Source organism: Mauremys mutica, chromosome 8 (assembly GCF_020497125.1).
Source record: "Mauremys mutica isolate MM-2020 ecotype Southern chromosome 8, ASM2049712v1, whole genome shotgun sequence".
Taxonomy (NCBI): domain Eukaryota; kingdom Metazoa; phylum Chordata; order Testudines; family Geoemydidae; genus Mauremys; species Mauremys mutica.
Genome location: NC_059079.1, coordinates 13,419,530 through 13,491,618, shown reverse-complemented (window position 1 = coordinate 13,491,618; position 72,089 = coordinate 13,419,530). Strand labels below are relative to the sequence as shown.

Below are 72,089 nucleotides of genomic sequence, written 5' to 3'. Positions count from 1 at the left end.
AGGGGGATAACTGCAGAATCTGAGCCAAGGTGCCTAAATTTAGGCACCCAGGTTTGAAAATTTGGTCCTCAAGGGTAGCTGAATAGGTACTCTGAATAACCTAATCCAAACTGATCTATGGTCTTAAAGTTTGTATGCAGCCACTATTGTCTAGGTGTGAGCAGTGGTATGAATACATAGCAGAACCTGGAAGGAAGACAGACCAAAAAAAAAAAAAGAGGGGGGGAGTAATGCCGAGTGAGGAGATCTGCTTGTAATGAATGGACAGGAATGGTCCTGCTAACCTGTGCTGAGAACATTAACTCCCCGTGTTCCACATATGCCACTTTTCAGATAGCTCCCTTTGGGCCTGATCCAAAGTCAACTGAAGTCAGTGAAAGAGTCTCATTGACTTGATAGACTTTGAATCCGACCATTTCTCTCTTGGCCCACTCTACTTCTCCCATGGTGTCCTGCATGCCAGACACAACCTCTCAGTGGAAGTATGCAAGTATGCCTCCATCGCCTCCTCAGAATACTTCTGAAAAGCCACCCATCCAGGAATCATTCTGGCTATGATCACCACATGTGAGTGTGTTTGGTCTGCATCATCTTCACCTGTGCAGTTAGACCGTAAGCTCTGAAGGGAAAGGACCTTATTTGTCTGGCACAGCTCAGCTATTGCACAGTGCAGTTTACAATTTGAGTGCTATATATGTAATATTAAGTAAACCAATATTATGTGCCTGATTCTCATTTGTCTCATTTACACTTAAAAGTTGGCGTACCTGTAATTTATGCAGGGCCGCCCAGAGGGGGGGGCAAGAGGGGCAATTTGCCCCAGGCCCCGCGTCCCGCAGGGGCCCCCACGAGTGTTTTCCGGGGCCCCTGGAGTGTTTCCCCTTTTCCCGCGGCTCCGGTTGAGCTCCCGCAGGCATGCCTGCGGCAGGTCGACCGGAACCCGGGACGAGTGGACCTGCCGCAGGCATGACTGCGGAGGGGGCGCTTGTCCCGCGGCTCGGCTGGACCTCCCGCAGGCATGACTGCGGCAGGTCAACTGGAGCCGCGGGACCACGGCACCCGCCGCAGTCATGCCTGCGGCAGGTCCGCTCGTCCCGGGCTCCGGTCGACCTGCCGCAGGCATGCCTGCGGGAGCTCAACCGGAGCCAAATGCCGCCCCCCCCAGGGAAAGGGCCGCCCCACGCGCCTGCTTGGCGCGCTGGGGTCTAGAGCCGCCCCTGAGCGGGGGCCCCCCGCCGCCGAAGACCCCGGGCCCCCGGAATTCTCTGGGCGGCCCTGAATTTATGCCCCATTTAAGGCCTTTTTACACTGTCAGAGCAGTGTAAAGGGGGCTTATTATAAATAGAACCTTTAAGAACAATACATAATAATGATAAAACACCGAGAAAACAGTGCCCAATAACCATTGTATGCACTCCTGATTAAAAAGAGCAAAAGAAAATTGAAAAAAATCGAGACAGAACAATTTGCTGGAAATAAGAGTTTAAGATGAAGAATCCAGACATACAAGTAGGGATAGTTTTTTTCTTCATCATACAAGCTGGAGCATATTTTCCCCATAAAACAAGTAGATGGAATAACCAGGTATATTCATAACAGAATATTTCGGCAATCATAGGCAAAGGAGTGAGGCATAAAGATGGAGTGCAGAGAAATGTTCTCTACTCCTGCTGTTAGCCATCACACTCACTGCACAGAGAAAGCCCAAGTTATCAACACTACATATAATGGGGATTCATTTGTCGGCTTGTCCAGTGGCTCCTCTATAATTAATAATCTGTCACATTATGTGTTTGGATTTTTTTTAAAGCAATCAGTCTCACACACACACATATTTTACGGCTTTAACAGATGTAGTACAATTCACAGGGGTGGTGTATGTGGGGGAACTAATGTGAGACAGGATGTTTGGTTCTGTAGTTTTAATTTAAAATGGATGTTTTACAGCGCTTAGTTACACTCTAGAAAAAGAATGAATGGGCATGTGAGCACACCCATTTTGGGAATGTTATGGCTGAAGAGATGAAAGTTTCAATGTTGCTCATTGCTTCCTGCTTGCAATCAAGCTCATGCAACCATTACCAGAATTAAACCTTGCCACACCCTGAACAAGACGTGTTAGCAGATCCACTATCATAAATAAATGGAGTGACATGCTTTACTGCCCGTGGCAGAGTTATATTAAAAAAATACCCATAAGGCACCACTTCTGCAATAGGATCCCTCTGCGTGAACATTTATCCCTGTCCAAATCTGATTGTAAGATCATCTTAAAATGTATACAATTAAGCCCAAAGTTTGGTTTTTATAGTTGTCCCAATGATTCTCCTTTTCTTTACCCTAACTGTCCCAAATCTGGGGAAATAAATCCTTTATAAATACATGTTGAAATTGCATTGTTGAAATACTGGCATGCACAGCATGGAATTAAAAAAATAGTTTAAAAACAAAACAAAATTAAAGTGGTTTGTTATAAAAAATGCATCCCTATCTTGACTAATGCAAGTGGTACTGTCCCAGCACCTCACTCTGTGAAAGTGCCTCATTCTGTGAAATCAAGCACCACATGTTTAAAAGAAACAAAACACTGAAGCAAGATTCTCCATCACGGAAATTTTTAAAATCAAGATTAGATGATTTTCTGAGAGATACGGATTAGTTCTGGGAAGTCTTATAGTCTGTTTTATACAGGAGGTATAATGATTTTATACAGGAGGTACACAATTTTATACAGGAGGTACACAATGATATAAGAGGTACACAATGGAGGTACAGGAAGTACAGGAGGTACACAATGATTTTTAAAATCAAGATTAGATGATTTTCTAAGAAATATGAATTAGTTCTGGGAAGTCCTATGGTCTGTTTTATACAGGAGATCAGATTAGATGATCACAAATGATCACTTCCGGTTTTAAAATGATTTTTGGCCACCCCATTACAGGTGGATTTGATCTGCCTTTACTGAAGCTGAATCTGCCATGCGAGCCACATGGATACCTCAAACGCTGGGTTTTTGACACCCATTGCCCAGACCGTCACAGTTACTCTGGCATCTGACATAGGTTTTTAGAGGTCTTTGTGATACCTTTAGTGTGAAAGGCAAATTCAATGCCTGCTCCTGCAGCTCTCGCTCAGGATTTGAAAGGATTTTTGCTTCAGGAGGGATCAGACCTTTTCCCCAAGTCACTCTCAAAGGTATGCTAAGCCGGAGCCCTCATGACTGAATGGTGTGTGGGTTCATGATGAAGACACCATGTTAACACATCAGACAGTGGACAGTATGGTCCCTGGTGTAAAACTCATTGGCAAAAGAAGCATAAAGTAAAACAAAGCCTCTTATTATTTCAAATAATCACACAAAGCTGTGTCCTTGAATCCTCTATTGCTAATCTATAAATCAACTTCACTTATATAAGTGTACAAGTTCAAATTGAAGTTATCAGGGGTGACTGCTCAAGTGACATCCTGTACGTCAGACCCAGAAACTGACCGACCCTTTTCTTCCTTTTGCCAGAGAGACAAATGGTGAGAACGTGTCAGATTTTATCTCAAAATAATGTTTTTAGCTGGGGAAATAGAAAACACTGAGCTGGAAATGAATTATTTCTAGTTGCATGTTACAGCCCTTTCCTGACAAGAGCTTTATTTTTTAGAAAAGAACTGTAAACAAGGAAACATCTAAATACCGACAGGGCTGAACTCTGAAGGGACACATTACCAAGAAGATATCAAACTCCTCATTCCAGAAGCCAAATTACTCACAGCCAGATTCTATCCTGTGCCAAAGCCCTGCTTGATGTTCTGGTCTGTGCTCCTTGGTAATACAGCGAGTAGCTGCTAGGCTGACACAGAATCCTTAATGAAGCATGGTTGACTCTTGGTGTGACAACCTCAGACTTTAACAAACTCAGAGAACTTGTAGATAAGATACCATGGGTAGAAAGAATGGTCCCTGAGGGGAAAAGATGTTCAGGAGAGCTGGCAGTTTCTCAAGGTGACAATATTAAAGGCACAGCTGAAAACTCTTCTGCCATGCTAAGTAGTGGACCTACTTTAGTCTTTCTCTTGCTCCTAATGTATTATAATAACCTCTTCTTATTGCCGTTTATGTCCCTTAGTGGGGAAAGAGAGCTAATAACTGATGATGACATCAAGAAGACTGACGTATTTAATGCCTATTGTGCTTCAGTCTCCACTAAAAGGGCTAATGGTGACCAGATACGCCTCACAATTAATATTCTCGAAAAGGGGGAAGTAACACAAGCCAAAATAGGGAAAGAGCAGGTTAAAGAACATTTAGAGAAGTTGGATGTTTTCAAGTCCACGGGGCCTGATGAAATTCATGCTAAGGTGCTTACGGAACTATCTGAAGTAATCTCAGAACCATTAGCCATTATCTTTGAGAAATCATGGAGGATGGGTGAGATCCCAGAGGACTGAAGAAGAGGAAACATAGCACCTATCTTTAAAAAGGGGAAGAGGATGGGAAATTACAGGCCAGTAAGCCCAGCTTTGATACCTAGAAAGGTACTGGAACAAATTATTAAACAAACAATTTGTAAGCACCTGGAGGATAATAGTATTATAAGGACTAGCCAGCATGGCTTTGCCAAAAACAACTCATGCCAAATCAAACCGATTTCCTTCTTTGATGGGGTGAATGTCCTAATGGATGTGGGGAAACAGTAGACAAGATATATCTTGATTTTAGTGAGGCATTTAACACAGTCCCACATGACATTCTCATAAGCAAACTAGGGAAATGCGGTCTAGATGAAATTACTATAAGGTGGGTGGACAACTAGTTTAAGAGGTTACCATGACATCATCTGGAAGGAGGGTCCCAACTATTGGATTCTTTCCTTCTGCTCCAGCTTAATGCTCTCCTGCCCTGAGACCTTCATCCTCCTTAACAGCACAGAGGCTGTCAGACTTGGGGTGTCCCTGAAAGTGTCCTCCGGGTACCTGTCTCAGCTCCTCCAGCTGAGTCACTCTGGCCTCAAGAACCTGTACGGTGTCTCTGAGGGCCGTGAGCTAGCTGCCTGCACTGCATGCACACATACGCCATCTGTCCGCAAGGCAAGTAGTCATACGTACTGCATTCAGTGCAATAAACTGGATAGCCCCCACTCTGCTGCTGGACTTCTGCCTGCACTATTTTTACTCTTGCAGGGTTTTTCGGTTTGTTTGATTGGTTTGGGGGTGGGGGCAGGGATTATTGACCTACATTTAGAATATATCTGTTAGGTGTATCTGCCTGTCACACTCCCTCACAATATTCCTCCTTTCACTAGCTCCTCTGGTCTCTTAGGAGCTGGCTTTTTAAACCCCTGTTCTCCCTGAGGTGACCCCGGCCCCTTTTCTAGGGATCCTAAAGGGGTTATGGACCAAGGCATAGCAGGCTAAAGCCTTGTTAGTAAACGCTCAGTCTAGCTTAGGCTAGCCCACTGATTGTCTCAGCACACAGCCCCCCAAATAAACCACATTATAATCTTCAAGCAGACAAGCACACCGCAAGCAAGTGCACAAACTAATAGACAAATGAACTAACTGAGAAACTCACCCTAAGGATCACATAATCTCTCTTCCTACACCTGGAGAACTCCCTTGCAAAACTTCCCTGTTTGCTGTTCCTGTTGAAGGGCAACCGAATAAGGTCTCTCTCCCATTTCAGTTTACTTCAGATAAACAGGAGCTTTTTTAATTGGCAGGCCACATGCGTAACCACATAGGGTGCCGTGAAACTTGGAAGCATAATTTCTAACAACATGCAGAACCATTTCCATTGGGAACCAAGTAAATAAACTTTACTAGATGTTCAATTATTTTATACGTCTTTAAAAATAATATAAGCAGGATTTTGTAAGTGGATTTAGTGCTCGTGAAATGTGCCACTTTTGGAAGCACGGGGGATTAAAGTTCTCCTTTTCCCCACAGAGAGGTACAGCAAAGGCCACAACAATTCCAGGTCCTTCACACTACCCTGTCAGTGCTCTGGAGCATCTAAATCTCGAGGGATAAGTGTAGTGGGGTCTCCAGGACCATTTAAGCCTTCACTCTCTGCTAAGATTGCCAAAAAGGTGTCAGTTGTGAGGATGGTTTTCCATCCACCAGAAAGTGAATTGAACTGAAGGTCATCCACCCATTTACTAAAGAACACCAAATAGCCGTAAGATGGTGACTACGTAAGGTCTCTGCTGAGCTGGACTGGATTCAGACTAGTAGCCCAGGGCTTGAACTTGCAACAATGGTAATGTTGCAACTGACTTTAATGGTCTGGCCATTACTGAGGAAAATTTTTGAAGTCTTGTATCAATTCCATGAGCGATTCATGTCTCCACTCATGTCACCACAGTAACAACACTGCAGAGACATACCCAAGAAAACATTGTGTACTGTTTGCTAGCCTCAAGCCAGCTGCATCTTCAAAAAGCATTGTGCTTCATCTGAGTTCAGTATTATCTTTCACGCAGCAATAGGGTTTTTATTCACAGAAAGATTGTAAAGTACAAGTAGTAGCACTGGGGAAGTTCTCCTTAGTAATTTTACAAATTAACCCCCTAGCCAACAAAAGCCTGTTTCACGGAGAGTTCCCATCTGACTATAGTGCCTTAAGCTATTAATTTCACTTGACAACGCTACATTCTCAACCTGGAAACATCTTGTTAATAAGAAAAGCATCATGAAGACTCCATCTGGCGGCAAGACACTAGTTTGTTGCTCTTCTGTGTGGAGAGATTTGATTCAAGACTCTGCCACATTCAGAACGAAACAGCGTCAAGGATAATAAGCCCTCAGGCCTCCCTTGTTCTCATCTAAGTACTGCAAACATCTCAGGTGCAGTTCCATATTTCCATATTATAAAGCATGAAAACATCAATATAGACCTTATGGGTCATTATAGGGAAGGCCAATTGGGGCCAGATTTTCTAAAGAGCTCTGTTCCCCTTTAGGCTCCAAAATAAATGGCTAGATTAGCAAAAAGGAAGACAGAGATTAGGCACCAGCTGGGAATGGATTTCATTTGCATTGCCTCCAAAAGATTGCAAATTATCCTCATATATCATAGAACTCAGTGGGGCCTGATTCTTAGCTGTGGCTAGAGGATCCTAGCCAAGGAGCACTGGACATCCCTGGGGGAGAGAAGCAAAGGAGCCATCTGCACTAGCTCAAACCCCTGCATAGTTTAGCTGTTCAAAGCGGAGGTAGTTGCCAATGGCCCTGGAGCCATTCTGGCAGCAGCAGACCACTGGGGTTTAAACCATTTAGAGATGCACTATCCATGCTCCACATGCCTGGGCTAGGAGGGAAGTGACCTAAGAATCACTAAAGGAATTCTACACCAACAGAAGTTTCCTCATAGCTGAGGGTACCACTGTTGGACCCTAGAACCAGGCCCAGACCTCTGTACCGGAGAAGGAAAGAGCAGAGGACACATCCCTGAGGCTATTGTAGCGCAAGAGAAATAAGAAGTCAAAGACATTTGAGATTTTATTGTTCTTGTAAGTTCTTTCAAAGCAAATACAGTGACCATATTTTACTAGGCTACAATACAATAATCTACCACCCCTGCTTTAACAACTAAGCAGTTGCAGAGTTGATCTATAAACTGATGTTGCCATTTAATGTGGTTTCCAGCAAGCTGTAAAATTTATAGCTGTAACTAACAACCCCTGGCCCCTCTCTTTTTTATGTTCTCAAAAATAGCTGTACCATAGCTGTAAGAAGAAGTGCACACAAGGGTGATGTGTAACCTGAATCAAGCCATTTAGGATCATATTCACATTATCATGGATATGTGACCTACTGGTCAGTCAGATGGGAGTGAGCATATAGAGCTGGGTTAATGCTACAAACCATTATTCATAGACATTTGTTCAGATTTTTACATCATTTCACCATGACAGAATTTGCTTTCCTTGATTTACTGCTGGGATTGTTCTCAATGGCTCATAATCTTTGCTGGGGGGAGTGGAGGTGTGGGGGGCAGCACAAAAGTTATGCCTCACTTCAATTCTAATTTTAAGGATTTACATGTGATTGAAATGGTACCTAGGCCTTGAGCAGGCCCTGCACAAGGGTGAACTTGGTCCCAAACCAGTTAATTTCGAATAAATGTTGGAATGTTCTCAAGAAAATTTAGAATACACTGTTGTGAGTATCAGAGGGGTAGCTGTGTTAGTCTTGATCTGTAAAAAGCAACAAAGAGTCCTGTGGCACCTTATAGACTAACAGATGTATTGGAGCACGAGCTTTCGTGGGTGAATATCCACTTTGTCACAGGCAACACTGTTGTGAGTATTTGGACTAGAAACATGGGGCCTGATCCAAAGTCTATCTAAGGCCATGTCTACACTATGATGCTACAGAGTCACAGCTGCAGTGCCATTATCTATGCTGCTTGTAGCACCCAGGGGCGGCTCCAGGCCCCAGCACGCCAAGCGCGTGCTTGGGGCGGCATGCCGTGGGGGGCGCTCTGCCGGTCGCTGGGAGGGCGGCAGGCAGCTCCGGTGGACCTCCCGCAGATGTGCCTGCGGAGGGTCCGCTGGTCCCGCGGCTTCGGTGGAGCATCCGCAGGCATGCCTGCGGGAAGTCCACCGGAGTCGCGGGACCAGTGGACCCTCCGCAGGCACGTCTGCAGGACGTCCACCGGATCTGCTAGACTGGCAACCGGCAGAGCGAAATGGCTAGACCGCGACGAAATGGCTAGAGCCGCCCCTGATAGCACCCATCATATAAACACTGCCTACATCAAGGAAGGGGGTTTTCTCATTGCTATAGGAACTCCAGCTCCTTGAGCTACAGTAGCTAGGTTGTCAGAAGCATTCTTCCATTGACTTACCTGTGTCTACACCAGGGATTCGGTTAGCATAGCTACAGCACACAGGAATGTACATTCTTCACACTCCAAGTACCATGGCTATGTCAACCTAACTTTTAAGAGTAGACCAGGCCTAAGTCTTGTGACAGACACTTTGGAAAGTAAACTTTGTATCAGGCTCTTGATGGGGACCAGCAGGGACTGGTCGAAAAATTTCTATCTACACTGTTTTTGAAAGAAAATTGTTTTTTCAGTGAAAACTGACTTTGGTTTTTCAATGAAAAATTGAATTTTTCTGTGGAATATTTTCATAACTTTTTTTTCCAGTTTTTCTCATTTTTCTGTGGGGAACCCTCCCATCACCCCAATTTTTCTGACCTCTTGTATACATAACACCCAGGTGTTCTAATCTCTGCAACTGAATTCAAGTTCTCTCTCTTTGGATATTCAAAGCTGTTCATGGCATTGGCTTTAGCTACCTTAGAGAGTGCCTCTTCCTCCAGGACAATGACTGCCCAGGAAAACTATATTCCACTTGAACAATGGAGTTTTCAAGCCCCAATAGGACGACTTCTGCGGGAGACAGAATTTTCTCAGGGCTTGAAGTTAGAGGGGTAGCAAGGGGAGCAGAAACTATCTGAAAGACCCCAGATATGGGCAGATATTGGGGTTTCCCCAGATATGAGCAGTTCCCAGCAAATGCAGAGCTGGAGAAGGAAGGTTCTGCAATCCCCCATCGCACAGCCTCCAGCAGAGGTCTCTCGCTCTTTAAACATTATCAGGTGACATTTATGGGTGATGTTGGGGTTTGTGACTATGGCAAGTAGGTGTTTAACCACTGCTTCACTTTAGGTGAGTTTGCCTAATGTGAAACACAACATGGGAATTTTTGGGAGGGCTACAGGGCCAAATAACAAATTAAAGTTGTGTTTTTCAGTGACATCTGTCATGACTCAAATATTTTTATTTTTAAATGAGATCTGGGAGCCTGATTCTGATCTCATTTACATCAGTGTAAATCGGGAGTGATTCCACTGAAACCAAGGGGCCAGATCCTCAGCACTGAAGTCAAAGGTGCTATGCTTATGTAAAACTGTAATTACCATCTAGCCCATCATGATCAGACTCATAAAATTAGTGTAGATGAAACTGAATCAATACTGTCATCGTTAGTTCATAGCGGGAATGGATCAGTTCTAGGGATGGATGAACTGGGATTGATTATAAAAGAACTCCCTCAAAATGTTGGGGTTTTAGGTTTGAAAAATTCAGTTTAACTTGTTTTTGTTTTAATTTTTGTCCACATCTATACACTTATAGGGCCTGATTCTTCATTTGCTTACAGCAGGTATAAACAAGGAGTAACCTCACTGAAATCAATGGAGTTACACTAACATAATATGACTGTGAACGAGTCAGAATAAGGCCCAGATCTCTGGCCAGGACTAGAAGTAGAAGTGCTGAATGACACCACATGAAGGCTGATAGTTATTGTATGTCAATACAGTAGTATATCGTATGGCCATACACTGTATAATAGAGGACCCAACAAAGAAATATTAACCAGATGAATCAGCCCTGAAGAGCTAATCCAAACAGGAACAAATATTAACCCAATGAATCAGCCCCGAAGAATTGAGGCGAAGTGTTGAAGTCTAGGTCCACAAAATAGCCTGGCTGCTCTGCTATTTATATGTTCGCCACCAAACTTTCATTAATTTAAACATGTGTTAACAGACACCACCTAGCATTTTGGAATAATAAATATGAGATTCATTTAATTTCCTTAAATATAAAAAATGGGTCAAGCAAAATAAATGGTGGATCATATTATTTACCAAAAAAAAAAAAAGCATCGATTTAACAAAACTCAGATATAGCCATGTCTGATCCTATTTACAGTGTTTATGAGTTTGGAAATCTCCAAAGAGATCTGCGGAAATCTGAGGCAACATGAGCAGCCCTGAGTACATTGAGTGGAATTCTTTTTGGTAACTCATAAATAGGCCACAGGTCTTTACAAAAATCCCTTTAACAATACGTAAAGATTCCACAAGCTTGTAGAAAATCTCCAGTTTAAAGTTGATGTTTAAAACAGGCCCTTAGAAATATTAAATTATTTTATGTAATTTACATCTCCTTGAATTTTTCCCCTCTCCCAAACAAATCAGTTGTCATACAGAGGCTTAGAAAACCAAACCCCTGCATTGTTAAGAAAAAAGGGTCATGCATATGTGCTACATGGACCTAAATCAAATTATAGCTACCAGTAGATTACCGTTCACCTCATCTCTCTGCTTGGGATTTAATGGAAAACTGGCACTAAATGTTGTGAGAGAAAAAGACCTGCCACAAAAAATAAATCTGTCAAATTTAGGAAAATCCATTCATCAGAGGGGGAAAAATACAATGAAATCATGAAAGGTTACGGAATAAGTCTGTAACTATTTTGGCTCTAATATTTAATCTCCTTCCACCACTCTGTAATGTGACTGTGGTCACACACTGTAGCTATAACGTGATAGATAGTTCTTAGCAGTACATTTATAATGCAGTCAGGATATTACTTATATATTAGAGCAATGCCAGCCTTTTTTGGAGTCTTATTGATTCTGTCTCTAGGGACAGGGCCTCAGGTGGTGTTAATCTGTGCCATCCATGGACTTCATGACCAGGTACATGTGACTTCAACGGAGCAACATCAATTTGCACCTGCTGAGGATCTGGCTCTAATATTCAGTGGAAAGTCTCAGTTAAAGCAAAGCAGCCCACAAAGATTGGTTCTAGTTAAACACAATCCTACTTTGTTCTGTTAGCCATGACTGGGATCACAGGTTCATACAAAAAATATTGGCGGGGACTTCACCGAAGAAAGGGCCTTAGTTCTATTCCTTTTATACAATAAAGGCCTTTGTCCCCGGCACACACTGAAACTGATCCTGAGTTTTCATATAGCTCAGGCAAACCCTGCTTCAAAGAAATCCCATCCAACGCTGTGAAGAGATTGACATTGCAAAGAGGTTTGTTTATTGCTGTGAACCTGTGCCCTCCTCCTATCCAGCAACAGATTGAGTCAAACAGCTTCTGTACAGGCTTGTGAACTGCAGATAAACTTGGGAAACATATGTGAGGGGTTGAACTCCTGTTTAGAAATTTGACTTTCCCAAATGACAACTTGCTGAAATAAATTCAAAGAGTAGGGCCTTTGAAGAACTAATTACACTACTATTTGAGGGGGGCGGGGAGGGGAACCTGATTGCCACACAGAGATGTTTAAACAATACACATAGAGGAGCAGTTCTTCCTTAGGACTTTTAAAGCCACAGGGAACCATTTTTCAGTTACTTATAGCTGAAAGGATGCTTGTTGGGAATCTGCATACAAACCACTCTGTACAGTGGAATCCTTTTAAAGTGAAACATTTTTTGACTGTGCAATATAGACAATATATTTTTCTATAACGAGCCTTCCCTATTTCACAGGGGTGTTGTGAGGCTTAAGTCACTAAACGGTTAAAGGGCTTTGAAAGCACTATAAGAGTGCAAAGTATTATTATTAGAACCGCATGAACAACTGCAAAAATTTCCACAAATATTAGCTGGCATGCAGCATTGGATTGCCTTTGACTGTAATTGCACCTCTTGTGTGTACAGAGGGCCATAATTATTGGCTGCAGAGACCCATAGGCATTACGGCAGTGTAGATGTGGGAAGCACTGCTTAGGCATGTATATATCTATGTAGGGTAGGTACCCTGGGGTTCAGGCAGGTAGGGCTCTCCACTCACCTAAAACATGCATCACCATCTACACTACTATTTATACCTGTGCTAGCTGGACATGCAGTCTACAGACATAGCCATAGAGGTTCCCCTGGAAAGTTATTCCTGATTTTCACCAGCGTACACGACAAGAGGTCAGTGAGGCCCACTGTAATTGCTCTGGAGATCGGTATTCTGTGAAAACTCGATCTTACAAGGCGCAGCTCTTCCTCAGCTCCCGATGAAGTTGAGCGGATGGGTCTTGGCTCTTCTCAGGAGGGGCTTGGTACCACCAGGCACGATCCAGCCTTAAATCAGTAAAGTGCATAAATAGCTACCTTAAAAATAAGACATCCATTGTTCATCTTCCTGTGGTGAGCTCTCACTTTGGCCACTAGCTTGTCCATGTGGCAGAGTCTTTTCTGCTTCTTGCTTCTTGTATGACCTATGGTTTTGCCTGCTGCCTGTGTTGTAGATATTTGTGCAATCCAATTTTGGGCATTAGATTATTTTAATTCCAGCTACCAGTGTGCAAGAAAAGCCCTATATTGCACCATAATCACTAGTGTGTGACAGAATGAGCTGGACATGCCTTGGAAAAACAATATTATGGGTAGACATTGCCACAGTATCCACTATCACAGCTATTCGAGAGGCATCTTGAGCCAGTGCATAGCGTACGGGATTGGGACTCAGAAAACAGGGGTATGGTTCCCGGTTCAGCCAGTGATCTGGTGTAAGACCTTGAACAAGTCACTTTGGCTCTCTGTGCCCATGTTTCCCCTGCCACTCTTTGTCTATTTAGATTGCAAGCCCTTTGGGAAAAAGACTGTCTCTTAGTACTTGCATGTACAGCACCTAGCACAAGGGGTATCTTAGTCTGAGTCTCTAGTTGCTATCATAATATTAATGGCATTAGAATATACCGTGTATTATATTACACACAAGTTATATGTATGTGCTTATATATCGATTAGGATGTCTGCTTTCATAGTTTCCAACAAACCCTTTCATAAAGAATTATAAAAATAATGTATTGCCCCATTCAAAAAAGATAAGGCAAGGACATAGGGTAGCTTTACAGTGGTATTTGGAAGAAAGGGTTCCGTGAATGTCAGTAAAAATCAATTTCCACATGGCTTAGTTATAGATCTTTTTTATTTTCTGATCCTAATATTATTGTAGTCCTTTGTTTAAAAAAAATCCACAAAACATTTTAAAGATCAATAAAAGCAAACACAAATGCTAAAAAGTCCATTCTTCTTTCCCCTGATTCTAAAACAGACACACACACAGAGAAAAGTTAGGTGGAAGAAAATTCCCAGCAGCTGTGCAAATAAAATAAAACAGCATACTGATTTTTGTGGACAGTGATTCTGAACATCTTGATATCTGTGCTTACTTAGTGGGAGCCCAAGGCAAACTACGGGAAGGAAGTAGAGATATTGAACCAGAGGACACAACTGCAGGCAGGTTGTGCATCTCCAGTGAAAATGTAAACTAGAACAAGAGTACACAAGATGAACTCCCCGGGGAACGGGGGAGGTTTCTGTTCCAACAGATCTTGTTTAATTAGGGCGTGGGATGCAGTATTGGGCTAAACCTATATTATTTCAGCAGACAATTATTAACACAGTATCACATTCTACATATTCTGTCTCCTAATTCAATCTTCAGCTGCTTTGTTACACTTCCTTTTTTCCCTTTGCAGTGGGTGACATTCACTGATGGGCAGAGGCCCACCACAAGATTGATGAACCACTTCGGTCCCCTGCAAGCCCTATTTGGAAGGCTTAAGTGGTGAAGAGGCCAGTCAGGGCTTTCTATAGTGTTGAGTTTCACCCTAGTCTATTTGCAGAAAGAAAACGTAAAAGGGGGAATCTGAACCAGACATGCCAAACCCGCAAAAAAACCCCAAAACAACGCAGAAATTGGGCTTGTTTTTGGCTTAATTGGCTCGTGAGCTGCTTATTGGCTAGTTTTTAGCTTGTTGCTTCTTTTTTTTTTAATCCGCTCCCAGCAAGCAGGGACAAGGGAGGAGAGAGTCAGGGGTGCACAGCGGACCCACCACAGTCCCAGCCTGCATGCCGGCGGGATCTAGTCACATGGAGTGTTGGGGTTCTTAGGGATTGGCTTGTTTTGGCCTTGTTTTGAAATGGGATTAGCTTGATTTGGGGTTTATTGTGAAAGTCGGGGCGCTTATTTACCGCGTGAAAGTTGGCAACTGTCATCTGAACACAGCCAAAGCAGATTTCTTCAAGAATTCGAACCATCATTGTGGACAACGTTTGGAGTAGATCCGTTAAAAAATACCAACAAAACTGGGAGGGTTTCAATGGAAAATATTCTGGCCTGGTCTGGTTTGGAGTATGTATGCAGCTTGTTGGAAGAGTAAAGTGGGAAACTGAGTCATAAGCCCACCCCACCCCCATTTAGGTTTAAGCAGATTTAATCTTTATTTCTACAATTTCAGACAGAATTATTGTTCTTATAATGCCTGGACACACATTTAAGCCAGACACATAACAACAGACAAGACAGAATAGGTAAATAGGCCCAAGTTACTGCATTCCTGGGCATCGGGAACTCCTTTCACCTCCCACGATAGCTGTCACCTCCCTTGATCTCCTGGGGTCCTTTTGTCCTGTTCTTTAATTTCTGGTCTGGTGCTTTTCCAGTTTTGGGACCTGTAGAATGTGAACAGTCATGAACAGTGCCACCTAGTGGTCAGATAGAAGAGTGGTGGTCGCCTCCCTACTGAAACATAGACCTGTCTTTCAGCACCCCCCTGAAGGGTTTCCAGTCCTTCCCTTTTAGCACAGAGACTTTGGGGTCTGGATCTTTGAACTCCAGGTTTTCTCCAGCTGGGTTCTCACCCAAGGTGAAGGCTCCTGTTATTGTTACGTCTTCTTGGAGTGGGTAGGGGAGCCGGGCTCGCTTTCTCTATTGGGCTCCGGTCCAGGGCCCAGTGGTGGGAAGCTACACTCTGCACCTTGGAGTGCCAAGCAGTCACGCCTCGGACCCCTTCCTACCCAGTCTTCTTTAACTTCACTGAGTAAATCTAAGAATCTTCACCGGAGCCTCTGGCCGGCACACTCAGTCACCTGACTCTCCTCTGTAGGTTTGCCTGGCTCTGCACTGTCAGGTCCCAGGCAATGAGCTCCCGGCAGTACTTCCCTGTCAGAACAATCACTTGTTCCCTTCCACTACCTGCCTCTGAGCCACTGTGCTCCCCTTTGTAAGCCCCATCTCCAGCTTGTGCAGGCTTTGCAGGTTAACCCCTCGCTCTCCAGTGTGGGATTTGTATACTCCATCACAGGCCCATATTCACTAGGAGTCTCCTACATTTTCACATTCCCCATTACTCAACTTCTCTCCAGTCAGCATTTAACAGATGACCCATTGGTTTTTATGTAACCCTGACATTACACATGCACAAGCTTTGCATAACTTCTACATTTTGCTGGCTGGGTTTGCAGCTTTTGGGCCAAGGCAACCTGGGTCACTTTGTTCTTGAGCTTCTCAGAAAAAAAAAAAAAAAAGGGAGGACAGTTATTTGTCAAATGACAAATAACTAGCGTACAGCTTCCAACATGACACATTATTTAACTTGCCTACAAGAACATCATTTTCAACCAATCAGCAATTTATGTCAAAGGACACTTGGCAAAAACACACTCATGCCATGGCCATGTGTAATCTTATCTATATTTATTACCTATCCATAATTGCAACTTATTAAAATATAGCTAGCAAATCCTTTAATATTATCATTATCCATACTTCAGTTTTATATTTCAATGTTATAAGTCAGTACTGTATATGTGTATTATCCTCCCCCTTAATCTATTAGAAAGGTTTTGGAGAGCATGCTATGGGTTCTTTAATGTCAACATTTCTTATCTTCTACAAACACAGATTTGTTAGGAGATTTTTACATTACTCAAAGTCCAAAAACTTTGTACTTTTATATTGCCAAATCTTGTCAGTGTTTTTCCTGTTACAAATGTCGAGGTGCTTTGGGTCTTGGTATTTAGTTGTTTTTAGTGGTACCCCAACCATCTCTTATGATGATCTGGAACAGGGGTTCTCAACCTTTTTCTTTATGAGAGCTCCCTCCCCAACATGGTATGAAAAGTCCATGTCCCTCTTTTGCCACAACAACTGTTTTTCTGCATATACAAGCCAGGGCCAGTGTTAGGGGGTAGCAAGCTGGGGAATTACGTGGGTCCCCATGCCACAGGGGTCCCCATGAAGCTAATTTGCTTAGGTTTCGGCTTCAGCCCCAGGGGGCAGAGCTTGGGGCCCTGGGCTGAAGCCCCGCATAGCGCGGCTTCGGCTTTCTTACTTGGGCCCCCGCTAGACTAACGCTGGCCCTGCTTGCCAGACCCCCTGAAACCTGCTCACAGCCCCCAAAGGGGCCCTGGACCTCTGCTTGAGAACCACTGATCGGGAATCTTCTTGCCACATCTCAGCAAAAAGAGGATGGTTTTCTTTCTTTCACATCAAATCCCCATAGCACTCTCCAGGCAAAACTGCCCACACTGATTCTCACAGCTCTGATCTCTCTATTATTTTGCAGTTGTGCTAAGGGGCTGACTCCTCAGCTGGTGTGAATGGACATAGCTCTGTTGAAGTCAATGGAGCTACATAGATTTATATCATCTTAGGCTCTAGCTGCTTTGACTGGTAAGAATAGGAGTTCTGTGCTCACATGGGCAGCTATTCTGGCAAGAGGAGTCAGATTCTCAGCATGTGTAAATGGGTGAAGTTCCATGGACTTCAATGGCAATATTCTGATTTACATTAACTGAGGACATGGCCTGTAATGTAGATTGAGGAATTTTGCCCTACATCTTTGTTATTTCCTTATCTATTCCTCCACAATAAAATCCTCTTCATTAAACATATATAGTTTTATTAATGCTTTCCCACATTTTGCATTCTTTTTGGAAAATATTCCTGATAAAAATTTCTTATTTGGATGCTTAATAACCAGCCCACGTCCTCTCAGTCTGGGCACCATGAAAAGCGCATGGTCTTTAAAAAACCCCTCATGTGCTGCATTAGGAGTGGAACAGGCCCTATATTAACTGCAACTGCTAGGTACTCTGACCTCTGGATGCCATAGAGCAAATGAAAGCGCCATCCTTCCCATTTTAATAACTGTAAGCAAACACGTTAGAAAAGGGCTTCCGAAGTATAAGTGCTTCTGTTTTGAACATTTGGAAAATCTGAAGTTATGTGAAGATCAACATGCACAAAGCACAGGCGTGCTGCCCTGAATTCATATTACAGATGGACATGTTCCAATGTAATATGCTGTTTACTCAGAGATGCAGCAGGAATTAAATAAGAAAAAAAAAAGCTATTGTGCTTTGAACAATCATATTGCAATGAAAATACTTGTTTTGCATGAGGATGGCAAACCATTTGTCTCCACAAAAAAATCCTTTTGCCAAAGAGCACTCACAAAATGCAACAGTTCAGACATGATAATGGGTGCGGTGCACTGCCAGAGTAGATGATCATCTGTACATTTTTGGGGGTGCTTGACTGAAGAGAGGACAAAACAGGCCACAACAGCTGGTTTCACAGTGCACGTAAATAAAAGGGATAGCTGTAAAAACACTCACAAAACACAAGAGGGTTCAGAAAAGTCTCAGGCTTTTAAAATATTTTTTCCCTTCTGCAGTGTGGATAGTGCTCATCAAAGCTGCTGGATTGACGGCCCTGGAAACTGAATTTCTGTATTTAGCCAAAGGCCAGGAAAAAAGCAGTCAGCAACAAGGGAACGGTTGCCCCATGCTGCTCTGTCACTTGAACCTGACTGGAATAGGGGTGAAAGCATATTTCAGTCTTCAAGTCCATTTGCTCTAAGGCCTATCTGGAGGCTGTATACCAGTGGTTCTCAAACTTTTGTATTGGTGACCCTTTTCACATAGGAAGCCTCTGAGTGCGACCCTCCCAATAAATTAAAAACACTTTAAAATATATTTAACACCATTATAAATGCTGGAGGCAAAGCACCGTTTGGGGGGGAGGCTGATAGCTCGTACCCCCCCCCATGTAATAACCTCATGACCCCCTGAGGAGTCCCGACTCCCAGTTTGAGACCCCCTGCTGTAGAAGAAGCTGATTTACATCTCCATTCTTCTGGAGCGGGTGGAGCCTAAAGAGGCAACATGCTAACACCTCTGCTGTGGCGGATGAGGGATATCTCTTTCCACTTTTCAACAATCCACTCCAGTCAGCCCTGGAGCAGCATTAGCATCCAATCCCGAAGTGATTGCCATTATTTAATATTGTGGTTGTGATAGAAGCCCCAACCATATGGGCGCCCCCCTTTTTCTAGGTGCTGTATAAATATATAGCAAATGATAGTCTCTTCACCAAAGCGCTTACTGTTTAACAGACAAAACATAAAAGGTGGAGGAGATGAACAAGTGGGTGGGGGAGTTGAGGGATGCTTGGATGGGGGTAAAATATAAAAGGATCAGATCAATGTGATCTGAATATGATTTCCTGTGCCACCGCGGAGCAGTCTGAGTGTGACAGCTGCCACCTTGGCCAACACACTGGGGATTGAACCAGAGCATGAGCTACCACAGCTTGAATAAAACAACAGAGGTTCCCTAGGTGGGGCTGTACAGGCTCGTATTCTCTGTGGACCAGGCATAGAAGGGGACTGGTAACATGCTCACCAGTGGATTACATAAGTCAAGGGCTTGGCTGCGTTTTTCTAGAAGTGACTTCATTTGGCGTGAGATAGCTGAGCTACCATTTTATTTTTTTCTCCCTCAAGTTTTCTTGTACTAGACAACATATTTGCAGCTGCAATGTGCTGATGATTCCCTGTGCGCAGCAGTGGTTCTCCGGAGAGGCTCCAGTTAGCCCTTTCAAAAGTCTGCATTGTGATGTTCTGTACTTTGCTTTTCTGCCACATCACTGACAAACTGAGTCCCTGAGTCCTGAGTATCACTAGAATGACTATCAGGCAAAAATCACAGCCAAGTTAACAAGAGCAATTTGCTAGTCATTGATTTATTTCCCTCCTTGACCTTCGTGTGGCAGTGCTCCAAACGTTAGCCCACGTACCACTGGAATCTTACATATTTCTAAGTCTTTACTCATCATTTATTAAATCATGTTCATCCCAGTTTTCATATGAGTTTCCAACTTTTAGAGGCTGATCCTGCTCACATTATAGTGCATGGACAGTTTTGCAATTAACTTCCTCAAGAGAAGGATTGGATCTTAAAATACTAAGGATGCCTCCAAATTACTCATTTTAGAGTGCTAGCAATGCTGCACATGGAAAACTATTTTTCATTTATTTTCAGCTATTATTTTTGAAGGAGGAACATATCAGTCTGGCACTGATGAACTATCATGATTTAATAGTTTGTTTATCTCTCAGCAGAAGAGTGTCTTGCTGCTATTTGAACTGAGAAATCCAGTCCTGGCCTCTTTTCCTGTCCCTCTTGCTAATAAATGCCCAGTTCTGTTCTAGTCTGACTTGTTGACCAGGCAAGTGCCATTGAAGTCAATGGGGCTAAATGCATGAATGAATAGGGGATACTCACAGGACTAAAGATGTTCTTCGTGTATATATGGTAGCAATCAATTCTGCTGCACAGATCGAAGTCTGAAGTTAAACTGCTCTTTTCTGGTTCAGTGCTAAGCAGTTGTTTTAAACTGTGTAGCTAATACGGCACCTAAAAACGATTTAGGCCCCAGTCCTCGGTTGTGACGGGCTGCTTTGTGCCACTCCACTGGCACAAGGCAGCCCTAAAACTGGTATATCTGTCCATGGGAGGATCGCTCTAGTGCGGGGAAATCCTCCAGTGGTGTACAGCCAGCACAATAACTCCACCCACACCGTGTGGCCAGAATAAAGCATGAGTACAAAGGAAAAGGGATGCGGTTAGGGCTTCCCCATGATCCAGTGACCCCCAGCAGTCACAAGGGAGACATTGGCAGCTGCTATAAATTAGAGCCGCCTTCAGGCCCAGCGCGCAGCCCTCCCAGGATGCAAGTTAACATAAATGAGGATCAAAGCCACTTTTGCACCACCCAGCCCAGCCGCCCGAGTTGCACAGTGAGCTCTTTACCTACAGCTGAGGATCAAGCTCTTAAACATTTAAAAACCAGTGCGTGAATACTTGGATTTATTTCTGGGGTTACTCATTCTAGAATTCTGTGTTCAAGAAGTAGCATTACACTGCACCGCATTCAATTCTGGGGGAGAGCAATTTTCATGTTGCATAAGAAAATAGCATTTTAATACCATGTAATAAAAAGTTGCATGAGAAAAGTTATATCTGAATGGTGCTCAGACTGCAAAATAGTATTAACGGTGTCCTCCAGTGCCCCGGACTACACCTCTGCACATGCTACATGCACTCACACAATTAGGGGTGCTAGAGTACTCAGCAGCTCTGCTTTAAACTCTAGAACCAGCCCCTTCTATCAGTTAAATGGGGGCTAGTTGCACTGAATGAAATGTGAGTTGCACCTGTAGAATGGAGAGAGCATTTGGCCTTCAGGGTCTAATTCCGGGTTGATTCATGCCATGCAATCCTAGTGGTGTTGCATGAGGTGTGAGTCAGTGCAGATGTGAGAACATTTTCATCTTATTGTTGTCGTTTTTTTGCCGGGGTGTATAATAAATGCCATTGTATAACAGGGAAAGTTATGAGGGGCTGATCCTGTGAGGTGTTCAGTGCACGCCACTTCCACTGACTTTAAAGCCCCAACATACACAACTGGCTCAATGTGACTTCAATGGGAGCATAGGGCTGTCTGAACCTTGGCCCTACGAGAACCATAAAACATACATCAAGGGTATCCTTGGCAGTAGAAGCCCCGAAAGCACCAAGTTAAATGGAAACCCCAGATCCAGAACCAGACGTCTTAGAGTTAACTAGGAAATTAATTTAAAAGAATGAAAATGAATAATATCCCCCAAGCCCAGCAACATAAATGGAAAAAGTCCAATGTCTCCCTGAAGGCCTGAGAGTCAACAGCCTCTTCCACTGCAAGCATTAAAGATGTCTCTTCAAACAATAAAAAATGTGTATTTTGGAGCTTGAGGGAAGTCTGCTCTTAAGAATCTCTTTGTCCATCTGCCCAAAATTCTCAGCATCGGCGATACCATATGAAATATTGAAGACTTTATGGGATCCTCTAGCCAACATATTCCCTCATTCTAACCCCAAAGATTCTTTCCCCCATTAGAATATAATCTTCCATGCTTTGGCCACTTTCCTTCTCATCATCTATAACTAGAACAAATGATCTCTCATTACATTATTTGAGAAATGCATGTTTGGATACAGCTGTCCGGAATACAGAAGCTCTGTCCTTCCCAGGGTACTTATTTCAAGTGTGATCCACAATGTCTAAAGTGTGAGACACTGTAGTAGAAAATGAGGATGGGCTTCACAATCCAGCAGACCCATGCTGTTTTGCATATGTAACATGTTACTTATCTGTGCTATGTCCCACTCAATTGACTGGTTCACACAGAGGATAACAGCTTACTACTGCTTGCAGCTCATAGAGTTATTTCTTTAGTGCTGAAAGTTTCAGATTCATATCCTGATGATGTCCCAGGAGATGGATTGTTAAACATTCAAAACCCCAGAGCAATATGTCTCCTTTATGATACCAGGCAAGTTCATTCTGACATTACAAGCTCGCATACCCGTGGCTCTCAGTTTGAAGTTAGGGTGGCTTTATGTTTAAATAATAATGGCCAAAGTGGAGAACATTCTCTGTCAATAGCTAGATGAAATTGTCATTGGTGTTATAAAATTAAAATGATGAAAAATCCCCAACCCTGACACTTTTCTATGGGTTATACTGTTCTGGGTGGAATGGAAGACACATTACAAAGGCAAAGAATATCTTTATCCCCTTTTTACAGATGTCAAAACAGAGGCACAGAGTGATAAGTGACTTGGACACATTTTGCTAGAAAATTAGGCCCTGATCAAGCAAAGCATTTAAGCATGTTTATAATCATAAATGCTGAGCAGTCCCAGTGAAGTCTCACACATGTATTTAAAGATAGAATAGGCTTAAGTGTTTTATTGGCTCAGACCCTTAATGCTGAGTGTATTAGACAACTAAGCTGCTCAAATCCACTCAGCTTGTAACGATCCTTTACAGGTGCAGTACGCGCTAATAACAATTACTAGAAAGAACACTCCCATTTCATAACTTTAAAGAGACAGCTGAATTCCTTAAAAAATATGTACAACGTGAATTCCTGGAAGGGGTTGGGAGCCGAGAGTGAGAATTAAAAAACGGAGGCCCCTGGGGAGATTTTCAAAGACACAGGTGAGGTACCCTACTGCCTATTGAGGGCAGCAATGTCACCTAGCGGATAGAGAAGTTGACTGGGACTCAGGACACTTGGGTTTAATTTCTGGCTTTGCCACTGGCTTGTTTGAACAAGTCACTTTACCACTCTGTGCTTCAGGTCTGTAAAATGGAGATAATGATACTCATTTCTTTTGTAAAATGGTCTGAGATCTACTGATTAAAAATGCTATATAAGAGCTTGGTGTGATGATGATGATGATGTTGTTAATGGGAGTTGGGTACCTCCCTCCTATTTCTGCCTTTGAAAATTTCCCCCAAACCCAGAGGCTCGTAGCATTCCCAAAACAGCAGCAGATTATATACTAACAGAGAGACAAGGACTAAAAGTAAGGCAGTTTTCAGGCCTTGTTTTCCTGGGGGCTGGGCAGTGTCAGAAGTTTTTGTCTACACTGTCCTTCCCTTAAAGAACTGAGGCCCCAGCATTGAGCCAGCTCTGTGGTCAGTACGAGTGTGAAAAAGTGAGGGTTGCAGCTGGTGGGTGCAGGCAAATGAAGCACATTAGATACAAAACCTGGGGCTTTGAGATGTTGCCCGGGTCAGAGAGGCAGCGCAAGGCACTTAAGTGATGCCTAGACCTTGTGCTGGACCTCTGCGCACAGGGGTGAATTTCACCCTCGGGATATGTGGTCCAGGCCAGGTCTATACCACTGCTTCACAGAGGGCATGCAGAGTAATGGAAAAGGGGGCACGTGACACATAGTCAAACTGCGGTTGTCTACAGTGTCATTCTACAGTGGTCTTGTGTGATCCTAAATGGCAGGAGCGTGGTCTGGGTAACTATGAGGCCTGGTCTACACTGGAGAGGGATGGGGGGCATCGATCTAAGATAGGCAAATTCACATAGCTGAAGTCGATGTACTTAGATCTACTCACCGCGGTGTCTTCACTGCAGTGAGTCAACTGCTGCTGCTTCCCCATCGACTCCACTTGCGCCTCTCATGGTGGTGGAGTACAGCAGTCAATGGGAGAGTGCTCGGGGGTCGATTTATTGTGTCTAGACTAGACATGATAAATCGACCCCCGCTGGATCGATCACTGCCCGCCGATCTGGCGGGTAGTATAGACATAGCCTGAGTAGGAAGGGAGGTGGACCAGACAAATGGGAGGTGAGGCATCCACCAGACAATGTCTTGATTAAGATGTGGTCCATATGATGAAAAGTTTGATCACCCTGCACCATACCCCTGTGACATGACCTCCTATGTGCCAGGGGGCAAATGGGATATACAGGGTCCCAGTTATAGGACAATAGCAGGTGGCTGGATTGTTCAACCTGCCCAAAACTAGTGCCTCACATACCCATTGGTCATAACAGATACTCTGTGTCATTGCTACATGTCAACCTTCCCCTCTTCTGCCTTAGCTGGCCCAGGGCTTGAATGTTATTCTCCTACCCATCTTGTTTGGGAATTTAAGCCACACTGGATATAGTTACATGCAAAAAAACCCCTGTGGCAGCAAGTCTCAGAGCCCGGTTCAACTGACTCGGGCTCTCAGGGCTCTGGCTGCAAGGGTAAAAATAGCCGTGCAGACATTTGGGCTTGAGCCTGGGCTCTAAGACTCACCCTTCTCACTGAGCATCAGAGTCAATTGAGCTGGGCTCAGAAATTCGCTGCTGCCTGTTTGCTGTGAAGATGTACTCATGGTCCTTTCATGGGCATGGTATAGTCTGTCTGCTGCCAGCCACTCCTGGCTAAGTACTGAGCACAGAAGCCAACGCATGGTTGCAAACAAGTGAGGCTCCCAACTGCACGGTTGGTGAATTTTTGGCACAGCTCTTCTCACGGGGCACAATATTGCACCATAGCGGAGGACTGACCTCAGCATCATTAATTGAAGAGAAAGACAGTAGAAGAAAAGATGTGTCTGATGAGAAAAGCAAGATTACAGAGTAGAATGCTTTGCCTGTCCTCGTTTTAATGTTACTGATCTAAAACAGAGACACGATCTCCACTGCAGAAGTTTATTAACCTAATCCCTGTTTGCTGGTGGGAATGGCATGCTGAGATTTTCCGTCGGCCTAGTACTTGGGAGTGGAAACATGGCATACTGGTGCAGTTTATCTTGTGGTGAACTAACGACTCCAAAGAGACTGCTTTACCAAGGGGTTAGTAAACTTCACAGTTGTCTGCAATGTTTTACTGGAAGTTACAGAAACTATTCAAACATCTGTCTAGCTAAGTAAACAAATAGAGCTTTAAACCCTGTTGACGCATACGTTATAGCTGACTCGCTATTTTTGACGTGGAGGTAATCAAGGGACTCAAGTTACATTATTGAAGGAATGTGTCAGCTAACAGGATATGCTTTATAAGACAAGTACAACACGGTGAGTGTGTGAATCCTTCACGTGGACTTAAAAACTGGCCCAGATCCTCATCTAAATTTCTGGCCCTCTAGGTAGTATTAGCACTTCAATTATGCCCCCCAAAAGAAACTTGTATGGTTTTCTTTTCCAGAGCAAATGGTGGCAGTGTGAATACTTTTAATATATCCTACTGTTCAGCAAAACATAGTAATGACAATAAGTTCTATAGTATTTTAAATATATCCTAATCTTGTATATCCTTACTCTGTTGGGGGTCAAAAGCAGTGATTCTTCGGTTTAATACAATGCGCTTTGGGACAATACACCTTGTGCAAAACAATAATGTTTAGAGTAGTGGAAAGAACTGTACGTCCTAGGAACCATTTGGCCTATATAAAAAACTGTCCCCATATCAGGCGCAATAGAGCATTTCATCACCAAGGGGAAAATATTCATAATATTTCATCTGAACTATATATCCCACTAACGTCTATATTCCACTAGTAGGAAAAGTTATCGCTGACGCGGGACAATAGATTGTCATATGCACTTTTAAAATATAGGCACCTCAGGTAGGCCCTTTGAAGAAAGAGGGATTGCTCATGTGAGTAAGGGTTTGTAGGATCTGACCCATATATTATGATATATTTAAAATACCACAGCACTGGTATATATATATCAACCAGTGCTGTGGTATTTTAAATATATCATATATACATTTTGCTAGAGAAGTAAATACATTCAATATATTCACACTGTCACCAGTTTCCTTTCCACTATCATTTTAAGAATGTTACAGCTTATGCACTAATAATTATGTAGCCACTATTAGTGCAACATACTACACAAATGAAAGTTTCATGGTGCAAATGTGTTAGTGTTACAGTTTATTACTTTAGGGCCTAATCCTGCAAGGTGCTGAGAAACCTCAACACCAGTGGGATTTGAGAGCACTTGGTGACTTATAGAATAAGGCCCATATGTATTCCTATAATAATATGACATATATGAGGTAGATTTCCAAAGGCACAAAGGGCAGCTGGATGCCCAATTTCTTTGACAATTAATGGGAACTGGGAGCAGGTCCCTTTGAAAATTGTCCCTGTGATAGTAATGGCACCTAGATATAATGACGATGGGAATAATAAAAAACTCTGGACCAGACAGACATATGGCCTGCTTGTGCCCAGGCCTCGTGCAGGAACACAGGGGAGTGGGAAGGCATAATTCTTTCACCTACATATCTCAGAACACTTGGTAAACTTGGGTGAATGAAGTCTTGCAAGGTATCTTTGAGGCTGGTAATTCTTACTGATGGGGAGTGTAGTAATAGCACAGTATCCCTGTTAAATAGTTTATGAGCCCTATAGTGGTGCTTACCATAGAATATCAGGGTTGGAAGGGACCTCAGGAGGTCATCTAGTCCAACCCCCTACTCATAGAAGGACAAATCCCCAGACAGATTTTTGCCGTGATCCCTAAATTGCCCCCTCAAGGATTGAACTTACAACCCCGGGTTTAGCAGGCCAAAACTCAAACCACTGAGCTATCCCCCCCATGTTTTGTGTTTTAGAAGAGTCCAGAAGCCAGTCACAGAAACAGAGCCATGTAGCTGCATATTGGTGTACATTTAATAACCACAGTTATCTGAGACCCAACTGTGCCTGGATGGTTTCTTGAAATGGCTGCTTTTTTGCAAAGAGCAAGTGACCTAACAGGGAAAAAAGGCCACAGCTCCTAAGGTAAAGAGAACTTTGCTGTTGCCTTGTTGGAAGCCAGGGATATAGGCTTGTTCCGAAAGATATTCCCTCTTTCAGTATATTTAATAAAAGGCAGAAATCTTCTTATCCTAGGTAAGTTATTTCTTTCCTTACAAGCATGTGAAATATACAAAGAAAACACAAGGGTTGTTTGTTTTTTCCATCAGAGTGCCTCTTTCAGAGCCATTCCAGGCTTCTAAGGAAAAAAACAAGTACAAGGCTGTGGTGATAACTCCTCAAAGGAAACTCAGCAAGTGAGTCATTCTTCGTATTCTGCTTGGTGACAAAGGCTGGCCTATAGTGTGTCTCTCTTCATGGCACGGACTTCGCCTCCTTGCTTCTCCGTACAGAGCACCTGCCACATATAAATGCTATCTGAATAGTAAAACTTCCCTAATTTAACAGACTTTCATGGTACACTATGGAAGTAGGATTAGGCCCATGTTGCCCTATCTTCATCCCCTCAGCTTTAGACTACAATCCCAAAGCTTCCTGAAAATTGAACAATTGGCTTAATAACAGGAAGCCAGGAGCTAACAAATTACAGTTCTTGTAATCAGAAGAGGGAGTTGAGAAAGGGTAGTGTTTTGGCAGTGATAGCTCATTTCCATGCCTCATTAAAACAACATGGCTTATTCATATACTTTTAGGCCTGGTTTTCGTTTAAGGGATAACGGAGCAGGTGCCTCTTTTTATGAGGCAATAATCCATTTTGGCTGAGCAGTTTATCCTTGTGGGGGAACTGGATGTATTCAAACTGCCAAGGAAAACAAGGTACCAGTCCTGCTACCCTTCCCCATAAGGGGTCGGAGAAGGACATTAAACACAGTACACTTCACCTTGTCTTGTTTCTCCTGTCCTGTGTGCTACTCCTCAGTGCTGAGTTCCGCTATCAGGGTCAGTAAGGTGATTGTCAAAATCCCTGATTATTCTCCAGTCATGTTGGTCCTCTGAGTTAAGGCCTGTATCTGCAAAGCTGAAGTCCTACTGACTTCCAAGGAAGTTTAGAAGACGCAGAACTTTGTAAGTGGGGCACAGAGCAAGTCACAGGGCATATGATGTTAGGTGCTCACTACCTTGTAGAGTCAGACCCAGGATCAAACCCCAAAAGCCTAGTCTTTTTCCCATTTAAATTGCCAGCAAAACTCCCATTAACTTCAGTAATGCAGGATTGGGCCCTTAGAGGCCATGTACATGATCAGGGAGTGACTCAGCCCTGGACCTGCCAAATGAGGCCAATGACCGCACGAACTGCATCCAATGAAGTCAATGGGAGCTTTGCCATTCACCTCAGGGAGAGATGGATCATCAGCAGCTGAACCTGACATGCCTGGCAGCAGGCAGAATGGGGATGGTACAATGAGTTTGCACAGATTATACCATATTTTATATTTTCCTCATGAGAAGCCGAGGGAATCTCACACTGCAAATTCAGCTCCTGTTCCGGAGTTTGAAATGTAGGGATCCAGGGTTTTGGGCCAGCCCATTAGAAAGTCAGGGCTGTCTGCCACATTCAGATGAGATCAGTGTTTGGCTTCCGAACAGCCCCAGAGTTCTGCAGGCCTTCAGCTCCAGAGTTCTGGACGTAGAAGAGGGACGGAGGGCACAGGGGACAGAAAACGGGTATGATTAAGGAAAAAAATATTTCTCTTAATTAAGAGTCTGATTGTGCCTGATTCTAATACCGCTGTAGGGGAAGGGTGGAGGGGAAGCCCACCCTTATGCATAGCCTACTATCCATATCTCAGCTTGAGCAGAAGGGAGCTACATGTCTGGGACTCCCTACTTTAAACCGGGGATTGGGAGGAACCTGGTCTCCACACCCACCCTGCTAAACCGGCAGGATGCAGTGGAGAGGAAGTAATCTGTACCTGGAAGAGGGTGGTTCAAATTACTTCCTTTAGGAACAAGGAAGGAGAAGCTCACAATTCCTTCCGAGAGTAGCTCTTGGAGTAGCAAAGCTATGCGCCACCCCTTACACAGGGCTTTGAGCAAAGGCTCAAACAAGCCCTAAGTAATGTTATGGGGAGGGAGCATGGAACGGGGCAGAGGTGCCAAGATGGGAACAGGAAGCAGGAACTTTAATGTTGTTAAAGGTGTAAGGAGATAATCAGAAGAAAAGGGAAATCCTGGGGAGAGAAATGAGAAAATAGAATCAGTCTGCACTGAGAAGAGTGGCCATTTCATTGAGAAATCACATGATATGGAGTCTTTGTTCTCATTGGCTGAGAGCCTCCAGTTTTTGTATAAGTTAGCATAATAGTTTGTGATTTTCTAAAGTGTTCCATAGCAATGCTGAAAACGATTCTTTTCTATGGAAAAGTTTAAATGTGTGTATTCCATTACTGACCCTCAATCTCTTCTTCTTAATGTGTGTGTAAGGCTCCAGACAGGGACTTGAGATCTAGATTTAATTCTTTTCCCAGGCACAGACTTCTAATGTGGCCTTGGACAAGTCACTTAACCTCTGTGTCTCAGTTTCCCATATATAAAATGGGAATAATAATCCTTTCTTAGCTCACAAAGGTGTTAGGAGGATAGATTCATCCATAAATAGGAATGTGATGAGCACCATATAAGAACCTAGATTGATCATGTCATGCCCAGTTATATATCGACATCAAAGAGGCTTTTGATTCTGTCAAAAGATCAGCACTTTGACTCAATGAAAGGAAATGGCATTCCAGATGTTCTGCTAAATCTGGTGCATGATCTTCATACTGGTACCAGGGTGAGAGTGTATGTTAGTTCGTGGCTTTTGCCACATTTCTACACAACCTGAGGTGTGCATGCAGCAGGGATGCATTCTTGCTCCAGCATGTTGGAATCAAGGTTGATCAAGAAGTGTTCACCGACTAAGACAATGCTGACAGCACTGCCTTGCTGGTGGAACAGTCAGTGAATTCCATTCCCACCCTCCAAGGCCTTCAAGATGCTGCCTATGCTTTGGGGTTGTTGAACTTCTCATGGCAGAAGACCAAGGTCCTGAACCTCCTAGGTAGGCCACCAAACTCCCTGATGCAGGTGGCATCTAGTACTGTGGTGGGCACTGATGAGTTCATCTACCTAGGCAGCAAGCAGAGTTCAAATGGTCACAGCAAACTGGACTTTCTTTGGCAAATAGGTCTCACCCCTTCCGGCATGAAGTCTCGCTTATGGATGCAAAACCAGCTTTGCACTGAAACAAGATTCAGAATCTCTCAAATCTGTATACTATATGGATCAGAAACCTGGACTCTCTTACAGGCAGACTCAGGGAGGCTAGAGGCATACCATATGCACTGTCGGCAGCAAATCCTGAGCATAAAGCAGTTTGACTTCTGTGCAAAATGTCATAATTTCTCAGAGACCTTCCCTGCCTTCAGTCGCTCTTTATATTGCCTGCTCTACGACCATGTCACCAGAATGGACAACAATACCTCGGCACACTGTACTCTCAAATTCTACATCAAGGCCCAAAGGGTGCACATCCTGATCCTACCTGGTGCCAACCACAGGACTGTCCCAGAGATTTTGAATTTGTGGGACAGAGCTAGAGCTGGAAACTTCACTACCTGATGCCTGGTGAGACACCATGAACTGTGGTCACTCTGGCTGATGCAACAGTCCTCAGTAGACTGTGTGTGTTTAATGATGATCTTTAGTTACATAACTGGGGTGGGCAAATCTTGGTCTTGGCCTTTATATATATATAGACTGCTTTAAATGGTATATATATTTTAGATCACTTTGCATCCCATAATATAACTGCTGCTAAAAATTCACATTACTTTTACTGATCCAGGCCAATGGCAGAATCTTTATTGGGAAAGCATCTGCACTGTCCATGTTCTTATCAGACATTTTCTTGGGATTAGGTTTTAGCCTTTCAGTATTATAACTTTCTACATTTTTTTTCCCTGGTGATGGATTTTGACAAACTTCGTCAGGGAAGATGTGTGCATCATTGGGGCTTTTCCTGCAGAAGCTCTCATAGAGGGAAGGGCATGCTCATCTTGTCTTTCACAGCTGGACTATCCCTTTGCGATGGATGAGGGACAGACAGTAAAACGTGAAAACATGTGACGATTGTGTCTTGTAAAATGAATACAATGGCTCTCCACGGAGACATAACAAAGATAAGACAGAAGTGAGAGCTACCAAAAATATAAGCTTCGAAAAGATGTGGGTTGTAATGATACTATAACATATCTGCTCTTCTGGAACATAAGCTTTTACTACAAGGCTGTATTTTGACTACGTTTGACCTGAGGCTACTGTGGCTCATGTGCCTACAACCAATTGTTTGCGTGGCAGCATCTCACTGCAGAACAACTAGGAGAATTCCATTCTTATCATTCAGCACATGCCCTGTGGGCTGTGGGTGATGACTGTATCATTCAAGTACTCACAATACGTTCAGTCTCCAAGACAAGGACTAGTTGCCAGCCAACCTTGTTCATTTAGTATCTGTTGCTGGCTGATCCAAGCAATTGCATGGAAATTGAGGTCACAAGCTCATTTGGGATAAGAAAGAAAAGTAAAAATAGACATGTAGGAAGAAAATATGAAACAAATTAAAACTACAAGGAATGTACATGAATAGCTTTTAGGGCCTATCAAAAGCCAGTTTTAATCAATGGGACTTAAATACATGCTTACGTGCTTTGATAAATAAGTATTTCCTTAAGCATAAACTTTAGCAGATACTGAAGTGCCTTGGTGCATCAGGGCCTTAACTCTCTGTCACTCATATAATTCACTTCGAAACAAAAGGTATTAATTGAGCATATTAGAAACAAACAGGAAATCCTGAAAAATCTAGCCTTTTGTTCAGCTTTCTATGTGAAACAAATCACATTGGCACTAAATATATGCAGTGCAATGAGAGTACGGAATTTGAAATTCAGCACCTTTCACAAGACTATACACTGACAGCGGGCACAATGCTGTCCAACATCCTGTCCACTTTATCTTGGGTGGAGCAATAAAGGAAGGAAAGTCACAATAGCACTCCTCCTTTAATCAAAATATCTTGGGTCTGTCTAAGAATCAAGGATATTTTTAATAATAGAGATCTTCTGGGACTTGGTGTGATGTCAAAAGCTAGTGAGAGACACAAGGAGTAACTGAACATGCTTACTGGAATGTCCACCAAGCATTTCACAGCTTCCAAAGTGTCTGTGTCGTATTCTTCTCAACTGATTTCTTTTCAGTCTAATAAAATGTGTAAAACAACCACTTTTTCCAAAGTCGTCTTTTTTCTTTCTTATGTTGAAATCTGTATCTCTGCCTACTATCTAGCACTCGATTATACTCTCTCTATATATATTGCAAAATATTTTAAAGCTTTCCGTAATGCCTTCAAAGAATTCAGAGAATGCCACTTGCTGTGTCACCCCCATTTAGACTTTTGGAGCCAATGGAACTGTGCCAGTTTACACCGGGCAAGAATTTGCCCCTTAATAGTTTGCATTTCTTTTCTGGGGAATGACCAAGATACAGTAACTCCTCGCTTAACGTAGTTATGTTCCTGAAAAATGCTACTTTAAGCGAAACGATGTTAAGCGAATCTAATTTCCCCATAAGAATTAATGTAAATGTGTGTGTGGGGGGGAAGCGGGGAGGGTTTAGGTTCCAGGGAAATTTTCACCGGACAAAAGAAATTATATACATATATAGCATAAATTTGAAATCATTTAACACAATTTAATACTGTACTAACAAATGATGATTGTGAAGCTTGGCTGAGGCAGAGGCATAACGGGATTGGGGGGCGGGGGCTTGCCCCGCTCCTCCCGCCCAGCCTTCCAGCTAGGGAGCAGGATCAGGGCTTGCCCTGTTCTGCCTGCCTGTCACTCCTGCCAGGGAATGGGGCCAGGGGTTTGCCCGCTCCCTGGCTGGAACGCCGGGTGGGCGGAGCGAGGCAAACAACTTTGTAACAGAACATTGCGCGACTTTAAACGAGTATATTCACTAATAGATCAGCAACCTAATAACGAAACAATGTTAACTGGGGCGACTTTAAGTGATGAGTGACTGTAGCCACATTGAATGCTTTGGCTGCCTTTGGTTACTAAACACATTGCTTGCTTCTATTTGGCCATGTTGCTTATTTACATACTTACAGGATTTTAAAATAACTATGCAAAACGTTTCTCTTCCAGGAAAAGAAGAAGGAAAAGTCACTGTCTGGTGCATTGACAAGACGTGGAGAAAAGTGTGGAGAAGAAGAAAATGCTGAGAGAGGAATTTTGATCCAAAGGACAAAGGGTGAAAGGAAGGAAAGGAGAATTTGGTTGGAAAACACAAAGGATCGACGGGAGCAGGAAAACTGTATCAGCAACTCAAAAGAGCAAACAACTGTCAGTATTATGGTGAACTGTATTCTGAATGGCCATCTGCCCTCTGGCAGGTAAGTGGAAGAAGGATGACAACAAACTTTGCCCCGGATTCAGGAAATATAATACGGAAGGGCCAAATTGTAGCCTCTAGTGCAGGGATCGGCAGCCTTTCAAAAGTGCTGTGCCGAGTCTTTATTTATTCACTCTGATTTAAGGTTTTGCGTGCCAGTAATACATTTTAACATTTTTAGAAGGTCTCTTTCTATAAGTCTATAATGTATAACTAAACTATTGTTGTATGTAAAGTAAATAAGGTTTTTAAAATGTTTAAGAAGCTTCATTTAAAATTAAATTAAAATGCAGAGCCCCCCGGACTGGTGGCCAGGGCCCGGGCAGTGTGAGGGTCACTGAAAATCACCTTGCGTGCCGCCTTCGGCACCCGTGCCATAGGTTGCCTACCCCTGCTCTAGTGCAACACGACAGAAGTGCAAGGGGGCACCCCCATATGCTCTTGCTCCCGCTACCGACATCACAGGTAGCAGCACAGCAGGTGAAGCAGGCTCCACAGTGCCACTGCTTCCACATACACCAGCGCAAGTGGATGGGAGGGAACAAAACAAGGTGGGACCTGGGAAGAGCTAGGGCTCTACCCCCCTCACATGCCAGGTGTCGTTGCTGAGCCAGTGCCCTGGAGAACGCTTGCTTTGCCAGGTACAGACCCAGTGCCATTTCCTCCCACCCTGGAGCAGTGGGAAGTCACAATCTCTCTCCCAGGCTGCTCCAGGGACAGCATATCAGTGTGTTCCCCCTTACTCAGGGCAGACTGTTCTCCCATAGAGAATCAAAGGCAGCATGGATTGTTACTAACTGCTTCCACCATGCCCAGAGAGATGCGCTAGGTGTCTCACGGACCAGAGAGGCAGCCACAGACCCTGCCTGAAGATCTGACAATCTACAATGTAGACAGGGCCCAACAAGGAAAGAGTAAGAAGAGAGGGAAAGGGGGAAAGACATGGCTCCAAAACAAGACCATGTGGTGACTACACAGCGACTCACTTTAGGCCATGGCCAAATGTCTTTGTGGGCAGGCTTTGGTTTATTTGTTTAATCCGTTCACCCTTCACAACAGGAATGAATTTTTAGGAGGGGCTTGGCAGAGGTGAGGCCGGTAATTTGATTTGGGAGAGTGTTCCAGGCGGCGGAAGAATTAGCAGGGAGATGTTCACATGAAAAGGAGATGAGCAGGGTGCCACAGCCAGGTGTTGAATTCTCTATATGTGATGCATAGAAACCAGAATTTCCAGTTATGTTATAGGATTAAGGGCCCTTAGTAAGAGGAACCTACCCAAAAGGGGAAGGGGAGATGGAGTGAACAGCTCAGAGGTGGAAGGAAGGACCTGCTGATGGAGAACCTTCAATGGCCTGAACAGGACCTGAATTCTGTATGCCAAGTTACTGGCATGCTATGCATATGCCCTGCCCCACACTGAGCATACCCAATGCAGTAGCTGATATGTAGTGGAAGAGGAGAATGAGGGTGCATGCTCCAGTGACACAAATTTTTCCACAAGGTGCAGGGAGTGTGGGAAAATGCTTGTAAAGCTGTAGAGAGCTACAGCATTCAAATGGTTGAGACACTTTATCGTACAGCTGGGCAAATAATGGATTTTTCAGTTCACTGGCAATTTTGAAATTTTGGGGGGTGGGAATTAGTTTTGGATCAAACAAAATATTTCATTTCTACCAATTCCAAATGTGTTGTTTCTATGTATACCATATCTAATCGTTTTAAAACTTCAAAAAAAAAAAAAGGAAGGGAAGTTTTGAAACAAAACAGCGTTTCCAACTGAACACTTGAAATGTTTTCTTTAAAAAATGTCAAAAGAAAATGGTTTGATTTTTTTTCTGAATTTGTTGTTTGTTTGTTTTTCTGAATGATCAATTTGGCCAAATCCACATGAATTCACAAAACATTTCGGTGTCACCAAATCTGCATTTTTTGGTGAAAACAGGTTTTCTGACAAATGATGCCCAGCATTCCCTATGCACACTAAGGATCCTGCCTCCCTCAGGAACCACCCCTTTGGCAGTGAAGCTCAGCACCCCTCCTTCCTCAGGGCCATGTGCAGTTGACACAATCTGGGCTTAATTTCATCATGAAACTGCAAATAGATTTTTCCAGGAGTCTGGATAAAAGAGAGTTGCAATAAATGAGCTTTGACATCTAGAAGGGAGTGGGCAAATATTCTTGTCAGTGTTTTAAATACTACAGCATCTAGTAATAAGAGAAAGAAATAATGCACATTTTCTTTTGATTTATGCGCCTGATATGAAATATATGTTATACATTTCCTCTGGGATGTATTTCACCTCAAAAACCTGTGATACCAGCTTATAATGAGTTACACATTTATTTTGAAACAGTGCAGAACAACAGTAATTGGAAGCATGTTCCGTTTGACTAAACAGGTACAATAATTCTTAAATATTCACTGTCACTTACCAGGTCTGCACTGATGTTAATCATTACACTTTTTGTACTCTATGGGCAAATCAAATACAGTAGTGATGGAGCACACACCACAGTAAAAAGCCAGAATGCTCTTTATGTGGAGAGACATTAATAATAGTAACTAAAGCTGGTCAAGAAATGGGGTTTTCTTTCATAGAAAATTTTAACTTTTCATCAACCAAATAAAAACACACAAGATTTCAGCTGAAAACTTAAAGTTTTCAGTTTTTTTAGTCAAAAAGCTTTGGGTTTTGGCCAAAACACCTTAAGTTTGCCACTGACATTTTTCAAATTTTTTAATAAAAAGTCAAAATTTCCCATGGAAATCAGACACTTTTTGGGAAAAAAAAGAAAAAAGAATTCAGTTAGTTGAAAATTCTGTGTTCTGTCAGAAAACAGTTTTGAAGGAAACATTTCAACTAGCCCTAACAGTAATAATAGTTTGTCTAATAACCTCAGTGAGTTTGCAAACATCAGTAACGGAGCCTGACAACAACTGTGTGAGGGCGAGTAAGATTACTATCCCTATTTTACAGATGAAGGAACTGAGGCAGAGGAAGGTTACAGTAGCCACCATTGAAAGGTCAACATATAGTAAAAGCATAGGAGCACTTATTATTTTTATTACAGTAGCATCTAGAGGCCTTAAGGAAGATTAAGGGGCACCATTGTGCAAGGTGCTGTACAAACACATATGGAGAGATAATTATAAGCTCTTTGGGGTAGGGACTAATATTATTTACTATTTGTACTGTGGTAGCACCTAGGTGCTGCCGCCTTACTGTGCTAGGTACTGTGCAAATCCTTCAGAGCGGAACGTTGAAATAGACAGACAGGGACCTGAGGCACAGATAACGTTTCCAAGGTGCCACAGTAAATCAGTGGCAGAGCCAGAGTTTGAACTCAGGTCACCTGAGGGCCTGTATAGTGCCTTCAGCACACAGTGATACTCACTGTACCTAGGTACAGCAAGAGTACTCAGGCCTTAACAAAGCCACAGTTGGTTCAGCATGCAAGTGAGGACAGGCGAGATGGTCAAAGGTATGCAACATACACGTTTATTATTATTATTATTTTATATTACAGTCATGCCTACAAGCCTCTGTCTCAGATCAGGATCCCATTGTGTTAGGAACTGTACATACACAGTAAAAGGGGAGTCCCTGACCAAGCTAGATCTGTGAAAAGATGTAACGGGGTGGGGGCAGGGGGGGGATTTATCATCTTATCTCTGGCAACTTCTTCCCACATGGGTTGTGCATAAACATGGAAAGCAAGATAATAACATGTTAGTGTGACTGATATAATGGCCGTATTGCCATGAGTCTGAGATAGCTCCATTGCTTCCAAGTGACATTCCCATGAATAAGTAACGTGGCCACACCAAATTCATGCCCTGCAATCTTTTTAACCACCCCACGGCATCATGTATTCACCTGCATCTCTCTCGCTATATAAAGAGGCATATCCAGGTAAAACAAAATGAAACCCATTCATCTCCCACTGAAATGCAAACGTTTCGAGGGCAGGGTGAGACATGATAGCTTTTTCATGGCGCAAAACAGCACTACACAACAGTTTGGGTAATAAAGTAATACCACGCTCAGTGTAAATTGTGGGGTCAGTTAAATGTAGGTAGAACACCTTGCTGTTCCCATCCAGATGATTACTGCATGAACAGAAAAGGTGCACAAAATTCACCAACCTGCTCTCATACCTCCCGACAGGGCTAGGTGCAGCTGTCCTTGTTTCCAGCTGAGAAAAACAAAACAAAAGGAGGGGAAGGGTTAAGTGAGTTAACAAGCAGAAGGAGACAATGGGACAGATGCCCAGCTGGTGTAAATCCAAGTCGCTCATTGGAGCAACGCTGGTTTACACCTGCTGAGGATCTGGCGCGTAGTTTTCCTAAAAACATTTGAAGGCATTTGAAAAATGTCAGCTCAGAGAAAGGTTAAGAGGCTCAGGAGCTGGTTGCCCCGATGAATCCAGGTCGCTGACATTTTGTTGACCTTCACATCGTGAATTGAGCCATAGGCTAACCAATCTGGACAGTGACCCTCGGACAGAGCCAATGTCTGAGGGGAAATACTGCTCCGTCAGCAAGCACACGATGCCCTTCCTCCCATGTTAGGATTTCAGGACTTTTAAATGGGCCTAATGGAAGGGATCAGTCCCCCTTGTTGAATGCTCATCTTTGGGCTTTACACTGAGTCCATCTGTGCATTTATGTCAGACATTTATTTTATTACTTACCAAAATGCATCTGTCATTATACCTCCTTCTGCTTGTACACGCATCAAAGAACAGCAATGTGGCTGGCCACAGGCAGCCCACGTAGAGAACTAACTCCCACAGTGAGCCCCAAATAAACCCCAACACCCCGGCCTCCAGGATATTGCTAAACAGACAGGCTTTGCAACTTGTCCTGGAGGTCAGGAGGGTTGGGCTTATTGGACAAACAGGGGAAGGGAATTCCAGAATTGAAGGCTCCCCCTTGTTCTGGTAACACCTTGCCAGCTGCTGAAATCTATGGACTTTTAACTGAGACACCTATGCTGACTTCAACCGTCATGGGAAAACGTGGGGAGAGAGTGGGCTGAGAGGTCAGAAAGCTAGGCTCCAAACAGAGAGGAATTTAAGGGGCAAATTCTCTACTATACCAGAGCTCTGCTCAATCCAGGGGGGGAGGCAAGGGAAACATCAGGCCAGTCCCAGCTCTGATGCCCCTTAGAGCTCTTACCCCGGAGGTATAAACTCAGCTACTACCTTAGAGTGCTTAATGAACCCTGTGCCAGCGGAGGATAGGAGCTGCAGAGCAGAGCCCTGCCACATACACCTCCCCCTTGCCTAAGACATACTCCCTCCCTCCCCTGACATGACCCCTCTTTGCTAGGAGAGGGAGGACAGAGTCATGGGGGCCAAGCGACAACTCAGATGTGACAGCAGGGAGCTTCCTATGACAGAGGAATTCTATGCTGGGCATCTGGCTGAATTACAGCCAATGTACATCTCCTGAGTGGCACAAAGGGGGCGTAAGGATTTGGCCCTAATGATCAATATCATACCTTGAACTGGAGTCAATGTAGTCTCTGGAATGCTGTGTATCAGGCTTCTTGCAAGTCAAAGTGTTACACATCACAACCCCCTTGTTGAACGGTCTCCAAGGTGAAGATGTTTTCTGAACAAACACCTCAAGACTTTTTCACTCGTTTCTTTAAAAAACCCAAGTAGTCCATCAGTCTCTTTTTGAGGCAAATCTATTACTGATTAAATTCAAACAAGCCAATTTGGTAATAACCACTATTTTCATCTGACAAATAAGCCAGCTCAAATTGCTGGCATAATATACTTCACAAGCACAGTGAATGAAAGAGGTTATTGCATCGAGTATTCAGTAAATCAATGGAAATCTGTATAGCTGATGCCGGAATCTTATGTTTTTGTAATAATGATGGCACACCTAATCAGTTCAAATTTTTATTTCTCTCCCTGCTTTTACTTTAGCTCTCTTTTGGGCCCCATTTCCAACATGCTTGAGGGACAGGAAGAAACTAGAATTAACGTGGGAAGGGAAGAGTGACATATTTGGTTGGCTGGAAAGCAAATTTAGTCCAGAAGACATTTAAGGCCATGTTTCAGAGGATGCCTCTAAGCTTGCACTCACAAATTTTGCACACGTCTTCCTTCTTCCTTGTATACTAGCTGAGCAAATTTGAGCTGGACCCACAGCGATGACACACACGGGACTCCCCTTTGCCAGTTTGTGCAGTGTGGCTTTTCAGAGCAGAACTGAAGACGTATTAATTATAGACGTAGCTAATCAAAATACATCCAAAATTATGTTGACAATACAACTAGCATGATTAGAAGGAGGACATCGGTAGAAGGAGATTAGAAGGAGCAGATCCTCAGCTGGTGCAAATTGTCATAGCCATTTCAATGGGACGTTAAGAATTAACACCAGTTTCAGATCTGCCCCCAAGTCTTGTTTTCATGTTGCCTTTCAATGCAAGAAGCAATCTGTTAATTTTGTTTTTGATGTGACTGCAATGATATCATATTTGCCACACATGCCACTCATGCCAACAGTTGTTTTCCCAGATGAGATTATCTTGACTTTTCAAGTGTAGAAGCCACATTTCCTCTTCAAGCAATGTGAAAAGGAATGAGTTATATTGTTTTCGTGTAAGTTCAGTCTTGTGACATTTTGATATACCTGGCACCATCTGTGTTGTTTCCTAGTATGGGTTGATGCTGAGTGTTTACAATTGACTGGAAGTTTTCAAATATTGCTTTTGCACACACAGAGTCCAGTAAGATTTCACTAGTGAACTTCAACTTCTAAATTCTCATACCTAGCTCATTACCCATCTGTTTCTCTATCCCATATCATGAGGGGATTTTATTAACTGATGAAATCACTAAACACAGAGGCTATATGAACACGCCAGTGCAGAGCTACCAAAGACTTTGCCAATTTTGTGGGACAAAATATGTCTGTACAAACAAGGATGCAGCAATATGGAGAAAATGCGAATGAACTATTTCCAACATGTCCTGTGGAAATGTGACAAGAAATCCACTGACTGAAAAAACAGATTACACACTGTTTGTGCCCTGGATTTGTGCCCTGAAGAAATACAGAACAATGCACAAGGAAGAAAAATTCCATCAAATATAGTAGGAACGTACCGAAGTCAATGAATACATATTCCAAGAAAAACAGCTGGTGACCCAAACCAAAACCCCAAACAACGTAAACCTCAGAAACGTAAATAAAAATTAACTGCAAAAAGGAATCTTGGGAAAGCAGAGTAAGAAACACATCAGATTAAGGGACCACAGAACATAAAAACTCCAGCCAGTTATTTACCCATTCAGGGCCGGCCCACAACATTTTGGCACCTGAGGCGGGAAGCTCAAATGACGCCTTCATGCCCCCTCACTTGGGCCAAAACTTTGAAAGGTCTCAATTCTGCCTGCTTCCCATTCTACTCCTCTGCTACCTACCCCAATAAAGGAGAACTAACAACTTAAAATGCCTTGTTCAAAAATTTTAAGTAACACTTAACTTTCAAATGCCTGAACAGCAAATGTAACTTTTCTTGTCTGCATAGTAAACACTGGCATTTTTATCTGTTTGAATAATCAAAGTGGTGCTTTCCGTGCCTTCTTGGTTGTAAAGATTTGAACTGCTTCCTGCTGAAGGTCCACAGTCGGGCCAGCTCATGCTCTATTGAGATGGCTGCAAGGACGACCAGCCTCTCATGTGTCATTGTGGAGCGTAGATGCGTTTTTGCCAACTTCAGCTTGGAGAAGCTGCGTTCTCCATTGACAACAGTTACAGGAAGTGTTAGAAGTATGCACAGAGCAACAAAAGCATTTGGAAAGAGGGTGGTCATCTTATTTGTGCACATATATTCCAGAACAGCCTTTGGAGTTGATCCTGCTGAAATGTATCTTGAAAGGGCTTTCAGTTAATCACCTAAATCACTCGTATCAATATTGCACATGTCATCATGTGTCAACATTGTCTCTAGTGCCCTGCATTGCTGGTGTAGGTCTTCTTCAGGTATAGTGAGAAGTTTTGGAATATCATACAACATCCCAAATATACTGCTGTGTTCCTTGAGCTGCATGAAACATTCTTCAACTGATTGTATTGCACAATCTAGCACCTGGTTAAAGAATTCAACTTTGAATTGTTGTTTAGGGTCTCTTATGGGATTATCCCGTGCCTCAATCAAAATGTCTTCTTCAGTGACTCTTGTATTCTTGAGTGGGTGGGAAAATAGCTTCAGTGTGAAGTGCTTCTGCCAACTTCTGTGCACTCTTCAGAATGTTTTGAAATCCCTCATCTGACCGGTAAGACTGTAGGTATGACTTTGCATTGTCCAGTTGTTCCATTGCTCCAGATATATCAAGGTCAACACCTTGGAGTCTCTTGCTTACAACATTTATTTCAAACAGTATGTCATGCCACAACACTAAGCCACATAGAAATTTGAAGTTATGTATGTTTCTGGTGATTCCATTTCCCTCTGCCATTATCCTCCCATGAACAGTTCCTGTCATAGCATTATCCTCCATAATGGCAACTATGGCATCACGTATCTTCCCAATTTGGTGTTTGATAGGCTTTATTGCCTTCACTCGACTTTCATAGAATCATAGAATCTCAGGGTTGGAAGGGACCTCAGGAGGTCATCTAGTCCAACCCCCTGCTCAAAGCAGGACCTAACCCAACTAAATCATCCCAGCCAGGGCTTTGTCAAGCCTGACCTTAAAAACCTCTAAGGAAGGAGATTCCACCACCTCCCTAGGTAACCCATTCCAGTTCTTCACCACCCTACTAGTGAAAAAGTTTTTCCTAATGTCCAACCTAAACCTCCCTCTCTGCAACTTGAGACCATTACTCCTTGTTCTGTCATCTTCTACGACTGAGAACAGTCTAGATCCATCCTCTTTGGAACCCCCTTCAGGTAGCTGAAAGCATCTATCAAATCCCCCCTCATTCTTCTCTTCTGCATGCTAAACAATCTCAGTTCCCTCAGCCTCTCCTCATAAGTCATGTGCTCCAGCCCCCTAATCATTTTTATTGCCCTCCACTGGACTCTCTCCAATTTATCCACATCCTTCTTGTAGTGTGGGGCCCAAAACTGGACACAGTACTCCAAATGAGGCCTCACCAGTGCTGAATAGAGGGGAATGATCACGTCCCTCGATCTGCTGGAAATGCCCCTACTTATACAACCCAAAATGCCATTAGCCTTCTTGGCAACAAGGGCACACTGTTGACTCATATTCAGCTTTTCGTCCACCGTAACCCCTAGGTCCTTTTCTGCAGAACTGTTGCCCAGCCATTCGGTCCCTAGTCTGTAGCAGTGCATGGGATTCTTCCGTCCTAAGTGCAGGACTCTGCACTTGTCCTTGTTGAACCTCATCATATTTCTTTTGGCCCAATCCTCTAATTTGTCTTTCTTATTGTGTTGCACTGAGTGATTTCAGTGTCAGAGAGGATGTTCCCAGATGTTGCTTCAAAATTTGCCATCAATGAGTTGATGCAGAGAAAAATACATAGATGCTTTGAATTACATTTAAAAATTCAGCAGCCTCACTAGAAGCTGATGCTGCATCACTGACCACCGAGTTCAATGAATGAGAACTGCATGGGACAAGAAAAGCTTGAGGGTTTAACTCTCGGATCCGTGTCTGCACTCCTCTGTTGTTTTCTTTCATGTTGGCACCATTATCGTAGCCCTGACCTCTCATGTCAGCTATCACAATTCCTGTATCTTCCAGCTTTTTAAGAAGCACATTTGTCATACCAGCTCCTGTAGTATCATCAATGTCAATAAATTTTAGAAAATACTCTCTGGCAGTCACCATTGCAGGGACATTTTCACTAGGTTCTGTTGTTGTTACAAAACACACCATTAAAATCATTTGTTCCATAGGCTGATGTCAACTGTGAAGCCCAGAATAACAGAATAATATCTTGCTGACTTCAGATCTGCCACAATCTTCTGTTTGACTTTTCTTGCCAGTAACTGTATGATCTCATTTTGAATTGCTTTTCCAAGGTAGTGGTGTGCGTACATTTCTTGGGGGGTGACTCTTCTTAGATGCTCCTAGAGTAAAGCATCAAACTCAGCCATCAGCTTCACAATGTTAAGGAAGTTTCCATTCTTTGGCACATACAGCTGATCTGAAGTTCCACGAAGTGCTAGGTTTTGGGTAGCCAGCATTCTCACAATGGCAATGAGCCTTTTCAGAACATTTTGTCAGTAAAGAGACTCTAAATACAATCGTCTCTTGATGCTGATCATCTATGGTGGCCTTTAACCTTAGTCTCATCTCAAGCTCTTTCCACCTATGGAATGCTCTCTGGTAATTTGCTGCCTTCTCATGGCATGCCAGATTTCTAGCCAGATTTTTCCAGTCCGTTGTTCCTGTAGAACCCAATGTGGCTGAAACATTAGACTGGAAGAGTTTGCAACAAAAACAGTATGCAGCATTCTGGGTTTTTGAGTACATAAGCCATAGCCTCTCCACTTTGTCACCATTGGGGATTTCACGCCAGTAATGTGTTGGATGGAAACTTCTATTTTCATTGTCTTTGGGGAACATGAAGTTTTTCACTTGCTGTGGTCCATGCAGTACAAGGAAGTCCCTCAGGCTACTGCTCAAGTGGGTCCACTGGATCATCTAGACTTAAGGAACTAAACTCAGCAGCAGCTGTTTCTTGCACCTCCACAACACTATTCTCTGATCTACACTTTTCTTCAGGAATGTGCATGGTTACATCCATTTGAGATGGAGATATGGATGCTGCAGTAGCTGCCAGGTCACCTGCACTCTGACTAACTGGAAGATCAGGCATCTCCTCACCACTCACATCCCTCCCTGGGGCTGGAAGGCTCACCGTGAACATTTGTGTCTATGTATCTCAGGAGAGCTCATTCCTGCATAGATAGAAAAGCTTCCTTTGCTTTCTTTCTTTTTCTGAATGCTGCCCCAGAGAAGTGTTTTCTTCTTTCACTCATGACTGTTGTTCTGTGCCAGCTATAGTGGCTCTCAACACTCAACAGAAGGGGGCAAATAAGCAGGCTTGTAGCAGGGCCTGAATGAGGGAAGATATCAGCGTCTTAAGGGCCTAACTGGCTCCTACTACTTCAGTTGACTGCCTGTTCTCCTCAAGTGGGTTCAGGGAAACAGCAGGAAACAGGAAGCTCCCTGAGAATCTGGTGTTAATCAGTCCAGGCTCCTGGGGGTGCTCAAGAGGTACATAAGAGGTTCCTCCTCCTCTCTCTCCCTGCAGCTCCTGCTGTTTTCTGTTACTGCCTCTCACCTTTTCTCCTGTCTGCCTGTTATGTCTCTTGTGCCCTCCTTCCTTCAGCACAGCACTCCACCATCTCTGTGCATCTAGAGCAGAGAGAATACATATGCACCAGCAGCAGACACAATCTTCTACACTCTGGGTCCTAGTGGTGCCACCCCACAGTCTGGCACCTGAGGTGGCCGCCTCAGTTCGCCTCATGGCAAGGCCAGCCCTGTACCCATTGTACCACGGTAAATGCACAGCCCATATTCTAGCAAGCTTTTTTGAGAACTAAGAATTTGGCGTGGCATAGCATAACAAAGCATGTTTTACCAGAATGGGTGGTTTCTAATGGATTTCAGTGCCAAAGTGTAGTAACATTCCATTCAAAATCCTAAGAGGAGGTTTATTATGATGAGGTATATTCCTAAGAGAAAAATAAAGGCACGGTATATTCTCAGCATTCTTGATGGCATGCACATCAATATTACATGCACAAGGATATCTAGTACCAAACACTACAAAGAGCCACCTGAAAAAATGTCCCCTTCCCAAAGTGGCAGAAGTAGTAGTAAGTATGTGACTATACTTACTATAGTCACAGGCAACTGTTATCAGGAAAAATCAACAGATGATGAAGACTCCAAGAAAAATAAAATAGACTCAAGCACTGTGCCTTTAAATAATAAGTTCTTCTTTTCCAGATGATTTTAATAAACCCAAGGGCACGTGTTGTAACCCCTTGATGCTGTACAATACGAATAACCAAATAAAAGATCTCTCCAGATTTTAAGATTTACTGTTTGCGATGGGAAAAGGCCAACTAGATGACATCATTATACTTCACGTGCGAGTTGCTGCCAAGTTTGGTAATGCTAAACTGTAGAAATTGATCCTTTATGTTTTTGTGGGGAAAAAATGATTTTGCCCTCAGCGGTGACTTTTCTTTCTTTCTTTCTTTCCTTTCTTTCTTTTTTCTTTTTTTTTTTTTTTTTTTTTTTTTGTTATTTATGTAAGTGTAATGTTTACATTCAGCGAACTTCAATTTGACTTAACACTGGAGCCAGAATACCTTATCTTACAGGTTATTTGTTTTCAGCCATCTGCTTAGCTGGAAATAATTGACTTTGACAATTTAAGTGTTAAAAGTCAATGGATTATGTAGGGTTATTCACAAAGAGCCAAATACTGGTTCAGGCAGAGCTGACATTGACTTCAATGGGTGTTTGCCTGAGCAAGGACTTAGAAAGGCCTTAGAATTTGTCACACAGGATGGGAGGTGTAGTTCTCCCTGAACTGAATGGAACAGCACTAGTCAAACTTATTGTTACTTATTTAACCACAATGTCCTTTTGTTGCAAGACATCTGGATTTCTGGGAAATAAGTCTGTGATATTAATCCCAGTCAACCCCACAGAGTATAGAAATAATATTTTGTACTTACATATCATCTTCCATCAAAGAATCTCAAAGCACTCTACTACCATTAATAATTAAAATCACCCTCTTAAGTGGGTTCAATAAGTACTTTGATATCCACTTCTGAGCTAAGTAAATTGAGTCCCAAAGAGTTTAAATTACTCTCCCAAGATTTCACAGTGACTCAGTGACCGAGTTGAGCATAAAACCCACAAGTTCTCATTCCCACACCCCTGCACATCACTTCCTCAAGACTGCTAGCTCATTATGGGAATAAGACTAGTGTCACAGAGTCTAAGGCCAGAAGGGACTATTAGACCAGCAGTCTGACCTGCTCTATACCACCGGCCATTACATTTCACCCAATTTCCCTTCTATGAGCCCAATAATTTGGGTTAGACCAGAGCATTTCAGTTCTCAGGATACTAAACAATTGTGTGCCACACACAGAAAACAGGAGAGAGGGAGGGTATGTCTACAAAGCAAAGAAAATGCCGTGTTTTGCCTGTGTGAGGTGATTCGGGCTCACAGAGCTTGGGTGGTGGGCCAGTTTCATTGCTGTGTAGACTTCTGGGCTTGGGCTGGAGCCAGAGCAATGGGACCCTCCCACCCTGCAGGGTCCAAGAGCCTGAGCCCGGAAGCCTACATAGCAAAGAAACAGCCCCACAGCCCAAGTCCTGTGAGCCTGAGTTGGCTGGCACAGACCAGCTGCAGGTGTCTAGATGCTGTATAGACGTATGCTTTGGTGCCACGAGTGCCTGAAACCCTGGCAATGGCAGGAAATTGATTAGGTGGGTTATGACTAGATGACTGTAGCAAGTGAACCACACTGCACATGACAGAAGGCGGCTAAACAAACAAACAAAAAAACTAAAACCAAGGTCCTTATCACTCTGACCTGGAGGAAAATTCCTCTTGCCCCCAGATCTGGTGATGAGCGTAACATTGAGTATATGGGCAAGACACACCAGCCAAGCATGAAAGAAAAAAGATTCTGTGTATCACCTCAGAGCACAAGTCCACTCCACCTGGTGTCCTGTCTTCAGTTGTGGCCAATCCCTGATGCTTCAGAAAAAGGTGGGGGGGGAAAAAGACCAGAATACATCTGGCCAATTGTGCATTAGAGAAAAAAATTATTCTTGACCCTTGCAGGCAACTGGCTGATGCCCTGAAACATGGGATTTGATTATCGTTATTGTCTTAATGCAGAGCTGCAAGTGTGATGAACATATTGAAGGCAACACAGTCAATGGACCCAGAAGGACGCAGGATTCAGAGATTCACAAATTCACAGATTCCCAGGCCAGAAGGTACCAACAGACTGACCCTAAACACACAGGCCATAGAATTTCTTCCAGAAGCTGGATGTGAGCATATGCTTTAGAAAGATAGCTAAGCTCCCCTTAAAGACCCCAAGCAATTGTGAGTCCTCCATCTCTCCGATAAACTGCTCTAATGTTTATTTACCCTCACTGCTAGGAAATTGCGTCTTATTTCAAGGCTCAGTTTGTCTAACTTCAACCTCCAGCCATTAGATCTTGTTATATCTTTGTCAGCAAGTCTGACAACTCCTCCTTCTCCCACAATGAGCTGGCTTTTGTGTGAGTAAGTACCTAAACACAGCGATCATGTCACCTTTCAGCATCCTCTCCGATAAGCTGAATAGGTTGAGTTTCTTTAGCCTCACATTTCACGGCTTGTTTTCCAGCCCCCAGATCATTTTTGCAGCCCAGCTTTGAACTCTCTCCAGTATTTCCACAGCCTTCCTGAAATGTGGCCATCAGAACTGGACGCAGTATTCTAGTAGCGGTCTTACCAGTGCTGCGTACAGAGGCCAGATCACTTCACCACTTCTATTTGATATTCCACTTTCTATACACCCAAGGGTCACGTAAGCCCTTTCACCACATCATTTCACTGAGAGCTCATGTGGGGGGCAGTTATCTATGAACACCCCTAGTTGCAAAACTATCTATTGTAGATAACTCTCTTGTGGTTTACTATCAAATGCTTATTAAAACCGAGCTTCCAAATTGTCAGCTGCTGGGAAAGATTTAGCATATTGACCTGAAATGACACCTTGGGACACTGTTTGAAGACTATTTAATATGCTGAAGAACCAATTATTTGAATAGCACACACGTAGTCTTGTGAAAAGCAGACATACACAAAATATGCTGGTTCCAGGCTCTTTTGGGAGGAAGCCAACAATTATACAAATAATTGATATTCTTAAACTTCTAGTGTTGTGCCCATGACAGTTGTTTGGCACACTGACTACTTACAGCATACGTCTCTCTTAAGGACCAAACCTGCAACCACTTACTACTGAGCATGAATAGTCTCATTGAAGTCAAGTCCTATGCTCAGTAGCATTTGTGGGATTGAGCCCTTAAATATCAATATCCATAGTCTACTTTACATCATATATTATGCTTGGACGTTTCTGATTGCCTGCCTATGAAGAAAGATACAGAGGGTCCTATTGTTCTCTGGGGCCTGGCCTGTCATGATCAGTCTCAGTTCAACTTACATCTGTCGTCAACAATGGGTAAATCTCCTGGTGTAGACAGCCCTCTTCTTAACACTGATGCGGGGGAGGCGGTGGAGAAGAGAGAACAGTTGCACTAACTAAACTGGAAGTTATTGGATGCATGTTTGAGAAGACCCAGAAGTAGTCTTCTCAAACATGTAGTCTTCTCGGGGGGAGGGATAGCTCAGTGGTTTGAGCATTGGCCTGCTAAACCCAGGGTTGTGAGTTCAATCCTCGAGGAGGCCACTTAGGGATCTGGGGCAAAAATTGGTCCTGCTAGTGAAGGCAGGGGGCTGGACTAGATGACCTTTCAAGGTCCCTTCCAGTTCTAGGAGATTGGTATATCTCCAATTATTACCTTTATCATCTAGTTAGTGAACTGTAATAATTCGCCGTTATCCCATGCATGGATATTTCAGCCCAGTTTCACCATAACCTTATTTCATGAATTAAAAGAGATATGTAATCCATCCATCTAGTCATGGAGATGCACGTGACATTTACACACTTGTTTTACATCTTCTTTGCCCTCTAAAGTACTTATAGCTACAATGAACACCACAGTTCTAGCCGTAGGCACATTGAAACAAGAGCTCTGTTTTGAGTTGGTATAATTATATCAGAACCAAACTTCAGGGAAATCGGTGTGTGTGTGTGGGTTTGTCTTCGATGAAAACCAGTCCTTGAGACTTCACTAGTTTAGGGGTTTTTTTCCCCCTTAGAGACGTCTTCATTCAAACATCAGTCCCAACAACCTCCCTTTCACATCTTCTAGCAAGCTCTTGGGGCATAACTGGGGAAGCGGCGGCATGGGGAAACTTCCAGAAACCCATGCTCCTAAACCCAGTGGAAAAAAGGAAATATTCATGTTTGCTCTACTCCCTTTGCTAGACTAAGCAGAAGAGACACACAAGGCCCCTTAGGACAAAGTGCTAGTTAAGCTAATAATATACTTAGGAAACTCCAGCAACTTTACTAGCAGTCACAGACCATTTAACCAGGGCATTTTGAATACAGTTGTACGTCTCATTTTATATGAAATCTTCCCCAGAGACAAAAGAATAAGGGATCATGTAAAATGTGGAGTCAATAATTCCAAACAAACTGGGGTCAAAGTAGTGCTTGTAGGGGTCAAAGTAAAGAACAAAGATATGGCTTTGGTTAAGGGTCCTCATTATTCATACCCAGTCAAGAGTATTTTTCTGTGACTTTATTTTTAACAATGGACAACTCCAGTTTTTAAATCTACTCACTGTTCATGGCGGGGGGAGAGGGGGAGCCAGATTTTCAGATATCCTGAGCTGTAAAAATTACAATATGTCAGATATTATAAGGATTGAAGCCCTCACACCAATTGGATGGTGAAAAAATAACAGTAGCTACCTCAGCTGCAGGTAAAGGAAAGAAGAGGAAAAATGTAATGGTTCTTTCCAGTACTAGAAAGCATACACCTTTTGCCTCCTTCAGGCCTACATTATGGGACTGATCCAAAGTCAACTGGTGTCAAAGATGTGCTTTCCACAGACTTTAATGTGTTTTGGATCAGACCTCATATCAAGACAGACGAGTGAAGCAGATTCCATTGCTGCATTCCTCGAAAGGTTTGCAATGGGAGCACTAAGTGCACAAGGAGTGGAAGATTGAGCCCCGTCATGCAGGGGCGGTGGGATCGCTAAGGTTAGGTGGTACAATAAAACAAGGCTCCAGGAGGCCATGGTGTTTCCTTATATGACAGTTTTAGATTAATGATTGTTAGTATGTTGCAAATAATCACAATCTGTTGCCCTTGTCTGAATTTAAATTGAGTGAGGTTCTGTGATTTAATAAAAAGAACAGGAGTACTTGTGGCACCTTAGAGACTAACAAATTTATTTCAGCATAAGCTTTTGTGGGCTACAGCCCACTTCATCGGATGCATAGAATGGAGAAAGTATAGTGAGGAGATATATATAATACAGAGAACATGAAAAGGTGGGAGTTGCCCAACCAACTCTAAGAGGCTACACTTAAGCTATTATCAGCAGGATTAAAAAATAGAAGTCTTGAATCTGGAAGTGTCCAATGAAAACATGTAATGAACTCATAAATATGTTTTCCCTTGTTTTCAGAGGAATGGCAACAGGAAACTTGGAGAATGTTCTCAGCATAATTTTCCCTATTGGATTGCTTGAAAGAGAATCTGTGTGTGTGTGTGTCCGTCCTTTTGACTATTTTTGTAACGTTCTATTCTTTACATTGAAAATCCAGTAAAGGTTCCACTGCTTTTTCATACATTTCCCTGACATCATTCCTAGCAGGTAAAGACGTCATTTTTAAAACAAGAAAAACAATTCAAAGCAATTTTCAATTTTGATCTGACCAATCCTATGAAAATATACAAAGTTTAACTCCATGCGGAGGAGTTTACTCGCAATCACAACAGATTGAAATCAAAACGCTGTGGTGTAAAAATCTCCCACTGTATGTGAATTCCCATTTAAGAGAGAACGTAAAAGGACTGAGACGCAAACTTCCCATGGACATTTGAATAAAAAGCAAAGTGGGCTTGATCCTGGGTAATCCACCAGATATAGAAAAAAAAAAACCCAACAGAGGGAAACAGACTGCAGCTGTAGGTGGCAGTGTAGTCTAGTGGATGGGGAGAGTGCATCAAGCATTAAGAGAGATGGGTTCTATTCCTGGTTCTGCTACTGTGTGATCTAGGGCAAAGGGTGAGATAGGGGCATTATTTAGACTGCAGACAGGACTGTCTCAGAAAATTTAGCACAATGAGACCCCAGTTGCCATTGGAGCTGTTAGGTGGTATTGCATAGCAATTAATTGTAATGGGCACGTCAGGGCTGAGGTGACCTTAGAGCTCTTGTGCATCTCTGGTAGCTTATGTGGTTCTTTGCTATTCAAACTTTGTATGTATATTTTGCATGAGCCTGTTTTTAGTCTTCTCTTTCCCCTACCACGTACGGGGTGACTGGAGAGTGACAATAGGAGGTGTCAGCAGCCCAGCTTGAAACCATATGAACCTGGATAGTGTAAACTTAGTTTTTATTAGGTTCAAATTCATAGGAACACTTAGGGTTTGAATCCATGGAGAGGTGAAATGTTTGCATGGCTCTGAAATCTTTATCTGTCCCTACAAACGTATTTAAGTATGGGATTATTATTGCTTGGAAATTCAGGCTGTTGTCCAAATATGAGGCAATACACTGGGTGCCACTCTAATTTCGGGGATAGAGCCTCAGCTGGTTTAAACTGGTATAACTCCACTGACATCAAATAATGGCATGTAGTGAACTGTCAACAGCATGGCCTGCAGCACCATTGGCGTATTCATTGGGCCATGGCTCATCTTCCACTGCTAAGCTTGTGTGAGCTGACGAGAGCACGGCACAAGCCAGTGTTCTTTGTTGTGCTGTTTCCCATTATGCCATTTGAAAGGTAGGGTGAGTTCCGCTGACAATTCAAAGGTGGTAACATGGGAACTGGTGAAGTGATTTGGGGGGAGGGAGTTGCCTGGTTGTTCAGATCTGCTTCAGGAGGGGACTGGACACAGGGAATGAGAACAGTCTCATGACCAAACTGACCTACACTTTCAAATTAATTTCAAGGGAGCATCCTGCTCCCCCTGCCACCTCCCCCACCAATACACTTCACTGACCCCCCACCACCACTAACCCCACCCCCAATACTCCCACTGCCCCCTCAAATGCCCCCACTGCTAGATCTACTGCTCCTTTCCATCTCCCTAGCACCCCCCATATCCCCCTCCAACATCCCCACTAACATCCCTTCCCCTCACTGTGTTCAGTCTTCCTGCCCCAGCCCCCACCCAGCCGGACAAAGAGCTACAGACCTTCCCTTCTGCCCCCTGCAGCACAGGGCCCTGCCCTGGCAGGGCTGTGACAAGGTTGGCTGTAGGCGGCGTTCGAGGGGGAAGGGCTGCAATTACACTCAGGGTAGTGGAGACAAGACATTTGCTCTCAGCAGGGGGATCGCAGCAGAACAGAACCCTGCAGGCCCACCCCCTCCCTGCTGCACCAAGTCCAGGGAGAGGAGGGGGCATTACCTCTCCCCACTCTCCATCCCGCTGCACCCAAAGGCCTGGCGTGAATGCGGCATGACCCTTCTCCCTGGTTGAGCCCTTCATCCGCCCCGTCCCTGTTGCAGCCAACACCCAGGGAGAATGGGACATGACCCCTTCCCTTCCCCTCTCACCTTGCGCTGCCGGGGCTCTGTGCTCCACACTCCAAATCTGTCTCCTCTCTGTTTGCTGTCAGCCCCAGCGATCCCCACCCCTCCCACATGCCCAAGGGCAGAAGCAGAAGTGGAGCAGAGATCAGCTATATTAACCAGAATCTTGTGCATCAGCCGTACCTGCATGTCTGCCTTTCTCAGTGAATCAGAGAGAGAAAGACAGGCTGATGCACATGTGTGGCTGACCCAGATGATTCTGGAAAATGTCATTTTTATGTGGGAGATAACATTGTTAAATAGGGAGGTAGGAGGTTTTTGGTTGCAAACGGGATTCTCCCTGACGTCTACTTCTGCCCTTTCTGACCTCTATGGATGCCTATCTAAAAATCCCCAGGTTACCAACCCCTGCCCAGGTTACTGTCAAAACATGGATTCTCTGAAACACCAGTCCCCTAGCAGGAGTTCAGAGTTAATTCTTTCTAACACATTTTGCCTTTCAGCAGTTGCACAAAGCCAGAAATGAATATCTAAAGCGAGCACATATTAAGAAACTAACCACAATTGGTGTCAATTTGGATGTATCAGTTCTGAGGGGCCATGAGATTTAAATCCCAGGAATCGATCTGAATCACGGCGCCAAGTGAATGTGGTGTTTGTACTGGCTGTGCAAAATCATAGGAATTTGAGTTAGGAGTCCTGATGACACTATGACTCCAAAGACTCGTAGATGGCACAAAGCTGCTCTTTTTCCACATTGCTTCAGTATGTATCTTCATCGAAATTTGGACTCACTTCGGCTAACATGTGGAAGGGTTTCATTTTTTATTATCTTAACCATATGTCAACACCCCAGGCCGTCCCTGTTATATTTAAAGTGTCTACGAATCAGCGAAGAGGTCGAATCCTACACGTCTGCCAAAGGGACGGAATCATCTACGTGTAACCCAAACAATTCTGTCTTTTTTTTTTTAAAACTTCCCTACACTTTAGCACAATTATTTTACACGTTTTATTCAGGGATCTCAGAGCAGTTCAGATATGAATCCCTCATTCTCTCCCTGCAAAGGTTCGTTATACTTATTTACCGATGCCTAAAGCAAGGAACAGACAGGCTGAACAACTCCCCCAAAGTCACACAGCGCAGACCTAGGAATAGAACCCAGGAGTCTTGGCTCGCTGCGGCCTGCTTTCAAATCAACTGAAAATAAACATTAAGAGACAGATTCTCTTCTTCAGTCAGGATTCCTGTACTACGGTGGCACAAGGGGGCTGTAAAAAATGGCAATCTCCTCCAACAGGAATTCCCTAGACGATGTAGAGCTGACCTAGCCAGCTCTTGTGCCACCCTCCTCTACTGCTGATGGTGTTGGTGAGCATGGAAGGGAGAGAGTGTATGGTAGAGCACGGTGGCATTTATGCTATCCTTGGCTGCTTTACCAGCTCCTGCATCAGGGAGCCCTAACTGGTTTTTCTGTGTCCCCCTCCTTTGCACCTAGCAGATCGTGGGCACAGCTGAGAAGCGTGGCCTGAATTTTCTTTAACTCTCTTCCAATGTTAACTTTGTTAATTATTAATTATTATTATTAAAATTGCGTTTGAGCAGTCCAATGGGGCTAGGAATAGCTAGCTACATGCAAAGTCCTACATGACCTTTCACCCTTGCATCTGTGCGTTTTCATCAACAGAAAGACGAGTTAATGGAACTACTCAATCAAGTACAAGTTTCTACGTATAAAATGACTGGTTAGGTACCCATGGTAGTGGAGCCTGTGCCAGTTAGTGGAGGCATAACACAATAATTGCAGTCCAGCAGCAGAGTATGCTGCATTTCATAGTTTCAGTAATTCCCCTCTAATAAGGGGTTATGACTCGGTTGCATATTTTGGTCTCCATTTGTAAACACAGCATATCACAATGTGAAAATCTGGTTGTAATCTTCCCGCAAGTCTGCACAGTTTCTAAAGGCAGAGGTTTTCATTTCTAAATGTAGGGGGATTTCTCTATCATGTTTCCAATGTTTTTTTAATCATCTTTCCAGTGTTTTTTTTTCTCCTCCTCTAAATCATTTTTAAGAAAAAGATCGATGGAGGCGTCCTGCTAACAATGACAACTTGCCATACATGGACCAGACCCTGCTTCCATTCAGGTCAATGGCATAGCTCCCATCAATGTCAAAGGTGCCAGATCAGGCCCTAAAGTCTGTTCCCCAGTCATCTAGTCTGAAGGTCCTAAAAATGTTTCACCTCCCTTTTGTTGGAGCAATGTCTTTTAAGATCCCATCTTTGCCCCTTTTGCATCCCATCTGCAGCCTCAATATCACAGTAATGTAGCCTCTGGCTAGGGTGACCCGATGTCCCAATTTTATAGGGACAGTCCCGATTTTGGGGTCTTTTTCTTATATAGCAGAGTTTCTCAAACAGAGGTCGCCGCTTCTGTAGGGAAAGCCCCTGGCGGGCCAGGCCGGTGTGTTTACCTGCCCTGTCCGCAGGTCTGGCTGATCGCGGCTCCCACTGGCCGCGGATCGCTGCTCCGGGCCAATTGGAGTTGCTGGAAGTGGCAGCCAGTAAGTCCCTTGGCCCGCGCCGCTTCCAGCAGCTGCCATTGGCCCCGAGCAGCAATCCGCAGCCAGTGGGAGCCGCGATTGGCTGGACCTGCGGACGGGGCAGGTAAACACACTGGCCTGCCAGGGGCTTTCCCTACAGAAGCGGTGACCCCTGTTTCACCCACGAAAGCTCATGCTGCAAAACGTCTGTTAGTCTATAAGGTGCCACAGGATTCTTTGCTTCTGTTATATAGGCTCTTATTAACCCCAGCCCCGTCCCAATTTTTCACATTTGCTGTCTGGTCACCCTACCTCTCGCTGAAGAAGGCTGGACAATGATTCCTCCTGCAGCCTGTTGTTACAGCTCTGAAACACTGCCCAGAAGGGGATGCTCTAGTGAATCTACAATGCTCTCCTTCCCTACCTCTCAGGGTCCATCTATATTGCAGCTGGGGGTGTGATTTGCAGCTTATGTAGATGTACCCCTGCTAGCTGTACTCTAGCTAACTCACTAAAAACAGAAGTGAGGACTCTGCGATGCAGGCTGCATGAGCCCACCTAATCTCCGAGGTAGGTACTCACTTGTGCAGCCTATGACTGTGCCTCAGAATTGTCACTTCTACTTTTAGTAAGCTAGCACCAGTACACAAGCTGCAGGTACACAAGCTGCAAATCACACCTGCAGCTTCAGTGTAGACGTACCCTTGGAGGGTATACGTATGTTTGCTGCACAGCATCTCAAGTCCCAGTAGTAGACCCTCAGCATTTAGCAGGACTGAGATATCTGTGCCTGCTGTTCTAGGGATGAAACATCATTTGTTATGCTTTTGTTGCCTGGATCTAGTCTTTCATTCAGCCAGAGTTACTTGGATTTAAGGACTGCACTTGAGTTGGGTCTGAGCTGCAAAATTCAGATCCCAATCAAGATTTTCAGCAAAGTTCAGGAGTGTTTAGATCCCTTCTCTGGATCTCCCTTATTTATTCAATGCAGTTTAAACGACTTGTTCTTGCTTTCAAGAGCCTTCATAACTATCCCTGGCCTCATGGCTTATCATGTCACCTTCTCGCCCTCTGATGGGACAATTCACCTGCTTAATTTAAGTACATGCTTGAGTGCTTTGCTGGATCAGGGATTCTTGCAAGATTCAGCTCCTCTTCCCATCCCCTCCCCCCCAAGAAAGTGTTGGACTAAAAACAGCTCTAAGTAAATATATTTAACATTGTATCAGATGACATCTTCTATAGCACCGGTCTGTTTTGCTCCATCCCAATTAAAATGTTAGGATGGACAATCTGATTCTCTTAGACACACTTTCAGTCATGCTAATATTTAATCTTGTGTTAGATAATGAGAACATGCCTTTGTAACTCCCCAAATGCATAACTCTTCAAGGGTGGTGTCGTAATGAAAATGAAGGGTGCTGACTCTTCAGCTCTCTAAATGACAGAAAGCCATCAGACCATATATGTTACACAGAGCCAAAACATACCGAAGACAAATATATTCCAGGAGAATGGGGTTCATGGGGCAATGTATTAAGTGTATAACCAAAACAAGGAATGTAACTCTAGAAAGCCCAGTGCGATCAGTCAATGTTATTTTCACAGGACTCCACTGTGGTGGTTTCAAATACTGCAACCCATGCTGCAATAAGCCCCTTTCTCCCCAGCACTGCAGGTAGCGACATTTCAATCAGGCACGGCAATGGTTCCCTTATTTTAATACTGTCCCGGTTCAGTACTATGGCGCGCACTTTGGCAGAGTTTAACAAAGCTAGTTGTTGGTGTGCAGAGGAAAACAAGAGGTGTCTCCGGTGGACAATTATGCTATTATTCTTCAGAGTAACACAACAAGAAGTGGTCCTTGTGAGGCTCAAGACACTAGCTTGCTGAAAAAGTATGGCAGCTCTTTTAACTCACCAGAAGCAAAACCCCAAACAATCGATTGACCATATCGAAATTTGGCAGGCAGGGCTGGCTCTAGGCACCAGCAAAGCAAGCATGTGCTTGGGGCAGCATAATTCCAGGGGCAGCATTCCAGTTTTTTGTTTGTTTGTTTGGTTTGTTTGTTTTTTGCTTTGGCAGTTGTGCTCTCGAAGCTTGGGGATGCAAATTTGTTGCTTGGGGCGGCAAAAATCCTAGAGCCGGCCCTGTTGGCAGGGATGGTGCATAAAAGAAAAGGCTTTTTTCACCATGCAGCCAATGACCTGTGAACTAGTGGGGAAGGGTGAGTCTTCAGGCTTCTATGTTAGAGCAAAATCAAGTATCGCTCAGGCAGAAGGCATCATCCATTCCAAATAATGGAAAACTGCATAGAGAGGAAAAGACTGCAGACAGTACGTTGGCATCTTTCACTGGAGATTAAGCTGAGAACATAAAACATATTAAAATGAAGACCAAAATCTGGGCTCTTAACTGCAGCTAGAAAAGAAACACTAATAAAATCCAATAAGTCATTCTCTAATTTTACAGTACAAGTCACAAGTATAAATGGGGTGTGTGTGTGTGTGTGTGTGTGTGTGTGTGTGTGTGTGTGTGTGTGTGTGTGAGAGAGAGATTGATTATTTTGGGGCCAGATGGGGAATCAAATCTCCTCCACAAGTTTGTTCTCTTAATTGGCCTCATTCATGAGTCTGTAACAACACTTGTGGTATAAATTCACTGTACTACAGAGGAAGAAATCCAGTTGCTGTTTAAAATTAGAATTTATGAAATAAAACCATGTCACTTTGGCCTAATTCTGAATTCCTTGTGCACCCAAAACTTCTAGTGAAGTCAAAGAGTATGAAATTTTGGGTCGGATTTGGGGCCTTCCTTATCCATTTTTATTACAACACTTTTCTCTAATGAGCCCATGGAGCACTTGCTGGTGGTCTGCAGAGAGCTGGCTGATCACATGATGTCGACTTCTCAATTCCAGCTGCCAAACTGCATTAAAAGAAGCTAAAAATACATTCCCTATCATTACTTTGCCTTGTGAGCAATTGCTGTAGCTGCCACAGAAATCCTACGTCATCATGAATGGGTGAAAAAGTGGGTCTGTAGGATCAAGAATGTGTCCGCAAACTCTTTCCTAAGATGTGGTCCACACTATGAAAAGTTTGAGACTCCCCTTCTATGTCATCTTGCCACTGCAAATAGAGGGAATGATGCTGCCTCATATTTGGTTGTCTCACCACTTTTCTTCATGAGTGAGTTGAATCTGGAGATATAGAGACTTTCCACAAAGAACAGATGTGTATCTAGATACCACTAAAAAAGTAATTGTTCTAGATTTTCAAAAGAGCTCAGAGTGGGTCTTGACACTTACTCAGGATCTAACTGATTGCCATATTTGTTGTTTGGAAGGAATTTCCCCCCAGATCAGATTGGGAGAGACCCAGGGGGGAAATTCCTTTGAAGTATGGGGCACAGGGTCACTTGCTGGTTGGAACTAGGGTAAATGGTGGATTTTTGTAACCTGAAGTCTTCAAATCAAGATTTGAGAACTTTAGTAACTCCGCCAAAGGTTATATGGGTCTACTACAGGAGTAGGTGGGTGAGGTTCTGTGGCCTGCGAAGCGCAGGAGATCAGACTAGATGATCACGATGGTTCCATTTAGCCGTAGAATCTATAAGTCTATGAGTAGAGCTGGTCAGGAATTTTTGGATGAAGAGCTTTTTCATTGAAAAATGCCAATTTGTCGAAATTGAAAGGATTTTCAAAACAGAGCTGGTTTCGACAAATTTCCTGAACACAACAGGCTGAGGAAAAAGTTTCAAAATTGCCAAAATGAAACATTTTGACAGTTTCTGAATGAAAAAATCAGTTTTCCATCTCAAAGCAACTTTTTCATTTCTAAATGTAAACTATTTACAATATTAATTTTAAAAGGTCAAAATCCAAATCAATGCTATGAAATTAGCTAAATAAAATGTTTAGATTGACCTGAAATACAAAATGTTTGGTTTTTTTGGTTCATGAATATTTTTGAGATTCCAACTTTTCATCCTGAATCTAGATGGGAAAAACTTTCGAACTCTTGAAAAATTTTGAGAGACGGGAAAACCAATTCTAGCCCAGTGCTAGCTCAGGGCTCCTTTTTCAGCTAAATAAGGATTAGATTTTCAAAATAGCTCAGCACTCAACATGTCTCTTACCCAGCAACTTATTTTGATTATAATTTGACAAGAAATTATTTAGTTCTTCATTATGAAATTTAGTTGTGTGTGGTAATATAACTCAGTTGTGTGGCTTAACTAATGATGAGAAATGTTGTGCCTGTTTATGCAAAACCTTCTCCTCCATTTAGGCACTAAAACAGATTTACTGACAAGAATGATCATGGAAGCAAAAAAATGCATGGAAAGATATTTTTAAACACAAATGTTTGCATTGGAAACTTGACTCTAAGAGACATATTCATCCATATTCATTTTGCCATCTGTAAGTCTAATCATAGCTAATCAATACACGTTGGCTTTTGAATATTGTTATTTAGGTCCAGGGAGAATATCTCAATTAAAAGTTCAAGTTCTTTAACTTTATATTGTGTTTGACGCTAAGTACACAGGGATATTCTACATGCAACTTTTTACACACAAGAATAGAATTTTCCCTAAATATAAATAATTTTGTAACTTATATTTATATAGGACCTGTCAGAACCAGATCCTTAGCTGGAAAACATAATCTCAACTATACATATACAATGATGGGGTCTAAATTAGCTGTTACCACTCAAGGAAGGGATCTTGGAGTCATTGTGGATAGTTCTCTGAAAACATCCACTCAATGTGCAGTGGCAGGCAAAAAAGCAAACAGAATGCTGGGCATAATTAAGAAAGAGAGAGATAATAGGACAGAAAATATCATGTTGTCTCTCTATAAATCCATGGGATGCCCACATCTTGAATACTGTGTGCAGATTGGTCGTCCCATCTCAAAAAAGATCTATTGGAATTGGAAAAGGTTCAGAAAAGGGCAACAAAAATGATTAGGGGTATGGAACAGCTTCCGTATGAGGAGAGATTAATAAGACTAGGACTTTTCAGCTTTGAAAAGAGATGGCTAAGGGGAGATATGATTGAGTTCTATAAAATCATGACTGGTGTAGAGAAAGTAGATAAGGAAGTGTTGTTTACTACTTCTCATAACTCAAGAACTAGGGGCAGGGCCACCCAGGAGATTCAGGGGGTCTGGGGCAAAGCGAGGGAGCGGACATAAAAAAGGTGCCACCCGCTATGGTGCTTGTACTCACCGGGCAGCGCTCAGAGTCGTTGGCGGCGGCAGCGGGTCTTTCACTCACTCCACGTCTTCGGCAGCACTGAAGGACCCACCGCCAAAGTGCTGCTGAAGACCCGGAGCAAGTGAAGGGCCCACCGCCGCCGGGTGAGTAAAAATTAAAAAGGTGCCTCTAGCCATGGAAGGGATTCTCGGCCAGGGCTCACAGGGCCCCTGTGGGGCCTGAGGCAAATTGCCCCACGTGCCCCCCCTGGGCAGCTCTGACTCGGGGTTGCCAAATGAAATTAATAGGCAGCAGGCTTAAAACAAATAAAAGGAAGTATTTCTTCACACAACGCAGTCAACCTGTGGAACTCCTTGCCAGAGGATGTTGTGAAGACCAAGACCATAACAGGGATCAAAAAAGAACTGGATAAATTCCTGGAGGATAGGTCCATCAATGGCTAATAGCCAGGATGGGCAGGAATGGTGTCCCTAGCCCCTGTTTGCCAGAAGCTGGGAATGAGTGATAGGCAGGGCCGATGTAACCACCAGGAGAACTAGGCGGCCGCCTAGGGGACCAAGATTTGGGGGCACCAAAAAGCCGTGTCCGGCATCACGGAAGTCAGCTGAGTGAGGCAGGGTCAGGAGCGAGGCCTCCATTACAAACCCGCCCCCACAGCAAGGGGTGCCGCACAGAACGGTCAGTGGGAGCCTGCAGCAGAGCAAGGAGGAGACAGCTGGCCGGGCGCGGTGACCAGTGCGGCCAAGGGATGGAGCCGTTGGGGGAGGCAGGACGTGGTCCTGAGCTCAGGTGAGCTTTGCCCTCCAGCGCCCTGCACCTGGGGCGAGGGAAAGTGAAACTAAACCCCACAGTGCGACGGAGGGGAAAGGGCTGGCGCAGGTGCTGCTTCCAAACACCGACCCCCACAGTGGCACTGTGCCAATGTGGGGAGCCGGCCCTGATCCCCAGGGAGATCCTCACCTGCTTCCTGGGAGAGCCTGGCTCTGCCCTCCTTGTCCCTGGGTCCCACCCTGGAGGGCGAAGTACTCAGAGCCTGGGAACATTTAGAGACCCCGTGAGCTGGGGGCATTCGCAGCCTCCTCCTTGCTCATAGGTTCCCCCGGGCCAGAAGGGACCATTGTGATGATCTCCTCTGACCCCCTTGTATTAATTCTAATGGATAATGCCACATTATGCAGTATTCATTTTTGAAAGTTTATAATAAGCGATGCTTCGGGGGATGGGAGAGGGGGGCGCAAGGTGGAAGTTTCGCCTAGAGCGCAAAATATCCTTGCACTGGCCCTGGCGACAGGGGATGGATCACTGGATGATTACCTGTTCTGTTCATTCCCTCTGGGGCACCTGGCACTGGCCACTGTCGGAAGACAGGATATTGGGCTAGATGGACCTTTGGTCTGACCCAGGAGGGCCATTCTTATGTTCTTATGGTATAAATAGGAAGAGTTCCACTAAAGTCCCCAAAGCCAAATTTGCTGAGAATCTGGTGCTTGATTCTGAATAATCCGACGGCCAAGCTGTTAACAAACGAGGGCTCATGTCACTCACTAGTGGTATGCAGCCACCTCTGGCATGGAGGCAACAGTTTGACAAAACAACAACAAAAGTTTAGGACAGAAAATGAAGAGAAATACTCTCTCCAATTAAAAATGCGGTGGGAATTTAGGTCGGCAGAAAGTAATCAACCACACTGGAATCTGGCCAGGTCACCAATGCTAACACAGCACATCTAGCAAAAAGTAGCAGGGGAAAAATTGGGAAATTGTGACTTGGTCTGGCTCCCCTTGTAGTCAATGGGAGTTCCCCCATTGACTTCATGGGGAAGTGGATCAGGCTGTTAATGAACAGAAGTGGTCAGGATCTCATTTATATATCTCATCTAAAATATATCAATGTCAGCATATTGCACAGTAGGACCCTGTATAGAGGGGCATTGTACTGACTTAAGGGAAAAATGAAAAACTTATTAACTGAAATACCCTGGGTTTTTCCTTGGTCTCCCATTCAAACAGTGACCCTGCTTAGTTTGTGATACCCAGACACAATTACAGTTTTAGGAAGTTTGGGGGCAGACAAACATATTTCTTAGGAAGCTCTTTAATCTCAAAGTGTATCAACCTACTTTCAAGCACTCCACTACATTAAGGATAAGGAAATTATCTATTAGCTTAATGCTAGGGTATAGCTTCTTGAATAGTTAAGCCAACTCTTTGTGGGAAGAATTTTTGACATGTCTGATTTTAACACAAATACTTTCTTCTCCTTACAAATAATTTAGAAGCCCTCTCCAGGCCTATTTTCCATATCTCTTCCGTTACAACTAAATCTATTGACATGTTAATTGAAGTACAATGAACTGGCACATTAGAGCTAGGAAATATTATGCCAAAGAAAAAGAAAAAAAAATCTTGCTCCAAACAAAAGGTATTCATTGCACACCTCTCATCTACAAAGTAAGATGATTGGGGATATTATTCTTGCTGCATCACTTCCAATGTTTCATCACTGCATTCCTGAACTGACAGGTGATTTAAAATAGGAACAAAGATCAAAGTCTGAATCACTCTTGTGTGTAAAGGAAATGTTTGCTGATATGATTTTTGCATACTTCGCTGCCTCTTGTAATCTTTATATACTATCAGGATCCAACATTCCATCACCTATCATTAAACTATAGCAGTATTACTACTGGCAGTCCGTTTTCATTGGATTATTGGTTGCAAAATACATGTCAGACTTGGAGATTTCATTAAACATCTGGTTTCCACATAATTTCTTGCAACGTAACGATGGAATTGCCCTGAAAGACATTAGTGTTTTTAACACTGTAAACCACTTTTAAAAAACTTTATGTTTTAGATATAACAGAATAAGGGCATAATCCCTGAAAGTGCTCCATATGCAAGACCATTATTTACTGCAATGGGAGTTGCATACAGGGTGAAATTCATCCCAGCAAAAAACTTATGCACCACTTAAGTACAACTCAATTTGATAAAATAGGACGTTAAGTGGAACTTGAGGCATAGACCCTGCACTAGCCCTCTGCCTACGAGTAAATTTCACTCTGAGGTTTTAGTGAGGCTTCAGTTCAGAGGCCCTCAGCACTGGAATGAATTTCAGCCAAGGAAACTAGCGAGTGGAAGACTGACATGGACGGCTACATTTCTTTTCAATATTTAGATGAACTCTGTTTCAACTTACTTCTTTGCATTTTTACAGTGTAATTGTTTGGAAAACAGAACAGTGTACGGTACCAAGAACATTCAAAAATAGAGATTGAGCAATATGACCATTATAAGACTTGATTCCCAAAGAATGTGTGCAGCAATTATTCTGGACTGCATTAAATTACAAAAATTGGGAAAAGCTGTGACCTAGATTTTTTCTTCTCTTGACATACTTACTTTTCATTTCAAGGGGCTTTCTATTTTCAGGGTCCATTTTATAATGAAAAACGTATTATTTTGTTGTAAGGTTTTTATTTTTGCAAACCCATTATGCTGTATTAACAGGTTGCAGGGGGTAGTTAAACATAACATAGACATGTGTAGTCCCAATACGGGGAGAGAGCAGACAATTTGAAATAAAGATACTCTGCAAGCCAATGGAAGTAATACAAAACAGACAAGAGGGCTATTTAGAGAGGAAACCTGATATAACTCCAATAGTGAAGTTAAAAGACTGACTAACTCAAAGTGTTCAATGCAAGTATAAAATGCAGGAAAACAGTTATGAATTGAATTATATTAAAAATATAGTCTCGGGAAAACATTGCAGAGTACATAGATTTTCACAGAGAAAATACTGTCATGTATCACAGGTTCAATTCTATAAGACTGGGGTCAAGTGATATATAGCCCAATCCCACTGCCAATGAAATCAATGGGAGGTGTATCCCGGATTTCAGTAGAAGGAGGACTAGACCCATAATACTGATACATTAATGGATTATTGGGTGTAATGGAATATTTTAGAAAGGGGGGGAAAATGGACAGAGTGTAACATTCTGTTAGCAAAATAATCCATAAAGCTGAATGAAAAGTACTGAAGTTAAAATGCTATCATAATAATTCAATGTTAGCTCCTGATTAGCTAAAAAAAGACATGTGAGTCAATGCATATTTTTTAATCTCCTTCCTGGTAATATTTATTGAAATCTGGAACAAGGTTGTTTATTGAAACATTTACCTGCACAAAGACCACTTACTAAAACAATTATTGCAGTAAATTGTCATTCACTGAAATATTACTCAAATCTAGAGTAATGTTACATAGGTAGCTGGTATATGCGAATGAATGCATCCTAACTGATTTATCAGATATCAATAATGGCTCTAGTTTAACCTGTTCAGCAGCCTGGCAAGTCACATTTGCAAATCTCTAAATGCATCATCAGAAGTCAAAATAAATGTTTCCTGTAACTTTGTATCCCCTTCAGATTGTTAGTTTGAGAAAGAAAACTCAGCCTATTACACCGAAGAAAAACAAGACATAGGAATGGAAAATTCTCCAGCCACTTTGAATGAGAACATTCAGAGGAAGAATTATCTTTGGTTAAGGTACTGGCCTGGGACTGGAAAATATGGGTTCAATATCCGGCTTGCTGTATGTGGCCTTGGCCAAGTCACTGTCTTTGTGCCTCAGTTACCCATCTTAAAAAGGGGGAACAGACATTTCCCTAACTCAGAGGAGTGGAGACGTTCATTAATGATTGTGAACTAGTCTGATACTGTTGTGATATAGGCCATTCCTGCTCCCTTCAAAATGCTGTGTAGACATACCTAGGGTATGATGGGTAACTATATGTGTTGATACAGAGCTCATGCTTTGGTGAACATTGAGATTTCTTCCATAAGATAAATTTTGGCCTCATCTTGGTATTAGCCATAGTTACCTCTTGGGTCAAAGAACCTTGGGGTTGATGTCACTAAACTCTGCTGCACAGGTGCAGAATGGTAGGTATAAGGAGCTTTCCTTTATTCCTCATGCCCCTGTGCTGTGACTGGGAACAGTAGCAATCACAGTGCTTTGTCATGCATAAGCATGGCTTCCGGCTAGCACTTCCAAGGTGAGCAAGGAGGAGGAAGGGCCATAGCATTCTGCTAGCAGAGTAAGCCTTGAGTATGGTGACCTATTGCTATCAGAAGCTGGTTCAGTGGAGTCATTCCCACTGAGCTTCAGAATGCACTGCTCTTGCCTGAGGTAAAATAGCTCCAGGGGTTGATGCTACAGTGTGGCGCACATCCATATTCCCCCCACTGTAGGCCTTCGCCTAGAGTCATCACTTAGTCCTTGCCATCTAACGCAAGTCAAAATATCCTCGGTGGCTTTCACATTCACACTGGGTGCTTTTTCTTTATGTCAAACTGCTTCCCACGGTTAGGCTAGCAGTGAATAATAGTATTCTAGAGTTATGATGACTGTTATTTTGGAACCACAGTACATTTGTTTCCCACAGTTAGGGCAGTAGTGAACAATAGTAGTCTAGAGTTATGACAAATGTTATTTCAGAGCTACAGCCAGATGAATGGAAGAGTATTCTATAGCTAATGTCCTATGTTCTGCTTTCTCCCCCACCCTTAGAATTAAGGGCGAGACAAAAAATAATTAAGACAAGGAAACATTCTTATTGAATTTCATAATTACTAGGTGTGTTTAGGCAGTGAGATGCATGGTTAATTTCTATTGCCTCCTGAAGTCTGATTTTCAGATGGACCCAGATTCTGCTACCATTACTCACTTTGAGCATACCTTACTGTGCGAGCAGTGCTACTGATTTCAGTTGGAGTACTCTTGGAGTAGGGTACTACTCAGAGTGAGTAAGGGCGGAAGAATTTGGCTCAAAGCGAGTCATGTGGGGTTTTTTTGCACATGCAATTTGTGCACCTATTTTTGTGCATACACTTACTGCATTTATACATGCAAAGGGGGATTTTTCATATGCACTTGGCTAAGTAGAGACCCATGACAACAGCATGTGAAAAAGTAGGATCACCAGTTGACCTCTCCTGTAAAAAAGTCAAGCCCCATGGGTGTGTGCCCTTTGTTTTGCAATGTGCGAAGCACCCCCACTTACAAACCTTCTTCTACAACAATACATACAAGCCCCAGAGAAATTAGCTAAGAGAAGTAAGGCTTTACACTAGGTGGCATTTCTCTGCTTGCGCCTTTGTAGGTCCAGGGACCATCGAACCCTTATTGTTTATCTGAAGTCTCTTTCCATATCTGTCGGCAATCTATGCCACAGGGTTGCATACAATTTGTGTGCCACTTTGGAACATAAGTGTTTCAGTCTGCTTGCCTTCTAAAAATGTTTATTGCCAAAAATCCAGTGACTGGCACTTTAATGCTAGTGGTTAGAAGATATAACTGAATGACATGAAAATCAATGGAAAACCATTATAATTTTCATTTGGGAAAGAACACCATTGTAATAAAACAGATCCCTTGAGGAACATTAACAAAAGCCTTCAGGAGGTCTGAGCTCTCTGCCATCAAATCTCCTAAAGCAGAATAACAGAAGAACTCTGGCTAGCAAATATTCCCCAGTAATCTGAATGAATAATGAAATTACCCTCTCACAATAGCCTTTTAAAATATATATAACCTACAAGAACTTGAAGGACTTACATTTGTAAAAGCTATTAACATCTATTAATATGGACAAATGATTGAAATGTCAACATTGGGGTGCAATTCCACACCTTGTATCATTTATTGACAGGAAATTAGGAACAATTAGATCTCTGTAAGGCTAGAAAAACCATGATTGCACAGGGTCAAGCTACAGGAAAGCTCTGCAGAAAGCTCCACAAAAGTACTTTTTGCAGTTATGGTGCACTCCACTTGCATAACATACATGGTTGAAGCAAAACTCAGCTGCAATGAACAAAAAAAGATTTCCCAAACCAACCATAATAAATCCAGTACATTTTCTCTGGTTATAAATAAGCAGACATGTTGCATAGAGCAGACACTCTCTGGTCTTTTATGGGCATTATTGCTTTCTCTACAGGAAGCAGGACTGGCCAGGATTCTTTGCATGTGCAGAATGAGAAGGAAGAGAATTAATTCCGCACAATTTGCTATATGCATTTCTTGAGTTTTTCAAATACAAAAAGTTCTCAATGAAACACCTTTTGAAAGAATTGCAAGTTTGTGTCTGGATCTCTCAGCAATGAGCTGCTAGAATATAAACTTTTCTCTATTACTTTCTGTAGTAGATCACCTTGGGAGAAAAAAAATCAGACCTCACGTTTGTTGTCTGCAAAATGAACTGAAATATTGATTCCTGATGAGCATGTGCAAACTGGGTCAAAAATAAAACACAGAATATACCTCTGAATCTTTATCTAGTTTTCAAACCAAATTTGAACCAACCTTTTTCTAAAGATCTTGTAATGTTTGCAAATATTTTGATCAGGGGTTCTCAAACTGGCGGTCGGGACCCCTCAGGGGGTCACAAGATTATTACATGGGGGGTTGCGAGCTGTCAGCCTCCACCCCAAACCCTGCTTTGCATCCAGCATTTATAATGGTGTTAAATATATTAAAAAGTGTGTTTAATTCCTAAGGGAGGTCGCACTCAGAGGCTTTCTGTGTGAAAGGAGTCACCAGTACAAAAATTTGAGAACCCCTGATTTTGATTTTTTAACTTCCAATTCTGGCTAGCTTTCAGTCACACATGCCAAAATACAGCAAGAAAGGCTGTTCTCTTGATAGTTCCAGCTGTGGCCAGAAGTGGAAGTGCTCGAAATCTCATAAGAAAATTCCATAGAAAAATGAGCTTTGGATAGTTCAGCTCTGAACTTCTGGCTGCTTATTTAAAGTGAAATGAACCCAAACTCTGAAAGGTTGGAGGAGTAATGCTTCACTAATTGCTAGTTGTCATTGTGTGACAGGGTGAAACAGCCAGGAAAGAGTTAATGGCTCCCTGTCTGGCCTATGGAATTTAAGGGCAGAGCGATGCCAGGGAAAAGCCTCTGGGCACTGCAGCTCATGTTGGTCAGGGGACTTGTTTTGCTTTGGTGTTGTACGTGAGTTTGTGTGTTTGAACAGTAAATTGTGCCCAGAGGCAAGGGGCTCTAAAACAGACTTGTTGTGGCACTGGTTCTTTCCTGGGCTGGTCAGATAACCCACCAGCTTACTCACGGTTATGATCATAGAATCATAGAACTGGAAGGGACCTCGAGAGGTCATCTAGTCCAGTCCCCTGCACTCATAGCAGGACTAAGTATTATCTAGTCCATCCCTGACAGGTGTTTGTCTAATCTGCTCTTAAAAATCTCCAATGGTGGAGATTCCACAACCTCCCTAGGCAATTTATTCCTGTGCTTAATCACCCTGACAGTTAGGAATTTTTTCCTAATGTCCAACCTAAATCTCCCTTGCTGCAATTTAAGCCCATTGCTTCTTGTCCTATCCTCAGAGGTTAAGAAATTTTTTTTTCCCTCCTCCTTGTAACAACCTCTTATGAACTTGAAAAATATTATCATGTCCCCTCTCAGTCTTCTTTTTTCCAGACTAAAGAAACCCAATTTTTTCAATCTTCCCTCAATAGGTCATGATTTCTAGATCTTTAATCATTTTTGTTGCTCTTCTCTGGACTCTCTCCAATTTCTCCACTTCCTTCCTGAAATGTGGCACCCAGAACTGGACACAATAGTCCAATTGAGGCCTAATTAGAGTGGAGTTGAGTGGAAGAATTACTTCATGTGTCTTGCTTACAACACTCCTGCTAATACATCTGTAACGATGCTGGTTCTCGTGAGAGCCAACTGAGAGTGCCAGTTCAGGACAAATTGCTTAAAGCAGGGCAGTTACAGGCCAAGGCCGGCCAAACAGAGAAGACTTCGGTTTTACCCCACTGGCAAACCACAAGTCACACAAGCAATTCCCTTAGACACTCCAGTTTCCCAGTATCACCACCAGTGCCACTCGTTATGGGGACGAATGGTTATGAAAACCAATACCCCAGTAAAAGAAAAAAGGTTCTCTTGATCCCAAAGGACCAAGCCCCGGACCCAGGTCAATATACAATCAGATCTTACCCACAAATCACACTGTTGCCAATCCTTTAGAATCTAATATCTAAAGGTTTATTCATAAAAGGAAAAAAGATATAGATGAGAGCTAGAATTGGTTAAACGGAATCATTTACATACAGTAATGGCAAAGTTCTTGGTTCAGGCTTGTAGCAGTGATAGAATAAACTACAGGTTCAAATCAAGTCTCTGGAGTACATCCCCCACTGGGATGGGTCATCAGTCCTTTGTGTAGAACTTCTGTTTGTAGAATCATAGAATAAAATACTTTAAGGTCAGAAGGGTCCATTATGATCATCTAGTCTGACCTCCTGCACAATGCAGGCCACAGAATCTCACTCCCCCACTCCTGTATCAAACCCCTAACCTATGTCTGAGCTATTTAAGTCCTCAAATCATGGTTTAAAGACTTCAAGGTGCAGAGAATCCTCCAGCAAGTGACCCTTGCCCCACGCTGCAGAGGAAGGCAACCCCCCCCCCAGGGCCTCTGCCAATCTGCCCTGGAGGAAAATTCCTTCCTGACCCCAAATATGGCGATCAGTTAAACCCTGAGCATGTGGGCAAGACTCACCAGCCAGACACCCAGGAAAGAATTCTGTGTAGTAACTCAGATCCCACCTCATCTAACATCCTATCACAGACCATTGGGCATATTTACCACTAATAGTCAAAGATCAATTAATTGTATCAAAGTCCCTCCAGAGGTAAGAAGCAGGACTGAAGACAAGATGGAGGAGCTGCAGCAGACTTTTATAGTCTCTTGTCATGTGGCCTCTCTTTCTTTGTTTCAAAGACAAGCATTTGGGCACATGGCAAGAAAAAACCTTAGAGTTCTGTCCATAGGCATGTTCCCGAATACCTTGCTGAGTCACAAGGTGTGTCTGCCTTCTCTCAATGGGTCAGTTGTATAGCTGATGGTCCTTAATGGGCAGAGCTGACACCAACTTGTCTGGGGTGTTACCCAGAAGCACAGCATAAGTTTGAAATACAGGCAGTATAGAGCCAATACTTACAACTTTAAATACAAAAATGATACATGCACACTGACAGCATAATCATAACCAGCAAACCATAACCTTGTCTTAGACACCTTATTTGACCCCCTTTATACCAGATTTGGTGCCACTACAGGACCTTGGTTGCAACAATGATCTATACGGTCCAAGATTATGTCAATAACATCACAACATCCCTTTTTGCAATAGCATTACACTGTTGACTCATATTTAGCTTGTGGTCCACTATGACGCCCAGATCCCTTTCCACAGTACTGCTTCCTAGGCAGTCATTTCTCATTTTGTACGTTTGCAAGAGATTGTTCCACCCTAAGTGGAGTACTTTAATAGGCAAAGCTCACCCTGAGCCCATCCCTCCCATTCAGATGGGTCATGAGCTTCACCCCCAACATTCATAAAAGTTGCCGGAGCTGCTGGTAAACAAAGGAAACCCCAGAGAAAAGAGACTTTTGACAGGATTAAACATAGAGATCAAATTGAGCGACTTCAACCACTCCAGAGCTCGACTGTGGCTTAAGGCACAGCCCTGCGTTATGGGTGCTACGAAGGTGCCCCAGCCTCATTGGGGTTTTGTGTCCCAAGGTTCTGGGGAAAGTATGGAGAGTGCAGTGTGATGGCTCTTCTGCAGCCAGTCCAAAAAGCTAGCTCCTGTGGAAGCAGGGACCAAGGCCATGGCCCCAGCCCACTTTGGAGAGGCTTGTGCTAGTAGCAGTAACCTTGTGTAGTCTTGGCTTCAGAGGTTTGGTACCCAATCCCAGCATAGATGGGTGGGGTAGGGAAGGGTGCTCCTTGTGTAGCCAGCTCCTTGTTCTTTGTGTGTAACTAGACTGTTCCTGGACATGAAGACTGAAGGAGGCAGAAGCTGAAAATTAGCCATGTTAACACTTTCTTAACTAGGAACAAAAATATCTCCGGAGCCCTTTGGCAGAGAGAGAGACAGAGAACAGAATGCGTCTTTGGAAGTAAACTGAAGGAGAGATGATGCTCTGGGAACAAAGAGCCGTGGGAGATCTAATTAACCACAGGAATCATGCAGATTTTCTTTTCGTGGTGCTTGTTTCCTTTACGCCACCAAATATAACCTGTTTAGTCAACTGACAGAGTTCTGCATTCTATTTCCCATGAATAACCTTTTTTGTTTTCTCTTTTAAATGTTATTTTGGTTTGGGGAAACATTGTTATTGTATTTTAGAAATTAGCCTCAGATTTTCCCATCTAGAGTTTACTGTATGCAGAAGCTGGCACGCAATACTCCAAGACAAATTATAATCTGAGAAAGTATCGGTGCCATCAGATTGGCCGGCACAGGAGGCAAATGCACAATTGGATGTAAATATCAGGCATAGCATGCATACAAAATCCAACAAAGAAACCACCGAAGAATGGAGATGGGATAGTAAAACATTTCTTTTTTAAA

General features: G+C 43.2%; 1 long non-coding RNA gene across 1 annotated transcript; it reads left to right on the top strand.

The window, feature by feature from the left end:
* The first annotated feature begins 28,454 nt into the window (after positions 1 to 28,454).
* Positions 28,455 to 47,590, top strand: LOC123376168. The gene is made up of 3 exons (XR_006581705.1): positions 28,455 to 28,666; positions 33,190 to 33,437; positions 47,328 to 47,590. It is a non-coding gene; the product is annotated as an uncharacterized LOC123376168 (long non-coding RNA).
* Positions 47,591 to 72,089: the final 24,499 nt, after the last annotated feature.